General features: G+C 43.4%; 1 protein-coding gene across 2 annotated transcripts; it reads left to right on the forward strand.

Annotated features, from left to right (window-relative positions):
* The first annotated feature begins 293 nt into the window (after positions 1–293).
* LOC144114456 (stomatin-like protein 1) lies at positions 294–55,557 on the forward strand. 2 transcript variants are annotated; one of them, XR_013311042.1, is made up of 10 exons: positions 294–567; positions 698–807; positions 883–949; positions 10,435–10,517; positions 10,573–10,776; positions 13,100–13,155; positions 33,387–33,517; positions 39,095–39,280; positions 44,672–44,768; positions 52,473–52,606. XR_013311042.1 is itself a non-coding variant. In XM_077648199.1 (9 exons), the coding sequence occupies exons 1-9, from the start codon at positions 393–395 to the stop codon at positions 52,679–52,681; spliced, it is 1,221 nt and encodes a 406-aa protein (XP_077504325.1). In that variant the 5' UTR covers positions 301–392; the 3' UTR covers positions 52,682–55,557. The 2 variants fall into 2 exon arrangements, 1 of the variants encoding a protein (XP_077504325.1); XM_077648199.1 differs by lacking the exon at positions 44,672–44,768 and having other exon boundaries at positions 301–567; positions 52,473–55,557.
* The last annotated feature ends 16,532 nt before the right edge of the window (positions 55,558–72,089 follow it).

Genomic DNA, 72,089 nt, shown 5'->3' on the forward strand with positions numbered 1-72,089 from the left:
CGAGATTTAACTTATCTTAAAAGCGTCTCAAACTTTTTTATTGCATGCTTTTCTGCTTAGTAACGGTTCCCTCCATGGAAAATTTTTTCCAGTGACTCTATCCTCCACTAAATCCTCCACCAGACTGAAGCGCCACTTGTGCACATCTAAAGAAAAAGTGCACTGGCAAAGCTAATGACATACAGCGTTAAGATAAAAAAAAAATGAAAATTATTAAGTTTTACATGATGCTATTTTCACGTTAGGATCTTTTTATGTCGTACTGAAACTAATTTGCAGGACAAAAGTAGCCGTTATAAACAGCCATAAATTGAACTTCTAGTCGCAACCTTGCTAACCCAAAATGTTTTGTGTGTTCTAGTTTTCTGGGGAGGAAAGCGGTTCGCGCAGAGATGGATGGAAAATTTTCGCCATATAGAGATAATTATGACACGCCGGATTTCGTGTTTGATTACACATCAGCATTTGATTATTCCTCTATTCATCACATGACGGCCCTAAAAAAACCTGAGAAGTATAAAACTATATTTAATTACAACAAACGTCAGGTTGTTGTTGATCTCTCAGGTAAAGTCGTTGCCTGGTTCGGCTTTCTGTTGTCATTTAGGCCGGTGTTGCTTGAAAAAAAAAAAAAGAACAGTGCCATCGGAGGAACCAGGTAAGGATTGTGTAAAATGAATGCATTTTACTATTCCAGATTGCGAGCCCGAACCGTGGCAATCGACCATCATTAGGACGATCGTCACCTTTTTTTGTTACCTCTTCCTCGTGTTTACATTTCCCGTGACATGCTGGGTCTGCATAAAGGTATTTCATCTTTTACGCAGACTATTTTCACTTCTTTGCCCACTTGCGAGCTGATGCTGCATGTGTTTTGCGCAGAGAGTACCGTCCCTGGAGAGGATCGCTGTATTTCGTCTCGGAAAGCTGCAGCCTGTTCAGGGGCCAGGTAATTTACAAACAATCATTCCGGAGTGTCTAAAAAGTAGATTATACTGTGGCGCGTGTAGTACAAAGTTACAAACGACAAATGGTTTGGGCTAATTGGCTGTGGAACAGAAAGAGCGCAGTAGGATGACAAGAAAGAGCACCTGCCCAGTGCGCGCGTGCGCCGTTATTTGTCGTCCTCTTTGTTTGCGCTTTGTCGTCCTGAACATTAAATTTGGCTTCCTGTGTCCAAAACGATTCACACCTCGGCAGTGCATACTGTTGGGCGAGTTAGAGTAGCATGCTTCTGCAAACTGTGGGAACACAGACATTAAGGCAGAAAAACACAAATGATTGGTCTGGTGCTTTCCTCCATCGTCTTTGCCTTTTTTTTTTCCTTGGTGTTCACGCCCGTAATTTGCAGAAGCAATTCACACTTAACGCTCCTGTTCATGGTGTGCCTCATTGCATCGCACAGGATCCAAGACAGTCGGCGTTTAACGTGATGCCATGGTGTCTGCATTCATAGCATAAATACTGCACATTAATGAACACAACCTTGAGCTGTGCTATTCAAAACTGCACTTTGTTGCGCCATGTTAAATATTAAGACAATGTTAAGCATGAATAAAACTGTGACCTTTTTTCATGCTTAACATTGTATTCATGTTTAACATGTTTTCATATATTACTATCTGAAGGTCTTGCAGAGCTGCCTGGGCACAAATGTGCGAAGCACATGTAAACAGGTGCAGACAGGTATTTTCCTATACAGCCCATGTTTTTCCGAAGGGTATTCCTTAATTCGTAACAATTTTTTTTTTTTACACACGACAGGGAATTTTTGTTGTCTTTGTCATGAGTGTTGCTACTGCAACGTGACACATCAGTGAGGCAAGTAAAAAAAAATGGCTGGCAGTTTAACAATGCTGTGCATAAAATATTGTGTGAAAGCATTGTTTTTTGCTGGTAGACAGCACCATCATATACCTCAAAGGGAGATTGAGGTGTCCACTGACCCAGGGAGCCAGTTATGCATCTTTCCTTTCCTCAAAATCAAGGGAGTCTAAACCTTCCACTGGTTTTGAGAAAAGGAAAGGTGCAGAACTGCCTATTTCGTAGGTGGATGCCACCATCTACTCACAGTGCGATTGAGGTGTTCACTGACCCAAAGAGCCAGTTAAACTTGCTACTCAGAGGCTTCACACAGACGCACACCGCTGAAACCTGGGCAGTGTGGCTAGAAGTGCTTTCGCACTACAAAATTAAAAATGACTGCCGCTTCTCCTCTACCCTCAACACCACCCCTAGAAATTTAGGCACCCCCTTAATTACAATTCTTGGGGAAACTCCTCTGTGCAGATTTTCCAGCTTGCAACTCCTATAAAAAATGCCAGCTGCAATGACACAATGCCATATGTAAATCCTTGTGCAGGTGGGCAAGTTGGTTCCACTTTTGCAACTATCAAAGAATGAAAGACTTTAAACTTTAGTTTGGCATGGCATCATCCAAACAGAGTTGTGGTGTAATAGGATTTGCAGCACATGTTATAAAAGATGCCCATAGATAGCTTGCACCAACATCATAGTGGCTGCCGTGTCGGAGACCAGGAGCACAGTGAATGCCTGCTCCCATGACATCGCATACAAGCCATTTATTGGGGCTTGTTGCTGCAAGATTCTTGAGCGTTGGAATTTGAGCTTTATTGAAGTTTTATGGCACAAAAGCAACTAAGGCTATGATGCACCAAATACAGCGTAAGAGAGTAGGGCATTAAAAATACTTTTAAAAAAATTGGGAGGAGGGGGGAACATGCTTGATGTCTCTGTCTTCTCTTTGTGTATTCTTGATGCACAATGCTTTTGCATTGTAAATTCCATAAAATAGAGCACTACAAAAAAAAAAAAATGTGCACAGCTCTCAGTTCTTGAGCCCAGCCTTGCAGCTACTATTGTGGCGTCGCAAGTGACAGGCAGGTGCAGGACAGTTGACTATGACATCATGACAGTGGGCTGATGCATTGGCTGAAGAGCCTCATTTGAGAGACATGACTTCATTTTTGAGTTGCATCCAACTATAGTTAATGATGTAATTGTGAGACAAATGTGTTGGCACATAGTAGGACAATCTTTTTTGCCTTTCGGTTATAAGAAAGCCTATGGGAATTGAAGGACAGTTGAAATAATCTTAATAAAGTGAAATGATACTTAGTTTTTTGAATAGCTGTAGTACTTTTACACGGCAGTGTTAAGCTCCCGGTCAGCAGAGAAACAAACCACTGTACTTAGTGTCGGCATGTCGAGAAAACCCCGATTGGCGGAGAGGGTTGCGATGTCACACGTTGAGCCTTGGAATGAAAATAATTAAAACTTGGCATTAAATTGTGATTATGAGGTTGTAGCATGGCTCAGATGTCATTGACATATAAGGATGTAAAGTAAATTAATTACACTAAAGATTAAATTGTGGTAATTAGTTGGGAATGGAACCCATGACCCTTGGGTTACACGTCACACTGCCCTTAGTCCATGGAGGCACATTTGTTTGACTTGGTTAAAGGAAGACCTTGTGTGTCTTGTGGAATATCATGTGGTCTAGTATGCGTGCTGATTTTTTTGGTTTGGTTTTTTATAGGGTTTAATGTCCCAAATTGACCCAGGTTATGAGGGTTGCTGCAGTGGAGGGCTGGAGATAATTTTGACCACCTGGGGTTCTTTAACATGCGCTGACATCAGTACACAGACCTCCAGCATTTGACCATGTAAATGCAGCCACCGCGACCGTAATCGAACCCACGTCTGTCGGGTCAGCAGCTAAGCATTGTATTCACTGAGCCACCGCAGTTGTGCCTAGTTATGTATGCCAGTGAGTGTGTGTGTAATTAGAAAAGTACTAATTAAGAAAAAGCAGCAAATAACCATTAACACTGTCATGCCATGCCCTTCAAGCAGAGCTTAAGTGTGCCCCTAATTTTTTAATAATTTTCTAAATAGCGCTCAGTCTGTTTCACGATTTTTAATGATTTTTGCTATTCCACTTTGGTTTTATTGCTTGCATGTGTGCATGGCTAACATAAGAGAGTGGAAGCCTGTAGGTGATAGAAACTAGCTACAAGATATGAAAATTCTTGTGTCCCTCCAGCTGTACATATATTATGTAGGCATCCACAAGTAAGCTGCTATGCATCATTGAGTGTGCACCCTAGGTCACATGAGCAGTGCACTATACTAGGATGCATACAAGGGGATCTTGTCAGCTGTTTTGTGAAAGGCAGTCAGAGTATTTCTTTTTATGCATAATTAAATGATTAGCTATTCTACCAGCATCTGAAACCATGTTTTTTTAGGGCAGAAATGTCAGAAACTTGTAGAGTACCTGAAAAAACATCCAATGCAATAATTTGCAATTGTTGTGTTATAGAGTAGTTTTTCAGGACACAGAAATATTGAGTTGTATGAAAAACAAACCCACATGACTGTGTGTGCCATGAAAGTAGCACCTGTAGATGCTCACCTCGTTATGTTAACAAAGTATGCTTATAAGTTGTGCTGCCATTTTGAAAGTGACGGTGCTACTGTTGTTAGGGAAATTACACTAATATCTTGTTTCACAGTTGTATGGCCATTTTGAAAGTTACGGGGCTATTGTTGTTGGCGAATTGTTCTAGTAACTTTCCATTCTGACTGCATTAAGTAAGGTTCATGGCAGTTGGTGATTGCAGGAAGCAGTCTGCATAGGCTATGGAAAAGTTCATTCAGCATCCTTTAAAAAACTGATGAGGAGGAGGCAGAAGCGAGAATATTTTAAACATACATTAAAACTTTATACTGTAAAATGCTTGCTTTCACAACACCTACTTAAACAGGCCACCGTCCTAAGTGATGCAGTATTGACACCTTGTGAGGATGACTGAAGATTTATGCTTGAGCACCGCTCTTGATACTTTCGGGTTCACTTGTGTTCACCTTTGAAGCATCTGAAGCTGTTCCCAAATGTTATTTCTGTGGAGACTTACTCAAAATTCTTAGGTCCTTTGATGTTTTCAATGTCGCATCACACAAGGAAATAAAGGGAGGGGGGGTTACGGCCATTTCACCTTGTTAGCCAAAATGTACAAGCTTGTTTGTTGCATCCACCCCATTTTTTTTGGAAAAGGTACCATGCTTGACTGCTGGAAGCATAATAAAACATACAGGTCTCCTGAATTATACAGGAGGCTCCAGAATTTTGACGGCTTTGACGATTGTATGACTGAAACGGAAATCTCTCGGAAACGCTCCAGTGTTTGGCCCAAAGCTTTCTTCTATATAGTCTGGCCACAAGCTGATGTGCAGTGGAGCGCCATCACCTAGCTCAAAGGCGCAGATGGGCTTTTGAAATTTAGCCATATCTCGGAGCTAATGCTATAGGAATTCTCTGTATACTGCACAGCAACACTGAATGGGAGAGGCAGTTCAGTACTCCTGCATTGTCAAAAAAACTTGCACCCATTTTTGAACACCCATGTCTGACACGACTCTTAGGCACATTCTTTTGGCGAAGTGTCGCAGGAGTGGACATCATTACCCGCACATTTATTCTAAGGACTTACTGAACAGGGCAGCGTCTGTCACATTGAAAATTTCGTAACAGTGACATAGCATGTTGGTGATTTGGACATGCATAAGTGGTTGGGCAGACAGACAATTCCTGCTACATTGTAAATAAATAAAGAAATCAGTCCGTCAGTCAGTCAGGCTTTAATGCCTGAAAAAAATTCCATCCCTTGACTCCTGGCAGGTATCCCGGTCGCGGCAGTCGAATTTTGATGGAGGCGAAATTCTAGACACCTGTGTAGTGTGCGATGTCAGTGCAGGTTAAAGAACCCTAGGTGGTCAAAATTTCCAAAGGCCTTCACTGCGGCAACCCTCATAGTGTTGAGTTTCCTTGGGGTGTTAAGCCTCCATAAACTATAAACCATTTTTTACCCCCCCCCCCCCCCCCCCTCTTTTCGTTTAATGCCTTTTCTGTAACCCTGGCAGGTATTATAAAACAAACTACTATGGCTTGGAGTATTGTTCTGATATCTGAACAATAAAATACAATATACAGAGGGCACGAAAATGATGAAAAAGACACTCCTTGTAGGGTCATCACAGGTGGCCATCCCAGTCGTGGCATGCGCACTAATTGTCACAATTCAGCTCTTATGGTATGAAAAACAAATTTGTAATGACGTTATTATTTCTTTTATTGTGAGTGTAGCTTTCCACGTCTCATGAATAATTAGATGATTCCAAAAGGCCCACCATTCCAACTACAAGGAGGTGAAGTTTTCAGGGATTAAGATTATGGCCGTTTTATCCTTTGCACTCATAAATTTTTTTATACTTTCCAGTATATTGCGGTGTGGGACGGCTTTGCAAATTTTACAAATCGCAAACGAGGCTTCTGCTGTGTGCAAACATTTTGTGGAACATTTTCATATGCCCTGCTTCTTTATGTTTTGCTTAAATTTAGCAGCCAAATTTCTGCTTCCGTCTGAGGCCAGGAAGAAGAAAACTAGAAACAGATGTTGCAAGTGCCCTTAAAGGAACTCCAAGCTCAGCTTTATCTCTTTTTTTTTTTTGTCATTAAAAATCAATTCCATGGCTCTTTCTGGATATGCAGCAAAAGACACATGTATTGCTGAGAAAATTGGATTTAAAAATTTTTCCTCCACTCGATTCAAACTCGTGACGTCTACACCGAAAGGGACTCCACGATCAAGTTTTTGAGGTGAATGATGGCGTCGCCGCGTAGCCACGGGATCTACTCCCTAAAATCTCTCTCGACATACCACAGTTTGCTTGAGAGATCGGCTGGCGGTGGTGGCACCTGTATTTGATTTTTAAACCCTTTCTAGCTTATTAAAGCTCTGTTTTTAGTGAAAGTGGCACCTTTATCTTTAGAATATGGTACTCTATCAATACAGGCCAACATCAATTTGTCCTCAGTGTCTTTTGAAGAAATGAAGCCCACTCAGAAAACAACGAATCGAAAAAATTGGCAGTTCTGGACTAATCATTACAGAGGTTATTGGATGGGAACCAACTATTCTCTGCAAAGGGTCACTGCATCACAGTTATGGCTTACGAACATGTAGTCATGTTGTTGTTTTTTTCCCCCTTTTAAATTCACTGGTTTTCTTATAAACACCGAAGCCTTTTTTTTTTTTTTGAGAGAGATTGCAAGCTGCAAACTAATGACTTGAATGTCCTGATGTGCAATCTCCGACTTTAGTACTGCAATATTGTCCCCAATTAAAACATTTTAGAGGGTTTTAACTTGCCACATACCATGTAGTTGGGTGAATATGTTATGATTTACTGTTTTCCTCCCAACATTCTCTACATTTGCTAACATCCCTTTGGTTGCATCTTTCTACAGTGCATTGATGTATTTTTAAACCGTGGCACTAAAGTTGTATTGAACACCTTGTGTAGACATGAAGCACCATGTGACAAGCACCTATGCAGGGAATATGAGGGAAAAGAAGAGACTAAAGCTAGCAACTGTACAAGACCAAGGGTTTGTGTTGTGCAACACATTTAATGCTGTTGTGATGACCAGGCTTAGCCAGTCTTCTTACACATATTTTTCTGTAGTCTGTCATATTTTTTGTGGGCTATAGCTTCCTCAAGATTTAGTAGGGTACCTTAGAAGCTTTTTAACAGGTTCAAATATCTTTACTATGTTAGGTTGAGCACCACAGCTGTAAGCATCTTGCTATAGTTCGTATTGTAGGACTTAATGAATGCTTCTGCATTTTTTAGGGCCTTACAATCATGTGACATTATGTAATCAGGCTTCGTGCAGGTCCTTAAAAACCCTTGAATATAGAAAAGGCATCTTCGTGGGACTTAAGAGTCCTGGAATTTGTGTGGGTGCACAGGTCAGAATTAATTGGAGGTCAGTGGGAGAGGCCTTTGTCCTGCAGTGGACGTGTTTAGGCTGATGGGGGTGGTGATGATTTGTGGAGCCATGAAATAACGTTTGCATGTACATTTTTATTTTATGTAAAAATGTTTGTGTTATGAAGAATTCCACTGGTAGTTTGGGAGCAGGGCGTCAAATCTGCCCTGCAGCAACTATACTCGCTACTGAGCAATACTGAGAATGAATGCATGTGCATGTTTTTATCCATACCTCTATTGCACACTGCACTGTTGCGGTAACCGGTGACATTTCACTGTTTTTGAGACAGTTCAGGGAACATTATTTTTATAAGCATTTTTTTCTTTAGGGCACATGCACTTAGTCATTGTTGCTCCTGCTGTTGTCTCAGCTGCTTCAACTGCTAACTGAATTTATCAGAGTGAGTCATAGCTACTCGATCTGACAGTGCCTTATCAGTAGTAATGAAACAAATCGCCCAGAGATGTCTAAAATCAATGCTAAAGATAGCAAACCTGGATTGGCGATTACGGAAGTAACAGCACCACATCCTTGGAATTCCAGCATAATCTGCCTTCGCTGGGTGGATGGTAATGAACTGCTGAAGATTAGTGCATTGTACAAAGTACCCTGGAGACTTGTTAAACTGTTGCCACTTTCAGCCACCAGCAGCGAGCAGGGAGCAGGGATGTATCGTGAGTCACCTCGATAATTCTTAGATATCACAGTATAGTGTCCGTAATGCTGTGGATAGAGCAGGTAGCTTCCTTTTAAAGGGCCTTTAAGCAGGCTTGGACATTTCAAATAAAAAAGCCCAGTGCATAGATTGGGTTGTTATAATTGTCTCTGCAAAATATTAGCGATGTGTGACCTGGAAGGTGGGGAAATATCAAATCAGAGCCGATTTGCACTCTCCTTCGACAAGGCTAACCTCCTCACCCTCTGCGCTGGCACCCAAGACTTCGCTGCGATGCCGCAGCGAACTACATTTCATAAGTCCATCTTTCTGGTTCATGGGCAAATGACAGACAACACCTTGTCGTCTGTTAGCTGCTCACATTTTTTTTTCTCATTGCGCTGTTCATTTTAGCTATAAAAAAAAAACATTTTAGTTTCTTGCTCTGGCCTATTTATGTCTGCGTGGTATGGCTACCACTCTGCCCTTTCTTTGTTCGCCTTGTTCATTTCTTCCTTTTTTTTTACTGTGAACGTGGGCGCATCGTCCCGTCCCCACCACCCACTGGTGGTTGTTGTCAGCACCATGCCATGCCACTGCACCTCCACTCCTTGCTGTAGGTACTTCATTCTTTGCAGTCCTCAGTGCGTCCAGGCATTTTTTATTTCAACTAGACATGGCTCTTTCAAAACCTTCCCTTTCTCAACAGTCAATGCCATGGCCTCCTATCCATGCTCGTGGCTGCCCCCTTTTTTTTTGTGTGTGTGCTGTATGCCTTGCCTTTACAACCCAAGGTGGTCATGAAGTTGGCTTTACTCAGCAGCTTATGAGCCTTGTGGTTTAGACTTCTTCAAGAACTGTAGAAGAAAAAAAATCCTGCTATGTTCGTACCTTTATTTCAAATATTACTCAGTGTGCATTTGAAGCACATGAATCAAGAGAAAAATACTAGCATTATATGCATGCAAATATGGTTGAGTAAAGGTACTGCGCAAAATAATACAAACATGGATGAGAAGGGCACAAGGACGGGCGGCCGGCCTTGTGCCCTTCTCGTCCATGTTTGTATTATTTTGCGCAGTACCTTTACTCAACGAAGTATGACAGACTCGCCCAACAACATGCACTCCTGAAATGCAAATATGTTTTTTTATAGACAGGGCACATTCTGGCCTAATCCTTCACTGGTGGGCTTTATCAGTGCTTCATTTGTTAGTATTTGCTTGTCCTGTTCGCATGCACTTTCAACATTCGTCTCCTTTATAATGCTGCATGTTGCATTTCAAATAGATGTAATCTGCTTAGTAAGCCACAGAGGTCACTGCACTTTAGTTTCTTTAGGCTTAGCACAGTTTGCTTGCAAAACATCGCTTGAATTGTTAATCCACTGTGCATCATTAATCAGTTAGCTGCTTACACTTAGCACAATGCCATCCCCAGGCTATAGTCGGATACAACTTGAGTCTGCAGTGAAGCTTCGCCCACATATAGGACCGGCGCACAGAATTCCTCCGCGACAAAAACGTAGTCTGTTGTTAAAATTTCTCTTCTCACCTAAACAAGAAGCTAATCACGAAAAAAAAATTACAAGGCCTAGAATTTTGACACCTATCTTTTTTTAATAAAGTCGCACAGTAAAAAGCTGATTTTGTTTACTTTTGTGACTGGCTAGCGAAGTAATCCAGTATGCCGTGGATCGTGGCCCAGTGTTAACAACTGCTGTTTTTTCAAGTGATGGCAGTGTGGCAAAGGCATTTTAAATGCTATTCATACTACTGAAGGAAGGCACATGGGGCCTGATAAGAGAAGTAGGTTCAAGTTGAGCTTTAGAGGCAAGAGAATTTAGTTGCTTTGTTGCACTTTTAGAGATGCACAGGCTTCTGGTTGTACGAAGCACTTCCTTTTAATGATGCAGGCCTTGTGCTGGTGTTTCCTGTCATCGATTCCTACATGAAAGTGGACCTCAAGCCAAAGGTTTTTGAAGTGCCTACGCGTGAGGTACGGAGCAGTGATGCTAGTGGTGTACTTTTTAAATCACGTGCACTGCATTCAGGTGCTGACTGGTGATGGAGCCATTATTGAGGTGGGAGCCGAGCTACACTGGCAAGTCGTGCATAGTGTGCGTTACGTGACACGGGTGAAGGAGGTGGATGCCACGGTGGGTGCGCTATGCCAGCAGTGCTTGGCATCCCTGCTGGGCTGCAGTGACCAGGACGACATAGACCGGCGCAGGGAGGCTATTGAGGCCACTCTACTGGTGTGTGCTTGCCTGTAATTTCTTTTTCAAGAACAGTGCATGTAGTGCTTATCCAGCGTTGGCGGTAACGTGTTACAAGTAACAGCGTTACCTTTTTCGGTAACTTAGTAATGTACTCGTTACCATTTCTGAACTGTAACGGGTAGCATACTTACGTTAACATTTTTCGGTAACATGAGGTGTCACATTACTAGTTACCTTTTTTCCAATTGTCCCCCCCTCTGCCCCTTTCTTTAGGAAAAAAAAAACGCAGAGCACCTAATATGATGTTGCAAATAAACAAAATGTACAGGTGCTCTCGATGGCCCTTGTTGCTGCTCTCATGCATGCCAGAAAATACCTACCTTTGACGATGCACCCAACTCAAAGAAAAAGACAGAATACCCATAAAGCACGAAACACGTGCACAAACATGCATTCACACACTTACCTTCACCTACCTTCCCTTCCCAAACCACTCACACACACAACTCTCTAAAGAGTGGAAGCATGCCGAGCATTTTGGAGCATCACATTTTTCAGAATTACTGTAAATTTGTTGAGAGTCCAGCGCTGTTTTCTTTGTAAAGTTAGAATTGATGGGGAAGTGTCATTTTGTGTTTAATGTCACATTCAGAAAATGGCTTCACCATGTGCCACAGAGTTAGAAGCCATTACATGTAACTATACAGGCAACTTTAGGCCACTATAGCATTGCTAAGTTCCTGCATATTTGTGCAAAATATTCTAGATAAATCAGGATTTCAGCTAAAATCATGGTTTGGGCTAGAAGTTTTATGTGAAATATTACCGTTATAAAATTGTTATCTTGAGTTCTTGCAGCAAAGACGTGCGGTTAAAATTTATCGCCACAGAGTAACGGCAAAGTAACATGTGGTACTTTTTTTCCGGTAACGGTAGCGCGTTGCCTTTTTTTTTTGTAGGTAACGTAGGGCAGTAACGCGTTCTTTTTTTTTAGCGTAACGAGTAACGCATTCAGTTACTTTTTTTCGGTAGCGCCTACAACACTGTGCTTATCCCATTTGTGGCCCTTTGAAACACCTTTCTAGGTTTTTGATTCAATATGCTCAGCATCTGCAGTGCATGACCTTGCACCTCTCCCATATTTTTTTCTAATTGGTGGTGCAGTACTTAATGTTCACAAACTCACCAGAAGCTCTTTGCCTCCGTAATGTACCTGCCGAGTTACTACATTTTCTGAGATCAAACACTTGAGCAGGACATCTGTCCATCATTGTTAGGTCAAGATCATCACTTGTAGACGGTGCTGATTTGTCAGTACCATTTGTTGGGCGAGTTGGTGCTCACGATAATCCATAACAGCGTGACAGACGGGACAGAGAAGAGAGGACACAACACAGAGCCCACCTGATAGCTAGGACCTCAGACCAATGTATCAGTACTCCCTCTGTAGCACTCTCAGATAAGGAAAATCATTACCTTGATTGTGAATGCTAACTTGTGAATGCAAATTTTGTGCCTGCTGTAGCGGTGATATCTCCCACGTATGACTCTTACCTGTTGACACGTGCCTGATGTACTGGCGTTTTTGAATGTCACGCAAGTCAAGTGTGCTTGTTTCCTTCCCGGCCACCAGGGCAGTATTTATACTGGCTGGCGGCCAATAAACGTTTTAGTTGTGAGTCAGCGCTCTGTGTTGTGTCCTCTCTTCTATGTCCCGTCCGTCTCGCTGTTATGGATTATTTTGCTGATTTGTGTGCTTTTGTCCATGTGCTGTGCAATGTCGGTGCACCATAAAGAACCCCAGGTGGTCGAAATCATTCCAGAGCACTCCGCTTCAGCATTTCGCACGGCCCTAATGCATATCCAGGACATTGCACTCCACACACCATACCGTACTATACTAGTGCCATGATTTCTTGAATGTGCAGTAACGCTGCCAGTTCTAGAAAGCCATCATGCATGTTCATTGTAGCTGTTCTGCTCTCACCCATTCTGAATGTAGTTTTCATTTAAAAGATCTATATTTTAAATCTTCAGTGTTCCGACTAATTTTCAGCCTCTTTCAGTTTGAAAAGCCTCTTTCAGTTTGAAATTAATGTTGCTTGACTGCATGATTTTTAAATGAATAAAAGTTGTGTGAAAACCTTTGTTGGGAATGCATATTTAGCTTGTCTTCCTGTTCTTGTTGAGTTGTTCTTGTTGTTTTTATTTAGCGTTTATTAGAATTAGAGGTTTCATCCTTTAATGTTTAAACATTCTGAATATTTGTTGTTTACATGACTGCAAATAGTGAAATTATTAGTGCTGTGTCATCTATTGTACAATGATTTTACTTTGCCTTGTTTCTGACATATTGCAGACCAAATTGAATGAAACTATCCTTCCATGGGGTCTGGAAGTCACAAAAGTTACGCTGTAAGTATATGAGGTGATGGTTTCCTTGCCCTTGAAGTTGCAGTTTGATTGATTGAATTGCTTTCTTTCTTTCTTTTTTTTTTCAAATTATGTACTCGTGCTTCTGAGCAAGAGGCATTGAAAAAACCTTGACAACTTTTATAAAAATTGTTGCATCTGTAGCATTGTGAAGTTTGAAATTAAATGTAGAGCTGTATCATAAGGTTAACACAATGATTGTTTTTGAAGGAAAGTAAATACTAACCATAAATGACCTTTTTTTTTATTTTCAAAAAATAAAAATATCTAATGGCATTAGGAAAACCAAGAGTGGGTCAATATCATAGAAGATACACTAGATCAGTTCACTCAAATTCAGAATATAATCTAAAGGAAGGGCAGCAAAGGAGGATGACAGGATACATGGGTAGAGGTTTATTTATTTACTCAATAAGGGACTGCGAGGTTGCAATGGGTATACAATTGCAAAAACACAAAGTACAACCAGATGAAAAAATGTATTTGGACAAGTCGGTACAACTGCATAATGTAACTGCGCAAAATTTTGCAGACGCAAAAGTTGTGTATCAGCACTGGTTATGGTTTCTCGGTAGTATGTGGAGACATATTTTATTCCAAAGAAAAAAGCCACACTTATAAGCCAATAAATGATTTTTCTTTGACGACAAGTTCTGTTATTTAGATATTAAGTACGTACACCTGCTTGCTTCTTTTTGTTGAACCCTTATTCACCTGTGCCTATGTCAGCACTTGCTTGTGCATGCACCATTTTTTTCTACATATTTCTTTCTTTCTGTGAATAAAGCTTAGTTGTGAGTGAGTGCCTGATATGTGTTTTTTGTGTGTGTCCACATCTTTTTTTTGTGCTGCTATATTGTACCAAAAGATGCAGTCGGCTGACTCATACTCGAATAAAATTCATAGCACATGCATCCAGGCGATGAACGCATTGCCAGCTGCAGTGTAAAGCAGAACAAGTTTGCAGAAGACTGGAACCAGTCTTCTTTTTGTAACTAATGATGCGATTTGAAAACTTATTCTGCTAGGCAGATATGTTCAGAAACAATGATCCCATCAAAAACGTAGTACAGTCGTTGACTTATGCAGTGATAACATCGCACGCTCCACCCAACACATCATGGCGTGCTGATGGATGAGTGTTGTGCCACCACCTGCACGCAGTGGAAGTGACTGGAATTTTTTGTTGGCATAATGGGCTGGGTAGTCATGGGTCATAATGGGTAGTTCCATTGCTCCAGGCAGGCGAGGTGGGCTGTCACGTGCCTTGATGGATTGTTTTATTTCTCTACGCTCTGCAGCGACAGACACGAAACTGTGGACAGGATAGATGAACATGAATGCCCACGGATGTAGCAGTATAAAGTCCATTTGTGCACTAAAAAACCAATGGAAGCTGCAGCAATGCCATGAGTTCTTTGTTTGAGACTACTATACACAACTCTAACGATGGTCATCTTTGCCATAAAGCAGTGGCACGACTTTGAACTTTGGAAGGCTCTGATAATCTTGGAGACCCTCTGCTTAGTTGCCAAAGGAGAACGCCTGCATGACAGGTAAACATGAGATCTTCAAGTGCACACCAAGGCCTTTATAATTTTATGCTTTTTCATTACATTGTTAAAGGAACAGGCAAATGGCCAAAATGTATTGTGGAATTATGGTTGAAGTGAAGAGGTCATGACTTATATATTTCACTCCCGTTAAGACGAATTCTGAGACAAGATGGACAAATGAGACCATTTGGTTGGTTTCCCATAGGGCTCAACGAAATAAAATGAATTTATTTGTTCAATACTGCCAGCCTTGGTAGGCCCGGACAGGAGGGGCAATACAATGAGATACAAGGCATGGTAACATTTAGCACACAAATTAAAAGATTAACAAACCAAAGACAACACATGCATGATTCGAACAAAAAATAGGTAAATTCAACACAATTTTTTTTTCTTCGCCGAACTGTACAAGCAACATTTAAAAGTCTTTATAAAAAATTGGCAATGCCCTCAGTGCTTATTAACCCACTCAATGGAAGCTGGTTCCACTCAGTTATTGTTCGGGGAAAATAAGAATATTTGTACAAGTTTGTTCTGGCACGATAAGGTGTTAAGGACTGGGCGTGACGATGTCTCGTTAATCACATCACTAGTGGTTTTAAGTAAGGATCCGGGTTCATTGATAACTTGTTGTTTTTCAACAAAAGGAGAAATTTTAGTCACAAAAGCTTTCTTCGAGTTTCCAGTGTCTGTATGCGATTAACATTCATTAAAGTTGTAGGGGAATCTGTAGTGCAAAATTTAGAAAAAATGAACTGCTTTCCGCTGAATCATTTCTAATGCATGGATATTAGTTTTAGTGAAAAGATCCCACACTGTACAGGCATATTCTAATTTTGGTCTAATGATTGATGTAAGGGGCTCATTTTAATTTATATCTAAGAAAACAGAATTTACGGAAGGATGATGCACAACAAATGTTAAAAGTATGAACATTCCAATTTAAGGTATTAGTGATTGTTACATCAAGGTACTTGTACTGCGTTACTTCTGATAGGCACCGCGATGATAGGTGGTGCTGGTAAGATAGACTGTTTTTTGTTAGTTATTCTCATGAATGTTTTTTTCTGCATTTTTTCTGTTTCTGCATTTTCTGTTTTTTCGGCATTTAGTTTCATCTCGTGTCTAACACCAATTGTTAATGCTGTTGAGGTTAGAGTTAAGCACTACTTGGTTTTCCAGAGTTCTAATTTCTGTGAATAAAACGCAGTCGTCTGCGAACAGCCTAATTTGAACTGGTTCTGTGATAACGTAGTAATATCACTTATGTAGATCAGAAATAATAACGGGCCAAGGACGCTTCCCTGAGGGACTCCAGATGTTACCGGGAGGGAGCGCGAAGAGTGACCTCCAACACAAACAAATTGGGTTCTGTCAATGAGGTATGCAGTAATCCATTTGATTAAGAAAGAAGGTAGACCAGCGAATTTGAGTTTGCAAATTAGTTTGTTATGTGAAACAAGATCAAACGCTTTCGTAAAATCTGAAAAAATTACATCTACTTGGCCTGATCTATCGAGGATTTCTGCGAAGCTGTGCACAACTGAAGTTAATTGAGTTACAGTTGAGTAACCTTTCCTAAAACCATGCTGAAGTGGAGTTAGAAAGCCTTTGTTATTTAGAAATTCAGTTACGTAATTGGCAATGATGTGTTCTAACATTTTACAACATGATGATAGCAATGAAACGGGGCGATAATTCTGGAGGAGGGTGGAGTTGCCTTTTTTGAGCACAGGGACTATACGAGCCGCTCACCAGTCAGAAGGAAGGTTTGCCGATGAAATGGACGCTCGGAAAATAACGACTAAGAACTTTGATAACATTTCAGCGTAACGGTGCAGGAATACATTGGGGATGTTATCTGGTCTTGGAGACGAACGTAGTTTTAAGTTCAGAAGCATTGCACAGACACCAGGCAAAGACACCAAGTCGCACTCATCGTCGATTTGTTGTTGGAAGACATCGCTTTGAGCATATCTGATTGGAATGGAAAAAACACTCTGGAAATATTCATTAAAATGATTCGCGATTACTTGCTTGTCATGAATAATAGCACTGCCATGCAGTATTTAATCTACGGGCTTTCTCTTTTTGGATAAATGGATCCAAAATATATCGGGCTTATTCTTTATAAAGTTAGGCAAAGTAACCTGAAAATAGTGCCGCTTGGCTCTGCTCACAGCTTGAGCAAGTGTGGCTCTTGCACGATCAATGATGCGCTGGCAGGCGCCGCTCCGTTTCAAACGTTTGTTTCCTTTTGGTTTGTAAGGTACATCGTGTAATCTAAGGTGTTGGTTTTGTACGCTTCCTGATTTTGTTTGGGATAAAATTGTCGAGACAATGACTGCATATCTCCTTAAATTGCTGCCATAGTATAGTGACGTCAGACCAATTAAAATCACTTAGTCGCAGATAAAGATAGTCCAGCACACTTTCGTCGCTTGCGCGTGAAAAATCTTTCACAGTTTCAGGTTGTACGGACAGGAAGTCATGTGAAGCATTGAAAACGCATGAAAAGCACACCATTTTGTGATCAGATATGCCAGGCTCAACAGTCACTTCAAAATTTTCAGTTGGACGGCTAACAAAGACTAGATCAGGTACAGAACTAGAGGAGTCAGTAGTACGAGTAGGCTCGTTGACTACTTGTATTGTGTTTTTAGCAAGCATCATGTCAAATATATACTTAGAATGACTGTTGTGCATACTGTCAAGGAGTGGTTTGTTCCAAATAGTGCCAGGCAAATTGAAATCCCCTGTCAATATTATTTTGTCGTGAGTAAATGTAGCCATATGTTCACACAACTCATTCATAAATTGGTGTGAATCGGGTGCTCTGTATACAGCACATAACAAAATACTCTGCCCAAAAAAATTGACTTTTAAGGTGACACTCTCATGATTGTCAGTCTGTTGTAAAAGAAATGCAGACAATGGTTTTTTTACTAGAACGCCAACTCCGCCCCCTCTTGACTCGTGATCATGGTGAAATAAGCAAAAAGTGCTAGGACAAATGTCACCATCAATATTCTCATGCAACCAAGTTTCCGTTATTACCATTATATGTGGGTTATATTCTAAGCAAATAGCTTCCAGTTTTTCGCTTTTGTTCACGATGCTTCGCGCATTTAAATTCAGCAGGCGTAGGTCTTTGACTTGCGGGGTGACACATCATTGGTTAGGTGAGTTGTTTTCAGTTCTGGCCAGCTTAACTCTTCCTTTTTTATTGTCATCCCATATAAAGATACTTTTTCCGATATTCAGTTTATCATTGACTAAAGACACGTTTTGTTTCAGCAGTCTTTCTTCTTCCTTAGCACTTTCCCAGAGAAGTTTTCACTTCCTGAGTGTATCTCTAGAATAGTTGTTCTGCACCGATATTTTTCCACCTTTTAGCTTGTGACAGTTATTCAGCACTTCTTGCTTTTCTTTGTAATTCTGGAAAAATACGATTACTGGTCGGTTACCACTGCCTCTCCCTAGCCTGTGAATCCTGCCAACCGAAGTGCAATTTACATTAAGTGTCGGTAGAAAAAAGGTCCGTGAGAGCTTTTGTTTTTAATGCAGTGGCGTCCTCATCTTCAGCTCCCTTAATGCCGAAAATAACTAAGTTTGAGCGCCTACTGTGATCCTCCATTTCTGTAACCTTCACCTGAAGAAAGTTGACTGCCTTTTCCAGGGTGTCTACAACGGCTGCTCGCTTTTCCAGCTCTGTATACCTGAGATTCATATCAGAAATAAGTTTTCTCATCTCCGTTTGTTCCGTCCTGAGTGCAGCTATCTCATTTGTCAGTTTTTTTTGTCCTAGCAGCAGTTTTTGTGGGAGTTCAGTAGTACTGGAATCTTCTAGATCAGGACCGGGGTTTGTTTCGACGTCTCCGCACAAAAGCAAGGTGCATACGCACTAAACATCGTGCACAGAACAAAGAAGCTGTTTGGGGTTCGGCACCACCAGAAGACAGCGAGAGTCGCTTTGCATGGCAGAATAATAACTACCGACCTGCACAAGGCAGCAGAAAGGATTCTGTAGCCACATGCTGACGTTGGGTCCGCTGAGCCCACTGAAGCAGGAACTTGCTGGCCGGTCTTTTAAAGGCAGCTCCGAAGTCTCATGTCCGAAAGGTGGCGCTGCAGATGTGCGTCACAGGGTATGTAGGAGGGATGTCCATGTGCCGATGACGTGGTTGAAGCAATGCTGCATGCGTGCCCTGATGATGGATGAGGTTGCGCATATGCTCCTGTCAGACCAAGGAAGATAACCTGCACAAGGCGGCAGAAAGGATTCTGTAGCCGCATGCTGATGCTGGGTCCGCCGAGCCCACTTAAGATTAACTGTCTCGAATGTCCTTCGGTTAAGATGACCTTTTGCAGCGACCGTGACCTGCGGTGACCCACGTTGTGGTACTCTCAGGACATACGCATGACACTAAGCAAAGAAAAAATATGACAGTAGTTGAACTCCGTTCCGCCGATGCTCAAGCGATAGCTTTTTTTTTTCTTGCTTTACTGTGATTTGTTTCTTATCTCTTGGCTTGACTTGTTTGCGGCTGCTATATGTACTCGGACTAGGTACTCAGTTGCAAGTTTCCATTTAGCCCTGGTCAAATTTGGAGGTCACCATTGTGTTGGCCTTAGTCAAATTAGCCTGTATATGAATTTGTTCCAAATCCGAGATGGTCAAATTTCAGGGGTGGGCGAAATTTGGAGGTCACCATTGTATTGCCCATAGTCAGATGAACCGGATATCGATTTTGGTCCAAATCTGAGGTCAATTTCGGGGTGGGGATGGGCCAAATCTAGAAATGGCCAAGGCCAAATTTGGAGGTCACCATCGTATTGGCCGTAGTGAAATTAGCATGGATATTGGTTTTGGTGCAAATGGATAAAGGCCAAATTTCAGGGGTTGGGGTGGGCCAAATTTTGGGACTGGTCATGGGCCAATGTTGGTAATGACCAGGGCTAAATTTGGGGACATCATGACATTTGCCATAGTTAAAAGTATGCTTTGGCATCTGACTTAAAGGAGTATAGATGCTTAATTTTTGTGGCATGTTTTCTTCTCTGCAATGATGCGGAAGACACTACTGTGCATGAATCACCATGTGATTCACATTCGTAGTCACATTTTTCTGTCATGCTGGTTTTAGTTTCAAGAGCAGAACGATGGCTATGATGTCAAAGAGTGATTTTATGTCGTGTGAGACATCTAAACACGTTGATATAATTGCTGTTTCATCATTTTAATTCACTACAGTGCTGAAGCCAACCTTCATCAAGAGCCGGATTGACAAAGAATATAGAAACAGCAATTATATTGCAGTTTTTTTCACGCCTCACATGACCTATAACCTCACTTTGACATCACATTCATCGTTCACCTGTTGAAATCGAAACAGCATGAGAAAGAAATTCGATTATAAATTATTTAGCAGTCGTAGGAAAATACCATGTAGTAATCCATGTATGAAAATGCCATACGCATCATTACAAACAAGAAAATACGCACCCAAAAGTTAGGTGTTTATGCTCCTTTAAGACTGCTGCTATGAAATCACCAAGTCTGAAGATCATTTCAATGTCAGATGAACTACCAATCCGAAACTCAAGATTCGCAGTTAGTAGAGCTATCGCTCTAAAATTATATAATATGCTTCTACACAAGAGCACCCCCACATGACGGCTTCCCTGTATCACCACAAGATGCCTTCACACAAAGTTATGGGGAAGACCTCTTGTGAGAGCACGCCTTCTTGAGGGAAAGCTCTCGTGCCAGTGTGGAAAAGGCAGGGCATCATCGCGCCTATGCTGGCGCAGAGATCTGACATGGTCGGATCTCGGCATCACGCATGCATTGCGTGCTGCTCATTGCCTCTCACAGACTGAAAGGCATGTATGCTCAAAGTACACCCATTTGTTGACTTGGGGCTTAAAAACTAGAGGACAGTATTTACAGCAGACCTTGTGTTGCAACAGTCATTATTACAGCGCATAGATGGCCAGATATCGGTGCCACTCGCATTGCCTGCAGCGCACGAAAAGGCCCATGGTGTGCCTGCTTGTGGAGTTTGTAAACCTATGCTACAAAAAGAGCTAGATAAGAGAGAGGTACACACTTGGATGGAAAGCGAAGATCAGAAGAAAAAACGCACATAGCAGCCACTGTGGGATGCAGTGTGAAAAAGAAACTATCAAAAAGAAAAGAAGACTAGACTAATGGCATTTTCAAGTAGGATAACATAAGCTTGTTTCATGCTCTTGTCTTCACCTCATTTCATGCATAGTGAAATAATGCTGTATTTGCAATTATCTTTTCTCTGAAAGGCAATTTTATACATTGTTTTAGTGTAACATATACCGCATTTACTCGTGTAATTTGTGGACCTCCTAATTTATCACTCAGGTTTTCTTTAAAAACGTTTACTCGAAACGTTTACTCGCACATTTTACTCTCCCTGCTACGCCAGACCACCAACGTACATGCGGGTGCACACAAGGTGAGCCAGGGAAGATTGGCGAGCCGTGTCACCGTCTGTGGCTTCAAAAGGTGTGAGTGGCGGGGGGAAGAACTGCGCGCTGTTTACCCGGCTCGCTTCCACTGGAGGTCGCTTTCCCAGACAGACAGTTAGCTGCAAGAGCAAACTTCCGGAACCCGAAACTTCTGAACCGTCATGCTATCCCACGAGGTACTATATATTGTTATGGGAATAAACGCCCAGGGCACAGCGTACGCCGACCAAGTGCCCTGCACGGAAGAAGATGAGACGCGCACAGAGAAGGATAAAGATTGGCGGCCACCGGTGGTGTTCCTTCGGCTGTCCGACTTGGTGCGCTTTTCTTTGGGCGGGACAGTTGTCCCGTTGCATATTTTGGTGGCAGCGGTGAGATGGCGCCCACCCGTGCTCGGAAAAAGGCTGCGGAAAGGGCCGAGAACTGCGAGCAATCTCCGGCTGACGCGGCACACGGTGCGGCAGACGGCACCGCTGATCTCGGTCGTTCCAACGGCCTGCCCCTTTCCCTGGCGCTGGAGGCCGCCTTTGAGCGCCTCAGTCAGCGACTGGACCAACTAGAGGCGAGGTTGGAGGCGGTCGAGCGTGGGCCCCAGCATGCTGTACCGATCTACCCAAACCATGGCGGGCCGGAGCCTTCCGTCACCACCATGGAATCATCCGCAACGGCGCCCGTCGGGCTGTCCTCGCAGTACGATTGTGTGATGCACAGCGCGGGTGCATCCCTTCCGGTCCGCCAGCTGGGGATGGCGGTGGAGTTGCCGAGTTTCGACGGTACTGCTCCGTGGGAGGCTTACCAGGTACAGCTGGACACCGTCGGGGTGGCAGTGGATGGGATGCCAGCACAAGGGCTGTGATGCTCGTCTCCAAGCTGCGCGGCCGAGCGGCGGAGCTGCTCCCGAAGCTGCCTTGCGTGGAGCTGGGCCGGTACGATGCCATCGTGGGCCTCCTCGCCGACCATTACGGATCGGGCCAGCCCCGGCTCCAATACCAGTACCTGCGTGCTCGCTGGCAGGAGCCTGGTGAAAGCTACCAGGACCTTTCCGCGGCTGTTCAGCGGTTGGTGTCACAGTCGCTGCCAGGTGTGCCACCGACCACCGTGGGCTTGGTCAGCACGGAAGCTTTTGTCGACGCCATTCGGGACCCGGAAGTCCAGTGCCAGGTCCGCCTCGGGCATCCCGAGTTCGTCCGCGCAGCTGTGAACCTCGCTGTCGAGGCTGATATGATCCTGAAGACCACGCGCGCGAAGCAAGCGGCTGTTTGTACCCCCACCACAGAGTGGACTTCACGGTCCGTGGCCACCGCTGCGGCTCGTGCTTGCAGAGGGCGCACCAGCTTGACCCAGATCTGCTTTCGTTGCGGCCAGCGGGGCCACTATTTGAGGGACTGCGTTGACCCTTCGTCATTGAGAAATGCTCCGGCGGAACTCTGGGGACACATTTCCGCCTCAGTTCCCACGCTTCTATGTCTCGATTCCTCCCGCTCGTCGCTGCTACACTCTCGTGCAGTGCCCTACGTATTTGCGGACGTGGCTATACTCGGCCAGCACGTCAATGCCCTAGTCGACATGGGAGCTGCTTTGAACGTCCTGGACAAGTAACTTGTGACCGGCATGCCCCACATGCTTCTGCCGGCCCCTGAGACCCAGCTTTTGACATTCAACGGCACCCTGGTGCAACAACTCGGACGTGTCGTCGTGGACGTGCGTGCTTTCGGCATGACCTTCGCGACAGAGTTTGTGGTCGCCGGCAGCCCGATTTGGCCGGAGTTTCTCGGGTGCGGCTGGTGCCAGCAAGTTGCGGTCGTTGTTGACTTCGCAGCCCCGTAACAGCAGGCGTACCAGCCTCCCTATCAACAAGGCTGGGCTCGTCGGCTTTTTCACTGCGGCGCGGAGCTATGCGTCTTCCTGGTGTCAGCGGCCATGCGTGCCTCCGCCTCTCTGCGTGGCATCGTATCGAAACTTCGATGTCACGTTCCGCCATCCGTTGTGTGCGCAATGTTGGTGGCTTCTGACGTGACGACCCTACCACCGGGAGCGGCAATCTGGGTACTGGGTCAGCTTAGCGACCAGATAATTGCCGATGTGCTCTTCGAGCCCGTTCTCTGTGCCGCCCCAGCCTGCGAGACGACCTCACCTCCGGTGCCTTCTGTCAGTGGTGAAAAGAAAGGCTCACGGGCTGGTCCTTAACATCGGTGGCACCTACTCGGACTGCGTCACGGGTCGTCCCTGGGCACGGCGCACGTTTTAGGCCCAGGCTCGCTGGTTGCCTCTCTGTAGCCTGCGGCCCTGGCATCGACGCCACCAACACCTGAGGCCCTATCATGGGAGTCTTTCAATTTTGGCCCCAACCTGACCTCCGCGGAGCTCGCTGCACTCAAGGTCCTACTGCAGCAACACCACAGTTGTCTCACTCTGCGTGCCGAAGAACTCGGATGTACTACCTGGACACACCACCGCATCGACACTGCCGGTCACGGGCCCATCCACCATCAATCCCGTCGTGTCGCACCAGCCAAACGGCGGGTTATTCAGCAGCACGTGGCCGACATGCTAGACCAGGGCATCATTCCCCTTTCGTGCAGCCCCTGGTCCTCTCTCGTCGTCCTTGTGCGGAAGAAGGATGTGGCGATCCGCTTCTGCATGAACTACCGCAAGCTCTATGCCGTCACCCATCTAGATGTCTATCCGCTGCCTCGCCTTGACGACAGCCTCGACCGCCTGAAGGGGTCCCAATACTTCACCACCTTGCACCTTCTTTCGGGCTACTGGCAGGTGCCTCTTCACCCCGACGACGCTGAAAAGACGGCGTTTGTGACGCCTGATAGTCTTTATCAGTTCAACCGCATGCCCTTTGGTCTCTCGAATGCGCCGGCCACCTTCCAACACGTCATGGACCGCGTCTTGGCCCATATGAAGTGGAATATGGCGGTGGTTTACCTGGACGACGTCATTGTCTACGCGGCTACGTTCGACAAACACCAGTGATGCTTCAAACTTGTCCTCGAAGCCCTTACCTCTGCTGGGCTTCGCTTGAAATAAAAAAAATGCTTCTTCGGTTTCGCGGAAGTGACGTACTTGGGTCACGTCGTGAACCGGCATGGTATTCGTCCTGACCTTGAAAAACTACAAGCGCTCACGGCTTATGCAGCTCCCACCACTCCCAAGGAGCTGAAAAGGTTTCTTGGATTTGCTTCCTATTTCCACTGCTTCATTGCGAACCTTGCCAAGCAAAGTGCTCCCTTGACCGCCCTGTTGAAGAAGGATGCCGTGTGGAGTTGGACACCGACCCAACAGCTCGCGTTCCTCGATGTCAAAAACGCCCTCCTCGAGCCTCCTACGTTGGCTCATTATGACGAATCGGCCCCCATCATCCTCCACACAGATGCTAGCCAGGATGGGCTCGGCGCAGTCCTCCTGCAGGAAGACGAATCTGGCGACCACAGGGTCCTAGCCTATGCCAGCCGCAAGCTCTCTTGACGTGGATCGCCGCTGGCACTCTTCGGAACTTGAATGCCTCGCCGTTGTCTGGGCCGTCGAGAAGTTCCGTCCCTACCTGTACGGTTGTCATTTTACCATCGTGACGGACAATAATGCCCTCACTTGGCTGCAGTCCGCCAAACATTTCAATGCAAAATTTGCGCGCTGGTCCCTCCAACTTCAGGAGTACGATTTTACTATAGTGGATCGGCGCGGCTCTGCCCATCAAGATGCCGACTTCCTTTCGCATCACCCCTGTTCTGTGATGGCTTTGACGGACCTGAAAACCACGCGAACACAAGATCCCAACATTGCTGCCATCATCTGCTCTCTCAACACCGGTGCCGACACACGCCATTGCAGACTGCGCCGGGTCTATCGGGTGGAGAATACCCTCTTGTGCCATGTGAAGCAGCTCCGTGGTCAACCTCCCGTGTGGTTGCCAGTGGTGCCGACAATGCTGCACTCGGAGGTCTTGTGCGGCTTGCACGACGCCCCCACGGCTGGTCACCTGGGCCGCGGCAAGACCTATGCACGAGTGTCGGAGTGCTTTTGGTGGCCCAATATGTTCAGGGACGTCAAGGAACATGTGGCATCTTGCCAGACGTGTCAGTACCGGAAACCGTCTACTCGAGCACCCAAGCCACCCCTTCAAGCTTTCTTGCCACCGAGTGCGCCTTTCGAGCTGGTTGGCCTGAACTGTTTGGGCCCGTTTCCGAAGACGCGCGCCGGCAATCAGTATGTTCTGGTTGCAATCGATCACTGGGTCGAAGCACTGCCCGTTCCTGACACGTTGTCCGCCCATGCTGTCTCGTTTGTGGAACAGCATCTCGTCCTTCGGCACGGTGTGCCCCGACGCCTCATTACGGACCGTGGGAGCTGCTTTACGTCGCCTGAATTTGAGCGAGCCCTCCGCTCTTTTGGGATTGCGCACTCAACGACGTCCGTCAACCATTCCCAGTGCAGTGGTCTCATGGAGCGTGTTAACCGGACACTGACCGATATACTTGCGTCCTACGTTGCTCCATCCCACACAAACTGGGGTCATTTTGTTCCTGCCGCAGTTTTTGCCATCAACACTGCGACGCAGGAAACAACGCATGCGATGCGTTCTTGGTCGTGTATGGCAGAACGCCTTCCATTCCCCTCGATACGCAGTTGGGCCTGCCCCATCCTATGGGGCCTGCCCCATCCAACGACTTCGGCGCGCTCGCCTCGATGTCCAGCGCAACCTTCTCCGGGCCCATGAACGTGTACAAGCGGCCAATGAGGCAGCTACGCCACCTCCCTTCTTCCGACCCGACGATTTGGTCCTCGTTCGCCGCACCATCCGAGCTGCTGGCCGTGCCGCAAAGTTCTTGCCCCGGTACCGCGGGCCTTACCGTGTTGTTGCTCGGCTTGGCCCCATGACTTACCGACTCGAAGATCTGCCTGAGCATCGCCAACGCGGTGTGCACCACATTTTTCCAGAACATGTTTCGAACATGGAGATATGTCTCCGGCACCCGCGCTGATCCCGACTTGGCTCCCACGTCCTCACCAGTGCCGCTGCTGCCTGCTGGCTCCAGGCCTCCCTCGCAGAATGCCGCCCCAGAAGTGGAGCGTTGTGCCATGGGCGCAATCACAAGTTCCGAGGTGTGTCCGTCCAGACTGCGTCCATCGAAGTGACCCCGTCACCCACAGGCAAACTAGACAAGGGCAAGCGTGGCGATGCACTTCCAAAAGCTTACACGAAGCCGCAAAAGCAAATACAAGCGCCGTCGCCCGACTATGCCACTGGAACCGAAAGTCTGGCTGAGCTTGACATGAACGGCTTGCTGGAACCACTTTCCGAGGGCGAGCAAGAGCCCTCGCTGTTGTCATATGGTGAGGAACCGCCTACCAGCAGCCCCGAGATCTCCCGAGACAGTTTGGTGTCAGACGACACTTAAATGTCATCACAGCGTGATGATGCCTACTGCAAATCAAGAAGAACCTTAACCCGGGCGCTCATCGGAACGAGTTCGATGCCTTTCTCAAGGAGTGCGACCCCATCAAGGAAGCGCTGCAAAATGTGCAGGAAATGTGACCCCCATCAATTTCGCAGAGGACACGACCACACTCAAGGAGCACCTAGCCGGCTGACGGCAGCCTGCAAAGCGAAGCACGAGCTAGACGACACCAGCGGTGTTGAAACTGCGTTCTATCCAGATGGCGCCAACATGGCCGGTGCCAACAATGTCTTCGAAAAGCACGCCGGGTCCTCTCCGACTAGGTCGACTGCTTCAGTGCTTCAGCCTTGCGACATTTTTACCCCGTCCCGCTGCACTGGAGCTTGTGGCCACTGCTATGGAACGGCACATGAGGCTACCGTACTCCCCGGCTGGCCTCCTAGGACTGGAACGCCTGGACCTTTGCACCGCATCGCACTAGACTTTCTTTCCTCCTCCCCCCTTCCCTCCCCGGGGGGGAAAATTGTTACGGGAATAAACGCCCAGGGCGTATGCTGACCAAGTGCCCTGCGCGGATGAAGATGAGGCGTGAGAAGCACGTGGAGGAGCGGGCGAGCGCAGACGAGGATAAAGATTGGGGGCCGCCGGTGGTGTTCCTTCGGCTGTCCAACTTGGTGTGCTTTCCTTAGGGCGGGTCCGTCGTCCCGTTGCAATATAGAGCGTGGCGGGGTGGGAGGGGATATGCGCCTTATATTTTGAGTCAACTTTTTTCTGGCCGGTGAGGGGTGAGAGTTGGGGGGTTGATGTACAGGCATCAACACATTACATGTATTTCGCGTTACAACCCTGTAGAGCTTTTTGAGGTGTGTTCGCAAAATCTCTGCGTAATTTGCGCACTCCCTCTTTGACGCTCTAACTTAAGGAAAAAGGTGCACAAATTACGCAAGTAAACACTGTATTTGGACACACCTTTTTTAGGGGCACTTCTGTTAGCATGAACTTATGATAAGACAAGCAAGTTTTCTTGTTGGATTTAATTTTAATTCAGCACAGCTTATTGCTTTAAATGAGATGAAAAATAACATAGGTGTGGAACTTTGGTACTTTTGGTGATCCCACTGTGTGACCTGACGTTGGCACTCATTAACGTAGCTATTGTTAATGTGTCTTGTTTTTTAATTGCAGAGCATACAATAAAACCTCGATGATAGCGGGGAATAAAAATGTCTCTTAGATTTACATTATTTTTCTTCCAATTAATACGTTCTTGGATAACATGATTTTCTGGCTACTGCAGTCAAACTTTTGACAAATCCTGGTCATATAATACATTTAGTGACCAGGCGCACGTGTGCAAATATATAAATTGGGCTGAATCTAGGTGCACGCGACATGAGCTGGAATGCAGCTGTAATCTCCTGCCTTGATGGCTTTTCTGCAGTAGAGAGGTACAGAGTGGCAGAGCATCCTAAAACTAACTGCACCATCGTGCAAGCAGGCTGTTCCAGCAGGGATGCGACATGAAGAGAAAAGTAACTGCTGCTTCACGCTGCTTAATGGCAAGGGGGTGAAGCATTTGAGAACTGCAATGGTGCGCTTACATGCAAGCAGGCTGGGTCTGGGGAAAGCAGCACGGTTAGCCAACGTTGTGGTTTCTCCGCTGTGTATTAGTGCGAGGAGGCAAAGCATCCAAACACAACATGGTAGAGATCCTGGTCGACCTCCGTAGCCAGGATTGAACCCGTGTCTTTCGGGTCAGCAGCCGAGCGCCATAACCACTGATCCACCATGGTGGCTACACCAAAAAATGCCGATCGACGTTTTATAAAGTGAAAGTATCGGTTCAAATGTCTATCTCAGTCAAAAGTTCTATTTTTCAGAATTAGGCCTTTTGGATCGTACATTTTCTCAAATAATACATTCTTCCCCGGCATTGTTTAACAGATAGATCAATGAGGTTTTACTGTATTTGTTATAGTCATTAATGTTTGCAAACTCTTCAGTGTGTTTTGTGATCCTAGAAATTTATATCAAAGAGCAGTGCTCTTCTCACATCACGAAGTAGACCAATGGAACAGTGACAGTCCACATAGCATGGTGACATGCATCAGTGGTTTTGTACTTATAGATATGAAAAAAATCATACAGGTATGAAGAGTCACAGACAGAATAATACTGACCATGCTTCGGCGGTCAGAGTCTTGAGACTCGTTACCTAGCAAAAGGTAATGGACGTCATATTCATATGCAAGTAAGGTTTACTTTTTCCCTTGCTTATAGGGGCACTAAACACTTCTGTTTTCATTACGCAATGCAACAGAAGAGTCTGAATGTGGAAGTGTGGTCTATATTAGCACAAAAGCAATGGAAAAGGCCTGAAATAATGTGCCAAAGCTACTGACATATTGTTAATTGCAAGATAGCTTGTGGCTGGTGGGACATAAGTTTATGGTGCCTTTTTTTTCCAGCATCAGAATATATACGAAGGAGTGTGGCCACTGATAAAAAAAAAATTCTCCTAAAAAATGCTTTGCGATGTTTCTAATGCAGACATTGCACACTACATCATTCTCGACGCCAGGTTTTCGTTATCCCTTTAAAAGAGTAGTGACACCAAATTTTAGTTGTTTTCTTTGGTGATCATAAATAATTAATTTATAATTGTTTTTTTATCTTGTGCTCTTTTGGCTTCAGTATCGACATTAAGCAATGGCAGGGACTTAAAAGACGAGTTGAAGCCAAGGGAGGCATACAAATACTACAATATGGTCTTCGTTTTCTTTGTTTTAATTCACACCAACATGCGAGCCTGCTGGACGGTTGGAATGACAAAAATGAACAAGCAGTGATTATTTTGCAGTTTTAGCATGCCTCATATGACCTCAAATTGTCTGTTACATTGCAGCCATTGTTCGGCTGTTGGGACTGAAACTAAAACAACACGAGAGAATAAAATTCAATTATAAATTATTCTGCTGGCTTAGGTGAATTCCAGGTCATGACTCATGTAGACTATTGTCTTGTGTAAAACGCACCCAAAAACTTGGTGTTTCTACTCCTTTACGGCACTTTGTACACAATTGTGTATATTGCGAGTTCAGTGCTTTTTCTGTGATTTTGGAACAACTAGCAGTGATTTCTTTGTTCCAGGTGAATTTGGCAACCTTTAAATCCTAAATAGGCTACTTTTTCTTGTCAACTAGCAAGCACAGTTAATATTGCTCAGAACAATGAGCCAGGTAGCATGTCCTCCGCCATTTTTATGCAGACAGGTTTTGTTACCTGCAGTGATATAATTTTTTTCTGCTTTCCTATTGTCTTGTGCATCTTTGAAATTGCACTATGGAGCCCCCTCCCCCGCGATCCCTCAAATACTCATTAGACATATCCTTGTTTCCCTGTTTTACAATTTCCAACCACTATGACTTTGTATGAAATTTTGTACATGTTCGTAATACAATTTCTGTTGGTGGTTTCTATTGCAACCCAGACTGATTGTCTTTCTTGAGGCCTGCATAAATCATTTAATGAAAAAATTTAATTTCTGAAGACAAATGGTGAGCGGTGCTGAAAGTTTAAGAGGACCATTTAAGTGCAAGAAGCAATTAAAAGCTTCTTTCCCAAAGAAATATATGCCTGGCAGTAATGCTCAGAAGCATTGCTGGACAGTTTAAAACATAATCTTTCAATAAAGAAATGTCACTGTCCATTTGGTAGACATTGTCGGCAAACCCCGACATTAGAAACACAATGACTGCCCACCGCCCGGGCTGTAATGTGCAAGACATTGTCATGTGCGATGTTAGCCCACCTTAAAAAACTCCAGATGGTCTAAATTAATTCGGAGCCCTCCACTACGACATCCCTTGTACCCCCAATAGGAAAGGGAATAAAGTCTCAGCATTCAATTATTGATTAATCCACAACTGTGTGTGACAAGCACACTTTACCTGGTTTCTGACTAGTTTTTCTCTGCCTAGAATACCAAGATGTGATTTTCAACTTTAGTAGAGGAATAACCAAGAAATTTGTCTTTTTGTGCAAACCGGTTGTTCCCTTTCATATTGGAGGGACTTGTATATTACCATACAGATCTTCTGCAGTGTCATTAACATAAATAAAAAAACTGCACCAGTCCCAGTATAGTCCTCTAAAGAAGATGGGAGTCACATTTGTGCTATTTGAGTGACATGGTGATGGCAGGCATACATAGACTGGATAATTTATATTTAGGAGCAGCAGGTGAGATAGAGTAATGAATGTTGTATTAAATTTGAAAAGAACGGTGATGTTATATAAATTTAAAATTTTTAGATGTCTTGCTTTCCTGTATCTAGAACAGCTAATGATTATTTATCAGAGTCATGAAGACATTCACACTAGGCTTTGTTCTTGTAAACAAATATTCTGCAATGTGATGCACTGTGATGTGACTAGCCACTTTGTGGGCTGTATGTTCACATTGACTGCAAAATGAAACTGCAATGAAGCTCCTAGTTCAGGAAGTCCAAGTTTTGAGAGAGAATCCAAAAACGCCAAGAATTAGATGCCAGGACAAGTGCAAAGTGCCATGGTGATGGTGTATACAGCTGCGTAATAAACAAACACCATGTAAAGCACATGTGAATTCTGCTGATACAACTAAATGACAACAACTTGTGTTTGTTCTTTACTAAGGACTAGAGAGAAAAATTGTGATACTCCGACCAGCATCTGGCGGAAGAACCAACGTTCCATTGCCAACTTGGCGCCTTCTTCAGGGTTGACTGGGTGGAAGCAAAAAGTGTGCTTTTCTAACAACAGCCACTGTGAGTAGCCACCTTATGGGGCTTCCACCGTGTGAGTCACTTGAATGAGGGGTTGGCGGGGGGTGGCCTTTGCGACATCATGAAGGCCGTGTACATACGCTTTTCAAAGGAAGGGAACCTTAAGAGCGGTTAACATGCTAGGGTTGTTAACATTGAGCTTAATCCATTCAAGCGACAGTGCATAGAATCCTGGCACATACAAAACACACCTGGAAGTGTAAAGTGCTCTCAAGGCTCCCTTCCGTTAGTCTACATACACAGCCTTTGTAGCGTTGCAAAGCTCACCCCCCCACCCCACCGCCAACCCCCAACTGATGTTACTCATATGGTGGAACCCCTGCACTCCCATTATGACACAAAGCGGCGACCGCCAGTGGCAGCAGTTAAAAAAGCTCATCTCTTGCTTCCTCCCAGTCAGCCCTGGAAAGGGTGCCGAGTTGTTACCGAAACATCGGTTCTCATATGAGACTTTGGTCGAAGTGTCACAGTTTTTTCTATCTAATTCACTTCCCGACCAAGCAGGTTTCTGCTGAGATGTTCCATGTTCCAATTTCCTAAGGACATTCCTTGGTTCTTCTTGCATGTGTAATTCTTAGAAGTGTTCAGTTGCTGGGGATTTATGCATTCTTACATTCTTGCCACAAGTTTTTTAATGCGAAAACACTAATCTGGAGGTTCAGAGCTTGGCAAAATCTTCTCTTGCCGGTTGTATGTCTTAGAAGCGCGAGCACTCCGTCCCGTGGCACTGCCGACTCATCATCGTCTTATACCTGGCACTAATCCGTTGGTTCTGACAGGAGCAAAATCGTCTCTTGCTGATTGTATGTACGAGAAGTGCGAGCGCTCCGCCCCGCGGCACTGCCGGCTCATCATTGTCTTCTATGTGGTTCTAATCCAGAGGTTCAGAGCCTAGAAAAATAGTCTTGCCACTTGTATGTCCAAGAAGCGCGAGCACTCCATTCCGTGGCACTGCCTGCCCATCGTCATCTTCTACGTGGCACTAATCTGGTGGTTTTGACCCGAGCAAAATCGTCTCTTGCCAGTTGTATGTCCGAGAAGTGTGAGTGCTCCGTTCCATGGCAAAACTCACTCATTGTCGTCTTCGGTCTTTTACGTAGCACAAATCCATGTTTTCGCACTGATTCGAATGCAGTAAAAATTTTCTGTCGTTTTTTGTCATGTGGGTGGCGTCACCTTCACTTGGCAAAAACCTCTTAGTGCAATTCCACATTACTATTTCAATTAAAATGTAGCTTGTTAGGCCAGTGCACAGTGTCTCAACTTAAAAAATAGACAATATGCAATTAGAGTCATTTCTGTAATGTGAAAGGGTCATATTTAATTATCTCTTAATTATTATTTATTCTAATTATTAATTATAGTTATAATTTATTATATTATAATTATACAATTATCTTTTATCATTTTCATTAGTTTTCTATGGGTTGTATTTGTGCTTTTTTATGTGTTAAGAAAGAAGTTTTAAATTTTATCTAGCTGTCTACTTGTGCATTTAATTGAAACATCGTAGACTCACTGCACAAGTATAAACCCTTATTTCTTGCTTGGCTTGGCTTCCCCATGAAGTTGAGATTGAAATTAATCTTTGTGATCATGACCATTGTTCTTCCTAACAGGTGTTTTCATGCGGCACTAGAAGTGAAAAGCACATGTGATGGTTTGCAATAAGTTGGATCCCATAGGCTGGCTAGCTCTGTCACCGAGCATGAAACCTAATGTTCTAAAGTGTCATTTTCACTCTGGGGGTCATCCACGAAGCTAACAGATGCATAAAATGTCCTTATCACCTGCCTGTACATGCCAGGAAGCTCAGCAGCCAGCGTTTGTTAGCACTTGAACTTGTGTTTGAATATTTGATGTAAATTTAGTATGATGGACATCTGCTATAAACTTTTACTGGTTATTCGGCCTAGGAAAGTGGCCCGTGTGGTGAAGACTGCTGAACCAAGCAACCCGTTGACTCCTGTTATGTCAGCCCTGAAGAGTGCCCTTGGGTTTCCTTCAGAGCACACCAAAATCCAGACATCAGTGCCTAGTGGTCCAGGTGAGTCCTTGAGACATAAAGTACCGAAAAACGTAGCAGTACTGAATTATGTAGAAATGATTGCCAAGGGTTGTGCCACTGATCCAGGTGAAATGAAAATGCATTGCAGACACATGACAAGGCTTGAGTAAAAGCCATGGAAAGTTGCAGTGCTAAAGAACTGGGACGAAGATGAAGAAACATGGATGACAGAACAAGTGCTGAACTGCCAACTGAATGTTTCTTCATATTTCTTCATCTTTGTCTGTTTATTTTGCACTGCCACTTTCCATTCTGAGCTCCTAAGGTCATAGAGTCTCTTACTATTAACTAGAGGGAATGCTGACGGCGCTGCACCTAAGCCACCATGGGCGCTCAAAGCATCATGGGGCGATGAGCTACTTGGTGCGGGGGACAGTCAGTTTTTTTCAGAAACACAGAGTGGCGTTACTGAGGTGTTCAATTCCGTCCACGGCGCACCCCGCGCTTAGAGAACTTTGATGCAAACGTAGTACGCAAAAGCCATAGTAGCGAGAACATAACAGCATACGGCAACAATAAAAGGTTCTTGTTTTCCGAAATGCCATGAAAAAAACCTCTTACAGTGTTGAAGCGACATTTTTTTTAAAAACTTATTTCTTTTTAAAATTGCGTGTGTTAAGCACGAAATATTGTCTTTTGTGGTCTGCAATTCTTGGCCAATAGGAGAGCAAGCCATCGCTTATTTTGGGCAAACTTTACATTTTCATGCTTTTCTGCTCGTTTGTTCCTATTTACAGACAGGATATTGAATGTTAGGGCTTTCTTGATTATCTAACATTGTTTGTTTTTTCATTATTTTTTGGTCAAAAGTTATGGTTTTGCAGTCGGTAGCTCTCCGCCCCATGATGCTTAGGCCCCCATGGTGGCTGAAGTGGTCTCAAGAAAGCTCCATGCAAACTCCCAAAACTCCCATAGGCGAGGCACCAGCTTTCCCTCTAGTCAATAGTAAGAAACTCTATGGTTACAGTGGCTCAGTGGTTATGGTGCTTGGCTGCTGGCCGAAAAGATGCAGGTTCAATCCCGGCCGTGGCAGTCGAATTTCGATGGAGGTGAAATTCTAGAGGCCCATGCACTGTGCGATGTCAGTGCGCATTAAAGAACTCCAGGTGGTTGAAATTTCTGGAGCCCTTCACTATGGTGTCCCTCATAGCCTGAGACACTTTGGGATGTTAAACCCCCATAAACCATAAACTTCCCATGATGAATGACCAAATTTTTTGTTGCAAAGTGAATTTGGATATTAAAAATTTACACTGAACCAAATGTTTCTGAAAATATTTGAATATACAGGGTCCATTATGAAAGTAATGCGCATTTTCTGGAAAAAATAATTTTTGATCGGCCTGTACAAATGGATAAAATTCTTCAAAATACTTTCCCCTGCATCAATACACTTGCGGAGACATGTCTGCCACGCCTGGAGTGCACCCTGAAAGTCCTCAACGGCTCTCAGGAACACTGTAACATGCTTTTGGATGTTTTCCACGGTCTCCCAATACTTTCCTTTCAGCGCTCTCCTCAATTCGGGAAACAAAAAAAAAAAGTTGCACGGAGCCAAGTCAAGACTGTAAGGGGGATGGGGGACCACTGGGGTGTTGCTCCAGGCAGGAAGTTGGTAACGATGAAGGACATGTGGCAGGGGGCATTGTTATGCTGGAGCCTGACCGTGTCTTTGATGTCAGCCCTCACGCACACGACCTAGCATTTTAATTTCTTGAGCACCTCCAGGTAAAAGGCTGTGTTGACAGTTTCTCCCTGCGGTACAAACTCAGAATGGACAATTCCTCGGGCGTCAATAAAGACAATGAACATCGTTTTGATGCGAGACTTGCTCATTCGCACTTTCTTGGGGTGGGGGGATGATTTTGTGTGCCACTCGCTGCTCTGCCCTTTCGATTTTGGGTTATACTCGAACATCCAGGATTCGTCTCGGGTTACAGCAGAGTTAAGAAAGTTCGGCTCATTTTGAATCAAATCCAACAATTCTTGACATCACAAAACATGAAGTTCTTTCTGATCTTCCGTCAACACTTTCGGCGCAAGCTTCATGCAGACCTTGCGCATTTGCGTATCGTCGGTCACTATCCCATGTACCCCAAGTGGACATGTGTAGGGTGTCAGCAATTAGCTGGATGCTCAATCGACATTCAGAACGCAAAACTTTGCTCATACGATCCACGTTTTCGTTGGTTCTGGTCGTTGTTTGGCGTCCAGAACGGGGTTCGTCGGTGACCTCCTCCTGGGTCTCGTTGCACACCTTGTGCCACCTCCCGGACTGTGACCTTAAAATGTAGTCATCCTTGAAGGCTTCTTGAAGCATCTGGAATGTTTTGGTTGCATTCTTTCAAAGCTTCACACAAAACTTGATAGCATATCTCTGTTCAAGGGAATGCTGCATCGCGCCGTGTTATCCACTCGCACTGCTCGGAGTAAACTGGTGACCGGCTGTGTTGGCAGGGCAGAACCCTCGCCAGATTTCCTGACCAGTTTTACCGTGCTGCCATGGTAGTCACATCATAATAAAATCACATGCATTACTTCCATTATGGACCCTGTATATGTACACTGTTAGCTTAAACTGTAATAGAAGCGCTTTTCTACAAAATGTGGCAATGAAAAAAAAAGAAATCTAGTGTACTTTGACATAGTTGTTCTCGGTGAACCGCATTTACTTGCGTAATGAACCCACTTTTCTTAAAGAAAAGTTGACATCAATTTGGGGGGGAGGGTTCATTGTCATACGTCCATCCAGTCACCAGCCCACTCACCTGTCCTACCGCCCGCCCTACCACCCGCCTTTCTGCCTGTCTGCTCACCGGCTCGTCTATCCGTGATCAACAAAAGTGCGCAGTCCACAAGTTGTGCCCCCGTGTGACTCGTGTTCATGCAGGGCTTGTGTTCTGCATCATATGCTTCAAAAGTGTTTGCTGTATTATGGCATGATGTGACAATTTGTGATAGTCAGCGACGACGGCCGATCGTGGTGAGATAAGGTGAACATGCTTAGCATCGGCCCCAATGATCAGGTGCGTGTTTTTTATGCGAGGTTAAAAAAAAGTAAACTCTCATTGACAAAAGTTGAGGGTGGGTTCATTATGCGAGTAACTACGGTAATACAGTATGGTAGAAACGGCAGAAGACAAACTTGAAAGGACCATGAAAACTTGTTTTTCATATCAGAAGTTTTCCAAGATGGGCAAGCATGCCGGGTATTTTGAAATGTTTGTTATGCGAAAACAATGAATGAAGTGCCTTTGCAGAAAAAATATAATTGCAAGAAAATAAAAGTGTTCATTGCACTACGCACGACCAAAAACAGTGTAGTAACGACATGATCGGCGTAGTTGTAGGCTGGTGTGGTTGGTAGGAGCTACATGATAACATATGCTCAGGCAAGTTTGCTAAAAGCAATACTAGTAAAGTTGTGTTTTCTTGCTGTCTCATTTTCTTTTCCTCTCTGTTTCACTCCAACTGGTGCATTAAGGTCTTTTTCCAATTTTTGCTCTTTCACTGTCTCCAGGCGCATGCTAGGGTACCCAGAAAGCTTTTTTATTGAAATGTAAAAGGTTTTAAAAATTTATTTAAATTAAGAGGTAGCGTCTAAATCAAAAATATTTGTTAGTTGGGGTTTGCAAATGCTTGAGCTTTTGAATAGATTGCGAATGTGACTTGGTTCTTTCGGAATTTTTACTATTTGAAGTATTTGAACTTTCTGAACATCCATAATAAGAGCAGTGCTCACCAGACGCATTGTTTAGTACTGTTGCACCTATTGACTTGCTCTTGCCTGTCAGGGTCAAGTGCCAGCTCAAAGCAAAAGTGCATGCACTGTAATGCTGGGTCTTGCATAAAACCACTGTGTTGACAGTAGAGGTGTGTGAATATTAAAAATTTTGAATACGAATATGAAGAAGACATGCCTTAAAATATCAAATATCTGTTCAGTATGAGAAAAAATTTCAGATAAAGATAATGGCAAATGCTGTTTCCCTTATTTTATCAAAATACTAAATGGGGTTTGCATCTGAACTGAACAGACTTAGACTGACACAGCATCATAGAAAAAAAGCATCATGTGCACAGAAATGTATAGTGTTTGATTAGACAGTATAACATCATGCAACCTGTATTGTGGTCATGCAGAATGAGTAACAAAATGAAATCCATGAATGGCATATGACTGGCAACTAAATATAACATGATGGATAGTAGTAAAGCCTTATTAATTCAGACTTAAAGGGGTCTGTAGAGGCACCCCAGTTATCCAAGGGTGCAGATTATTATTAAATGCCTGCCCCTTTTAAAAACAACTGCCGAAAATTCAAAAATGTAGTGAAGCCTTGTGAAGAGACTCCTTTGCACGAACAGTGAAAAGCCAATGACGAGGGAATAATTTAGGCCTGCTAGAAGAACAATGCGGTTGTAAGCGAGGGGAGTGTGCAGTGAAGTTGGAATGATGGTACTGCTTCTAAAAAAAAATTACCAGCGGCGCACCTTTTATTGTCTGAAAGCGGCGTGCAGGCGGGTTCGGACAGCTAGCGGATACACGGCCGACAACTGCCATTGCCGCAGGCTGGCATCAAAGCTCAGAAACCGAAATTACACAGTCAGGCTATTTTTTGCTTATCGACAAGGCCCCTCCTATTGCCGTCACACCTGCCGACATGTCCTAGATGAGTGGGTTGCAATGCACCTTGCAATAGGCGGGATTTTTACTCGATCGCTTGCCCTGCCCCAGCTCCAGTTTCGGGATTTAATTCCATTCAGAAATTTTGTAATGATTCACAGGCACTCAATTTCACAAGATAGCTGGAAAGCAGCCATGGCAAACTTTTATTTACTGATATAATGCATGAAGAAACTATGAAGCCATTGTCAAGGCAGATCTACCGAGCTGGCACAGTGAAGATAATATACGCAGCATGGCTTATTAAAGTGCATGTGGGTCTCAAGACAATAAAGACACAATTAGAACAAGCCACTCTGTGGTAGACATATTAGCGGTGTGTGAGTAACCGCCTTCAGGTGATGCATCAGTTCCTGCTTTTTTGTTATTCAGACATGTTAATGACAGAGACTGCACTGCCATATTGGAGTGCCTTCTAACTTATTTGTAAGGCCAACACTAAGGAGGGAAGCACTTATGGTGTATTCCAGTCGGCAATCCTGAGCAGCTCTCCGTATCGGCAAAGAAGCAAGATATCTGTCATGGTCCAGTCAGAACTCGGGATCTGAGTCCAAATCAGCCTTTGAAATATGCTCTTAGATTTCGCGGAGAAAGAAGACTTTCTCTGGATCGCCATTTGAAGTACATCATTAGATATCCAGACTTTTTATTTTTGACAGAAAATGAATTTTTTGCAGTGGTAATTTTTCAAGCATTGTAAGCCATCTGTGAAAATCAGATTCTTGTGAAATTGGATTTTTGCTTACTGTATGCTGCTCATTCTTTGGAGTAGTTGCATGTTCGCTTCATTTGGTACTGTCAGAGTTTGGTTGATTATAAGCAAACAGCTCTGGCATTTATTGTACCTTGTCACCCATCCCATGGTGCAGGTGGCCTGCATGCTGTGCCAGCGAGCCCAAGTGAGCCTCAGTTTGAGCAATTAGTGCAAGTACTGCACCAGCTGGCCCTATTTGCTGCTCAACAGGAGGAGTTTCAGGGCGTCTATGCTACTTACGGACTACAGATTCATGGAGGCACAAAGGATGGAATCACAGTTCACATCTGCTTTGACCAAGGTTTGTGCGGAAGTGACCAACACTGACCTCATTAGTAGATAAGCTTCACAGGTAGCTCTGTGGCTGGCAACCTTGGAAACTTATATCCTTGTCAGGTGGCAAGGTGAATTGTTTTGCTGCAAATTTTGCTTCTTTTGTGTATGTTTAGTGGCAGTCACTTTGCTTAATACTCAATACTTCACTCTGTCTACTTGTGTAGCTTCGACCTCTGTGCTTCAGGACTTTAAGTCAATGAATCTGAAAGTGAAGGTGATGATGTTTTATTTTATTGAAGGTGCATCTAAAGACTGGTGTTTAAGTTAATGATAAGTGCATTAATGGTTACCACAAGCAGCATATTTTGCCATATTGCTTGCATACACGGTTCTTATACTTGGTGCTCATATTCACTTTTAAAAGGACACTGAGGACAAATAGAGGTTGGCCTGTGTTGATAGGCTACTGCGTTCCAATCACAAAGAGGCCACTCTCACAGAAAACGGTGCTTTCATAGGCTCTAAAAGACAAAAAAATACCAATGAAATACAGGTGTTGCCATCACCGGCCGATGTCACAAGTAAAATGCTTGGCTTGAGGCCTAGAGGCTGCGCTAAATTGCCATTCACGTCAAAACGGTGGCTACCTGTCCTTTTCGGTAAGGACATCACGAAGATTTTTAAATCCAGTTTTCTGGCCAATAAATGCGTTTATTTTGCCAGCGGACAAACATTCACGCAGCCGGAAAGAGCCAGATAATCAATTTTTACTGAGAACAATAATTCGGTAGAGTTTTCCTCAGTGTGCCTTTAATGCCTGGTTATATTAGTGATGTGATAAAATTGTTGTACAGTAGTCTAAGACGAACTTGAAGGGGCCAGAAAATTTCTTCGTCTTATCACAAGTCTGTCTTAACAGATGTTCCTTCAAAAAAGATACGTGAGCACGCTATGTGCGTCCAAATATATGTTACATGAAAGCAATGACCTTGCAGTGAGAGGATAATTGCAAATGGATCGTATATGGCACTATGCATGAAGTGAGCTGAACAGTGAGGGCATGAAACGAAGTAACGTTATCCTACTTGAAAACAGCATTGGTCTAACTAGTTTTCATTGCACTTTCTTTTTCCCTCTCTCTTCCGCAACCACTGCTTTTTTTTTTTTTTTTGTTCCCGACTACATTACATGACAGCGAATACAGCTTGTTCGGTCGAAAAGCCATTGGTGTAATAGTAGTTGGCACTGCGTGCCGGAAATAATCGAGGCTGCGTAAAAAATTGTATCATGGTAAAATTTATGTTTCTAGTGATTGATGATTGATTGCTGTGATAGTCAATGACGAGTTAATGAAATCAATGTAATTAATTAATTAAAGAAATGAGAAAATTGGAAAAAAGGAGAGTTCAAAGTTGTCAAAATGCTCAGGATGAAAAGCCAATGCTTGATGATGGTAATAAAGGAAATAATTTAGTGTGTAATTGATCAATTTATTAATTGAAACAATAAAAAATAAAAAAATGCGTTCAAAGGTGTTTCCAACTGGCAAGGCGCCTCGCCGAACGGGCGATGGCATTCTGTGGACTCCCTGACAGCGCTGCAACTCGCTGTCGCGTCCCACTCTTAAAGGCGAAGCTTAAGCGTCCTCCAATTTTTTTTTAGGCTTTGAGTGCTCTGAAGGTGCCCAGTTTCTCGAAGTTCTTTATAATGCTACGAAAAACAAGGACACAGGAAGAAGTACACAGGACTATAAAGAACTTCGAGAAACTATGCTTCACCAACTAGCCCCACAACGTGTTTTGTTAAGTGAAGGTGCCCAGTTGGGTAGCTCTGCATCTCTCTGTTATTTCGCTCCTTCCTCACTGTAGTTGTTATCCACTCTACGGGCAGGTGCACCATGTTCCTTTCCATGTTCCATGTTTGTTGCAGGCAGTGCCCTTGTCATACCCATACGGCATCAGTATCTGGCCATCTCTGCGCTGTGATAACGCATATTGCGGCCTCGTGTCAATTACAAATTTGGCTGCCGACTGTTTAAGCCCTGACGAGCAGGTCCTTTTAGTCTGCTGGTAACAACGCGTGGCACATGACAAATGCACGATGCCGAGATCTGGCATCTCTGCGCCGCACACAGGCAGGAACAAAGGTGCGCTGCTTTTCTGCATCGGCAAGAAACCTTCCCTACAACGAAGCACACCTCCACAAGACAGCTTCTCTGCACAACGGCGCAAAGATGCGAGGGGCTATCTTGTCAGGGTGCGCTTTCTTGAGTGGAAGCGTTTTAGATATTTTTTCTTTGTTCGATTGTGCCTCGCAGATGCCCCGTAAATGCCGTTGCGTGGGGTCGCCAGGGTATTCAGTCGCTGTGAAAGTTCATCTTAACCGAATCACACCCAAAACAGTTCGTCTTCACTCCTTCGTTACCACGCCACTGTGCAACGATCACCAGTAATCAATAGATTTGAAGCGCGACTACAGTGCTACCGTTGCCGCCAAGGAATTGCTGCACTATCGAGTGGGTTGTTTAGATACTTTACGCTAGTTTCTTGCATAGTTTATATTTTTCCCGCAAGATGCCAATTATTTAAACACCCTTGAATTTGAGGTTCCGACGTAGAGCGCTCGCAGAACGGCACCATCCACAGGAACGGCATGCTCTCGGAAAAATGTCACTTCTCACGGTTGTGCTGCATCTGCGGCTGCTTTTCCGATGCGTCAAGTGGCAATGACTCTGATGACTGTATTGCATTGTCCGATTTTGATCCCGACAAAGAAACTGCAGCCTCAGCACAATACGTGGTGGCTCCTGTCCACCTGCTGAGTTCGTTTTCCACTTTTTGACTGTTTGTTCATTCCTGGAACCAGTTTAATCATCGCGGTGATGGCATCAATGATATTTCTCATTTCTGTAGTGTCTCATCATCATATGGGCAAGATTTACTTCTGTCTGGCCAAAATAGAATAGACTTCAGACCCAGTGAAAATCATGGTACCGACCTCGGATTGATGCTTCATAATAGCACAAAGTTGGTCACGAAAGCTGTGGATGTGTTCCGATGAGTCCTAAATAGGGGTATGCAAATATTCGAAATTTCGAATACGAATCGAATATCTTTGATATTCGATTCTTGATATTCTGGATATATCTTGATTCTTGATATATCTTGATTTTGATATTCGATTCTTTGATATTCGAATATCTTTTGATATTCAAATATCCTTTGATATTTGATGAATCGAATGATATTCGATTCATATTCGAGAAAGAATTTCCGAATATTAGAAAATTCCCGAATGCTTGCCAGCGATCGTATACTACGCAGACTTTCATAAATTCGACTGTGGCAAAACCACAATATCTGTGCAGATTAGCCGATGATCAAGTTAAAAATTCCAGGAAAACGATACAGAGGTCCTATTCCCTTGCTTTTCCATCGTTTATCACACGGTCAGATCGCATTCCGACGCCGCTAGGCTTGACCTCATGCGAAATTCCGCAAGTGGGCTTTTCCACATATCACCCTTGCTGCGAAGAAGATGGCCGATGGCCCGTTTCGAACAATCGCAACACGAAATCGCGCTTTTTTTTTTATTCTTCCATTATATGTTACAAATTTAATGCCCAGATCTGAAGAATGCGTCCTGTCGCCTTCGTAATTCTCCGAGCATGACCTCCGCCATCCAATTTTGTAAACTACGCTATGCGGGAAAGCCTATTTGCAGAATTTCGCGGGAGCCTCCTTAAGGGGCGCGTCGAGTTGTCACAATAGGGCAAGCGATCCTGTAAAAATTCCGCCTATTGCATGGTGCATTGTAACCAGCCCACCTATTTAGTGGGCGTAACGGAAGGCGTGACAACAATTGGAAGGGCCCTGTCGCTAGGTCAAAAAATAGCCTGGCCACGTAGTTTCGGTTTCTGAGCTTCGCCGCTACCCCGCGGCAACTGCAACTGTCGGCCCACGCATTCGGCGGCAGTTCAATCCCAGCTCCGCACGGCTTTTGGACGCCGACTGGTGCGTCGCAGGTGATTTTATTGCAAAAGCAATACTACGCCAGGTCTAACTGCCCGTCGCGTATTGCATGCTTCCCCCAGAGCCGGCGCTACGCTTGGCAGGTGGCGTGACGTCAGCTCTCTCTATTGCTATGAGGACACGTGATGTCAGCTTGCTCCTTGCCTCAGCTGGAAGGGAGCCGCTCGTCCCATGTACCGTGGCCCCCTGAGCCGGTGGGGTGCCTAACACGTGGTCTCTCCATTGATATGATGACCTCCTCGCCTTGCGCTCGCTCCGTGGCAGCTTCACTGGGATATATAGCGGTGCGCTACGCGTTGGTTGATCAGTCTCGCCATGGAAGTTAACGACGAAGAGTGTATATCTGAATCTAATTGCCCTACTGCTTCGGAACAGTTAAATGCAGCTAGAAGGGAGCAGCTCGTCGCGTGTGCCGGCGCCGCGCCTAACAGGTGGTCTCCCCTTTGATATGATGACCTCCTCGCCTTGCGCTCAATCCGTGGTGGCTTCACTGGGATATATAGCGGTGCGCTACGCGTTGGTTGATCAGTCTCGCCATGGAAGTTAACGACGAAGAGTGTATATCTGAATCTAATTGCCCTACTGCTTCGGAACAGTTAAATGCAGCTAGAAGGGAGCAGCTCGTCGCGTGTGCCGGCGCCGCGCCTAACAGGTGGTCTCCCCTTTGATATGATGACCTCCTCGCCTTGCGCTCAATCCGTGGTGGCTTCACTGGGATATATAGCGGTGCGCTACGCGTTGGTTGATCAGTATCGCCATGGAAGTTACCGACGAAGAGTCTGTATCTGAATCTAGTTGCTCTACTGCTTTGGAACAGTTAAATTCTAAGCTTGCTCCCCGCCTCAGCTAGAAGGGAGCTGCTCGTCCCATGTACCGTGGCCCCCTGAGCCGGTGGGGTGCCTAACACGTGGTCTCTCCATTGATATGATGATCTCCTCGCCTTGCGCTTGCTCCGTGGCAGCTTCACTGGGATATATAGCGGTGCGCTACGCGTTGGTTGATCAGTCTCGCCATGGAAGTTACCGACAAGAGTCTATATCTGAATCTAGTTGCCCTACTGCTTCGGAACAGTTAAATGCAGCTAGAAGGGACTCGCTCGTCGCGTGTGCCGGCGCCACGCCTAACAGGTGGTCTCTCCTTTGATATGATGATCTCCTCGCCTTGCGCTCAATCCGTGGCAGCTTCACTGGGATATATAGCGGTGCGCTACGCGTTGGTTGATCAGTCTCGCCATGGAAGTTATTGACAAAGAGTCTATATCTGAGTCTAGTTACTCTACTGCTTCGGAACCATTAAATTCTAAGGCGAAAGCTAAGCAAGCTTTTGCAATTCAACCAAGTTTAACCAGATCTAAACCATGGGCAATTTTTATTTTTCCTTTTTAGAAGCTGTCTCGCCGTTCTGACGCCAGTGTGTGTTCCCCGGCCCCTTGCTTCCATTTGTGTTGTTCTCCAATACAGGCGGCTCGTCACGGGCTTACAGGTATTATCACGATGCAACTGCCTCATAAGGCCTTGCTGCATCTTCGCATTTTCGGCAGGTTTTTATTTTGCTTTTCTCGGGGGGCGCGGGGAAGTTTATAAACCTAATCCTTTGGATAAAGTGGTCATTTCATCCGGTTCCTTGAACTCCGAATTAATGAGGTTTTACTAGTCATCATGCTATTTTTTGCTGCCAGTCTTGTCATTTTATGAATTTTGTCTTGCATTACCTCATTACAGTTTGGATACTGTTATTCGGCGATCCATAATGAAGTCACCCAGCAACTGGTTTTGATTTTGGATACTGTTGTGTAACCCGCTGCGGTGGCTCAGTGGTTAGGGCGCTCGGCTACTGATCCGGAGTTCCCTGGTTCGAACTCGACCGCGGCAACTGCGTTTTTATGGAGGCAAAACACTGAGGCGCCCGTTTGCTGTGCGATGTCAGTGCACGTTAAAGATTATCCCGGAGCCCTCCACTACTGTACCCCTTTCTTCCTTTCTTCTTTCACTCCCTCCTTTATCCCTTCTCTTACGGCGTGGTTCAGGTGTCCAACGATATATTAGACAAATACCGCGCCATTTCCTTTCACCAAAAACCAATTATTATTATTATTATACTGTTTTGCTGTCTCATCAATAGTATACATTTCTGTGCACGTTTTTTTTTTTTATACGGTACCGAGGCAGTCTAATTTTGTTTGTTATAGTTGTGAAGGCCATACACTATTTTGAAAAAAATAAAGGCAACAACATTTGCTTGTTTATCATTTTCTGAAATTTTTTCTGTACTGAACAGATATTCCATATTCGATTCGATATTCGAAGTCATTTTTTCTTCATATTCGTATTCGATTTGTATTCGAAAATTTCAATATTCGCACCCCCCTAGTCCTAAATCATCTCAAACGTCTTCCGATATAGTTTCTTGTGAAACCACGGCATTGTAGAGCACATTCAAGCAATTTGCAGCCAAACCTCATTGTTAAGAACTCAGATATTACAAATTATTAGCTCCATCGAACTCCCTCTGAATATTTTCAACAAACTCATGCATTTCTTATTTTATATGTCAAACGTGGGTTGTCGTAAAATGGATATATCAAACAGCCGAGCACCAAGCTGTGTCCGCTCGGATGGCTGGCGGCAGGCTTTGCCTCACTACATGGCTGACTAGTAGTGATGCGGCAAGCATTCGCACCACGGTTCACACTTTATCTCACATTTTCCAGCAGCCCCACTGAAGAGATAGCGGTGAAAACAGCTGGTTGCCAGGTGGTTGGCACCTGTTAGTGCCTTTTGCACTCATCGATAGTTCCACTATACCACTGTGATGTGAGAAAGCCACCCTAGCTGGCGTTTGTCCTTCCACCGCTGTATGCTGCGGTACTTAGTGTGGAAACCAACCTAAATGACGGTTGCTGTTCGTTTTTTTTGTGGCCTTCACAATCGCCACGTGCCACTTCAAAACGTGCTAAAGCTAAGGAAAAGGTCTTTTTCATTTGCCATTCTTTCACTGACTAAACTTTACTTCTCCAGCATTAGTTTTTGGCAAAATTTTATATGATGAATTTTAGCTATATTCAACTGTTTTATGTCTTTTTACCTATTCGCTATAATGAGGTTTCACTACATTACCCTTCTTATTTTCATGTGAGTAGAGTACATCAGCGTTTATGGTATGGCAGATATACTTTTTGTGTTTCTCTATTTCTTTTCGGCCTCTTCAAAAATGTTCTAATCTCAAAGTGATGATTTCGAAAAGTACATTTAGCAAGCTATATTATTACACATTAGATTTTACTTTGAAAATTTTTTGCTCGGAGTAAAAATTTATATCAAGGACAGTCTGAAATTGGCCTTTTTTTATGTAGTGTCAGAAAAAAAATTTCCAGCTGAAAAAGTTTACGATTTAAAAATTTTAGTGGCTAGTTTATAAATAAATTTGAAACATTTTGTACATTCCAGAATCTTTTTAACATTTTTTTTTCTGCAAAAGATAGTGTCTTGTCACTACAGTTTTTTTCTAAATTTTCAGCTTTTTTGTGTGTTTGCCAATTTTTTTCGCAATATTCACACAGAGTATTTGTGTTGAAATAAATGTCTCCAGAAAGCACATTCTATTGCTATCACTTTCATGAATATTGCATTTTTTTACACCTCACATACTTTGTAGAAAAAAAGTATATCAAAAATAGTAATTTTGCCCATGGTATCAAAAGAGTTAAGCGGATCTTTTTTTTACATTGACTTCTGTGGAGAATTGCAACCAAATAGTCTCACATTGGTCATCTTACCCGAGTTTGTCTTAACAGGAGTTTACTGCATCTACAAAAGGGGCTTTCGAAGCCATTCAGTTAGGGAAAAAAAATGTCTAGATGATCAATTTCTGAGCACTGTTGAAAATTTTGAGCATGTAATTTTTTTACCAAGTTCAATGGGCATTGGATCCAAATGTCACTTTCTTTTGCTATGTGCCACCATGGCACCAAAACGGTCCTTGAAGTGAATTGCACTTACTGAAAGTGGCACTTATTTTGCCCATGTGACTGAAGTGGTGGTTCTTTGTCCGTTTTCTTATTCACAAAAAAATGCAAGAATTTTATGAATCAATAAGTTTTATGTCATTGCCTGGACATTTAATAGTTTTTCCTTTTGCTATTTCTTAACATCGTCCACGCTCTTATTTCAAAGTGCCTTTTCTTGTGCACTTCAAAGCATACACTCCTGTGCGTAAGGGGAGACACTAGTGAAAAATGCAAAAATTTTAATTTTTCAAAAATGGCATATTTGGGTTCAATAGAGTCTAAAGTACCTATCTAGCAAGTTTCAAAGTCTGATTCGACCTCCAGCTACCAAAAAATTATATACTTGATGCCTCCAAACCACTGAAGGGGAAGTTTCGGAGTGAGATGAGGCAACCACATCCCCGATGGCCGCCAATTTGCTCTTGCTCGAAAGCTGGCGCTCTTCTCTACATCCTGGTATTACTCATTGTCTTGAAGCTCTCTCCGAATTTCTGTATTCTGCCGTAATTTGAGGCCTCTACAACTACCTCCAAATGGCTGGCACACACACTTCAAATGCTATTTTCTCCACTTCGTGTTTTCTGCCAACATGACTGTCCTTGTGGAAGTTTTCGATATGTTTTTGTTCTACAATTTCAATTAAACTTGTACTGTTGAATTCAGAAAGAACTCAACTATAGAGGTATGCTATTTTTTTTTTATGGCTCAATCGAACATATAAAATTTTGTGAACAGTAATGTCACCTGATTGTATTTGATAATTATGGTGCTTCAGCAGAATTGAACATTTTTTATGATGTTGCACCTCAATAACAATATTAATAGCATAGTTCTGCAAGGCAGGTATTTGGCTACAGCTGCATTTCAGTCGGAACCAAAAACTTTTCAAGGGAAGTGTCTTAACGACCTGTAAAAGATGAGCTAATTAGGCTTAATTTATTTTCCCATAATAGGAGAACTGTTTGAGGTATACTGAATCTAATTAGGTTTTTGAAAACAGGAGGTAGAAACACATATACACACCTAATTTTATTATATTATCTCTTTGTAATAAACATTTTCATTTTCAAGACCCGCATCTCTCCTGAATGGCAGCCGCACTGCTTTTTGATAATTCTGGGCTATTCAAGGATTCAAATCTATATATAGCCTGTAAGTAAAGCATGCCGAGCTTTTTTGCACTACCATTTAGAATAATGACGTAATCGACGGTTAAATTTTAGGCTTCTCCGCACAGCACCAGAGGAGTGCGGAGAAGCTTGGTGTGACGTCCTGGAAGGTGAGATTTCAAATATCCGCTGCTGTCAAGCACATCCTGCCGTGCCTTGTTGAATGCTGCCCAGCAACAACACCCGGCAGCCTTTGCCTTTGGTGGCATTGGTTTTTGTCTCCTTGAAAGCATGCGTTTATGCATTGGGAATGTGCCGGTACCGTCGATGACGTCGTGATGAGCCCCCACTTTGCTCTGTGCGCTGCGGAGAAGCTTGGAGGCCGTTGTGATTTTAATCTGCGATTACGTCACCATTTCAGCTGCTAGCCCGAAAGGACTTTGCATGCGTTACCTGCAAGTTTCACACATTCGACATCTTTAAGCTTGACATTTTATAAAACCTATGCAGTTGTCCTTTAAGCAGCTCTTCTTGTTTGTTTGTTTTTAAAGATGCATTGGCAAGAGGTTGTGTGATGTTAAAATATTGTGAACTCTTTTGAAAGAAAACAAACACTCTGCATTTAACAACATAGAAATCATACTTTGACATGTTATGGTCGTGTGGTGGGCTACACCAGTAATGCTAGATTTTCACTCAGAACTTTGCTAATGCTTGTTTCATGCAATTTTTAGTGCCAAATTAAGATTATAAATTTTCATTTCAGCAGTATTAGAATACCCAAGTCTCTCAAGATCTTTTAATTTCCTCCGTAATCTCATGACTCATTTTTGTCAGTAACCAGTCCTTTAGAACTGTGGGCTTTCGACATTTCAGAGAAAGGTGACCATTAACTTTGCTTACGTTTTAAGGCTATTATTATTTCCGGATCATTACCATGCATGAGAAGGCAAAAAAAAGAAATGGCAACTTTTATTTTATGCTATATAGCTATTTTAAAAAATTCATATTTAAGAAAAAAATTCCAGCCATGAAAGCTTTAGAATGTTTTAGGTAGGCACACTGAAGGGGATCCTCTTGAGAATGTCTCACCCATGGTGTCAAGCCAGACCAGAACTAGACCCTTATTTTGCCAATAACCAAACTGTACACATTTTTTCTGTCATGTTGGAAATGAATGTTAGCCAGAGTGCATAAGACGAGAGGCTAAGAAAATTCTTTACACTCACTTTCTGTGTAACACTCCATACATCTTGGTTGGACAGAATAGAAGTAATAAGGGAGTAATTACTCATTGGCATCCACCCAAGTGCAGTCATACGGCTACAAAGGAAAGTAAATATCATTGTGCTGCCTGCAATGCTCCTAAATGAATCAGTGGGGTCGAAATGCGCACTAGGGACCATCATTGCTACTTCGTATTCTTGCTTTTTTTTCTTGCATCTAGGCAACGAATATTCTTGGGTTTTGCTTGCCTAGGCAGCCAGATGTGTCAGTATATGTGCTGAAATTGGGCAAAAAACGGGGCCACTGATTGCCAATTTGGAACGTATTCGCTGTACATTCGGTGCGAATTTGGTATATGTGCATGACGACACACTTTACAGAGTATCATGAATAGGATAAAAGCTGAAAATTTTCTCGACATCTGTGTTTTGTCTCATCTTACGTGTCCCCGCCGCCTTTCTTCGCCTGAGTAGAGCTGCCGTGCTACATATCACGCCTGACACAGCAGCCGAACGTTTTACATACCAGACCAGCCATATCTACGTCGGATGGTTTCTGTTGCACCTGCGCTGCCTGTGAACAGATGATATCGTACATATCTTTGTGCCACAGCACGAAACAAGGCCTGCTTTGAGAGCTTTTTCTCCTCAGAAGCACATTCGCACAAACATTTTAATGCAGCCTCAGGCAGCGTTGCGCAGCACAGCACAAGGCTAGCACCGCTGCCGGATCATCTCTTGGGCAACTATGTTGGATTATCACTGATGCCCCTTATAGGCCGTAGCATATTGCACCCTTCAGAGAGAAAAAAAAAGCTCATATTTGCATGTCGCCTGGTGTTCTTTTCAAAGGATAGGAAAAGTTGAAAATCTAAGGGAATGTGCTTACTCATTTCTGTTTTTCGCGCAACATATTCTGCATCGGTTCCTGGTGGATTTACCGTATAAACTCTTGTAAGGGCCGCAGTTTTTTTTTTAATTTGGGTGTGAATTTTGAATGGCTCATACATGACATAAAAAATATTACCTTATTCTTTTCTCATTTATCTTGTCCAGAACAGGGTGTGGCCCAAACACGAAGATTATACAGTAATCTTCTTATTGTCTGTGTCAGTTCTTTTGCTATTTTAAGATGGGAATGCCTACTGGTTAGCCATTTCTTTACAAAGAACTGCTTCATATTTCTCTTGAGGTGTAGTTATTTTGCTTTGACGTACAAAGCATTAGTGATGCCAGTGGGTTATAACAAGCTTTTCCTTGTTCAACTACACCACACTTCCATTAAGACAAGCAATACAGGGCTTTGAAAATCTGTCCAGCTTATCAGAAGTTCAGCTTGAAGAGAATAGTGTTAGGTACATTAAGTAAAACAGAACTGAGACAAGGGTGATGGATGAGTGTTTTTAAGGAAACATTTCTTTACCACTTCCCATTCCCAGTAACTATGTTTGTAAAGAAAATCGATGTGTAAATGAGGAAAAAACAATATAGCAGAGGGTTTAGTATGGCTAAGTGCAGAATATCATGCAGTAGCACTAGTTACGGTGGGCACCTAAGGTCCTTACGTGCTAAAATCGTTTGACCTAAAGGCCTTCACCCAGGTGAAGGCCTGCCATGTGTGATAACCCAGCGGCCAAGTGGGCTGCCTGCCACAAAGCAGGCTTTAGGGACGTACAGGTGCGGACATAAGTAAACAGAGCACGCGATTTCGTTCTATGTACAAGCACGTTTTTCCTATAGAGATCAAAGAAATATTGTTCGTCCATGAGAAACCGCACTGGCGTCCCCCACTGTGCACACACCATTACTGGCAATTTCAATTAGGCAGTGTGTGAAAAATCTTGCAAGCCAATAGCATGCTCCGTTTACTTTTGGCCGCGCCTGTACATACATGCATATGTATGCCTGAAATTGGAAAATGTGTCTAATAGTGCTACTGCACTAAAATCAAGTTATTAGATAGTTATATCCGCTACTGTGATCCGCTTCTACGGGGCGCCATTTCGCATGCATAGACTGCCCTGAGGGCACCAGGTAGCACCAGATGCCGGCAAGCTGCGGGCACGCCTGCCACATCAGGACCAATCAGCATGTGCACACTGGTGACACGTGAAGCGAATCGCTGATTATGTTGTGTTATAACTCTCTATTGAGAGCTTTAGCACAGCGTGATTGGATACTGTGATCCACTTCCGCAGAGGGCAGAGCTCTGCATGCGCAGATGAAGTGGTTCACAGTAGCGGATCGTGCTATGCTGCAACTGTCTAGATTTTAAATTTTATCCCACAAGTAGAATCATATAATCGTGCAAAAACGTGATGCCGCCTGTGAGACTAAGGAACTAGATGCAGATTTCAAGTTACCTGTTGCCTGCCATTCAATATGTGCTAGAAAACGGGAACTGGGCAGCAGGGAGACAGTTCGACGTGAGTGGAAAAATTATTCTGGAATGGCGCAAATCCACAAGAGTGCTTCAGTCGATGGAAGCCAACAAAAAAGGCAGGCCACGGGAAGAAGGCACTCTTTTCAGAGCTTGAGGATCATCTGTACTCAGCAGCTGCCGCAAGCATGTATTTTCGTTGCACTCTCCAATGAGTGCACTGCGCTCATTTTCGTTGCACACTCCGATGAAGAGGTCCTCAACACATCTTTATAGTGCTTACCGAATGAACAAGTGCGGCTTATGTGATTTTTTTTTTTTTCGTATAACTGTCTGTGTAGAGGGATGCGAGTTATAGACCTAACAGAGTTCATCCTGAAAAAAAGTTTGTAGTTTGAAAGTCTATTTTATTGCAAAACTGTAGATTGAACTGGCACTGTTTGACATTGGTATTTGATATTGCAGGTAATGTGGAGCTCATTCGTGGCAGTGACCTTGGCAGTCGACGTAAGGCAGATGTGACTCTGCGCCTCTCAGCTGATGATCTGACACTGATCCTCTGTGGCAAGGAGTCTCCCATGCAGGTGTATATGGGTGGCCGCATACAAGTCGAAGGAGACTGGTCTTGCCTGCGTCGCTTCATGGGCGTCATCGACAAGTGCTCAAATGGCTAGGAGCTGCACCTTTTTTTTTTTTCATGATGAGTCATTTGATTTACACACTACAATTATTATGCTGTGACATTTGGCACTGCTGTGAATGACAAATTGAAATGTGTACATTTAGCTATGTCACATATGCTCAGTCACCTGTACGACATGCTGATTCTATGTAAACAAGCAGTGCAGAGGGAAGTACTATGAGGACGTCTGCACTTCCTGTGCTCAGCCATCTTTGCACCAGGGAATTTGACCTACGGCAGTTAGCTGAAAAGGTTACAACACACGAATCTTCCTATGAAGTCATATTGTCATATGAATTGATAACGTTGACAGGCTGCAGCCATCATTTCGTGATTTTCAATGAAAACCTTAGCTGGCTGGTTTCGTTTTGTTTAGAACGAAAAAGCTAAGATGTCCCATATTGTTGTTAAGGAAGTGGACTAGTGCCATTATGGTCACAAATGCATAGTAGTGTGCTAGTCATTTTGATGATTTTGCTGCATACAATTTGTAAAGATTTGGTGAAGTTGCATAAAAGTATACACACACTCTCCTTTGGCATTTACAGTGAAACCTTATTAAGGCGTTCTTTGCGGGACCATGGAAAAACTAAGCTCGAAGCAGCAGTACATCATAACTGAAAACAGCTTAAGTATGTCCACTGACTTGGGAAAGGATACTACCTGAGGTATTTCTTGAAGGAAGGAAGCTACTAGTGTAGCCTCAAAGCCACTTGAACCGGGTTCAAACTGCTCTATTAGGCCCCGTATTTGGGCAAACAGGCAAAGCATGTCTAGCGCTCATACAGTTTTTCCAACAGTTTCTCCTTTAGCTTCCTCATCAGCATTTCTTGCATTTTGGATGACAGTTTCACCAGTGATAAGGATAGCAGGGCCACTATCGTACCATGGTGGAGAAGTCTCAATTGCACTACTCTGCGACGCTAAACATGCAAAAGGTGACAGTTACCACAGCGCCATTCCATAGCATAACTTCTGCAAAGAGCCCCTCGCAGACATTGTCACCGGTGGTGGTTAACACTCGGAGCATTGCCTCCATGTCCTTTTTTCCACGGTCACATGGCGGAAAACAAAAGTTTGCTGCGGCTGGCCTAAACTGCAGAAAAGCCGAGTCAAGTGACAACAGTAATCAATAGCTTGGTGATGGACTATCCATGTGGCTCAGACCATGATTGCTTGGACACTGGCTCCTGCTAGCTGGGTGGGTGGTGCAACAGTGGGTGTGGTGGGGGTAAGCTGAGGCCCCCGGCGGTGAGAGGGTGGAGTGATCTCTCTCTGGGCATGTTAGTAACTGCAAGTGTGCTTGTCATGTGCGATGGCACGTCTCCGGTCACCCTCTCTTGAAGTGTCACTGTGACCTTGGTTTTTTTGGGTTTAACGTCCCATGCAGAACTACCGCTTAAGCAAGTACGCCTTAACAAGGTTTTCCTGTATCATCACATGATTTGGAGGAGATAACAAAACCATTCACACTACTCATGCTCTCTTACATGAAACCACTACAATGAAAAATCACAGCTTACGTATTTGTTTCATTTCAGGGATGTTTTGCAGTTTGCTGATGAAGTTTTTTGTTAGTAGTGACTGTTCTTGGAACATGAAGGAGACAACCACTTTGATGTTTAATAGCATTGTTTTTTATCAGCCTGAATCATCTTTCACCAGTAATATTCAGTCTGATTGGTAGTTTCACATTTATCATCTTTGTGCGTGTCAGTGTGAAATCAAGGATGGGAAAAGAAGAGACTGGACACAGTCACTTCTGTACTGTGCGAGCTAATGTTGCAGCATATACTAGTCCTTTATGGCATATGAGATCCCACAAAATCTGGTGAAATATTTGTGTTATCAATGATGCATCTGCATACTAAAATGGGCCGTTAAATGATGTACTGTTTATATAAATGTAATGTATTACTGTTATAGTTTTACAACATTTTTGAACATTGTATCTATGTTTTATGGTATTCACGCTTTATAGTGCACAATTATTGTGCAGTTTGATATTACTACAGTATTTATACCTCATATGACAAATGAATAATTTTGTTTTTATGAATTGATTGTTCAGCGCCAAAGCATTGTACATGACCTTGTAGTTAAGGTTTTATGCAATTGTAAATGTGTGACAGTTATGATCATGAAGCTAGTGCGTGCAAAAAGGATGTGCCCTTTTGTATAGTTTAAAAATAATTTATAATGCATGACTTATTATGCTCCTCATGTTAGTTGTAACAGTGTACTCATATTCAGAAAATTATTAGCATTTAATTTCTCTGTGTCATTTGGTTAGTGATGCAGATCTGTACGATCTACGTGTGAGCCACTTGCTTCTAATATCATTGGAACGTTTTGGCATTAAATGAATGAGACAGCAGTGAGCATGAAAGGTTTGTACTTAGACATGAGTAAGGCCCCCAACTCACTGCAGCGAAACATTTTAAATTCCGTCAATTAAGAACAAAGAATCTGCAAAATTCCACAAGAGATGCTGCTAGTACTTCACAATGCATCTCAGGTTACATTAGGAGCCAAGGCATGAGTATAGTGCAAATTGTTTTTATTTTTTTCCGGGAATTTCATGGTAACTAAAGCGACCTTCACCCATGTTTAAGAGCTTGCTAGGAAAAGCCAGCTTTTTAATGACCTTGGGGCAAAGTGTGCATTGTGCAAGTGCGAAGGAGAAGGTGGCTGTGGATATGGAAAGAAGGTGGGGCAGGTCATTGAGAAAGAGAACGCACTGTAAGTGTTAAGTGGAGTAGGAAAAGGAAATGGATGCAGGACTGGACAGCTTAAAACACCGAGTAGCAAGGGCATGGCGATGACAGTGGCTGCTGCTGCTGCTGCTGCTGCTGCTGCTGCTGCTGCTGCTGCTGCTGCTGCTGCTGCTGCTGCTGCTGCTGCTGCTGCTGATTCGGAGGCTGCGTGCACTAAAGTATCAGAGGCTTGGCTTCGCTCGATTATGGCGTGCACATCTTAAGAGTTGCCTCTAAAATAACGTTGCTTCCGAATTTTAGAATGCCGCCTGGATTTTTAATTTTTAACCCTCAGCTATGGTTGGCCTAAACATTTTGAGATTGCATTATAACCATAATAATACTACTTTTAAAATTTTCTTGTGCTCTCAAACTCCCCCGTGGCATTAAATTTATGCAAATAAAATTGTCATTTTTCTATCATATTGTCATTCCTAGTGATGTCCGTAACAGCAGTAACGCAGAAAAAATGGAATATGACTGGTAACACTAGTTCCACAAAAAATACTTAAATCTGAGAGTTTTCATGGCATCATGGGAAATTAGGGGCCATAGACATGAATACTGACACAACACCTCAGGTGCTCGGCAGAGGTAAAGCTTTCTCCACAGGAATCGTGTTGGTGATTTTCCCAGTTGTAGCGTAGTCGCTCCGGTATTAAACTTACTCTCTCTAGTGCAGAACTTGTTTACGGTAGTCGAATTTTATGTGGCATAAAAAGACCTCCTTTCCATTGCTGTAGTCATTAGTATTGCTTATTATTTGACACTGCAGTAATTGAAAATACTGCATGATGACATTGATAGACTGGCATGAATAATAAATCTTGATTCAACAGTCATTCTGCTTACCAACAGTTATTATACAGTTTTAAAGATGCAAAAATGGAGAAAAATTCTGAGATGAACCAAGCTTTAAGGAAAGCGAAGTTTTGAACTTTTCATGGTACTGGTTTTGCATTGTGAAATTGTAAAAGCCTTACATTTAGCTTTATTTTGCTGTGCTAACTCCACCAGCCCAGCACCTAATTACAACAAAAAGAGTCCTGTGTAGCAGCATGGCATTGCAAGGAACATGGCCGGCAAAGAGTACTGTGCAATCGCACTGGTAATGCGACAGTGGCAGGTGCTGCTACCATTGCTGCCGTGGTTCAGATGGCACTTCTCAAGTTACCAGCGACTGTTCCTTAAAGGGAAGCTGAAATGCTTTTTGGGAATTCGAGGTTATTTGAGAATTCGATCCTACGGAACTTGTGGGGAAAGCCTGCAAAGTATTTTGCACTAGCATTTGAAATGGTGACGTAATCGTCGATTAAAACCGTGACATTGTTCAGGCTTCTCCTCACTGTGTCAGGGAAGTGCATTTCCTCGTAGCGACGTCATTATCGCCTATTCTTCAGATGTCCGCTGCCTTTGCCTGCATGCTGCTGTGCATTGTCCCATGCCGCCAAAAAATGCTTTGTGAGCTTCACCTTCGATGATGTTGGTTTTCTTCCATGAAAAAAATTTTCCATGAAATAGCTGTTTCTTCGCTGGAAACATAGCGCCGTCGTATGTGACAATACGGTTCGAAAATTCAGCCAGAAACAGCTGGCATGAACAAACCTTATGTTGGTACATTTTTGTGATAATATGCAGTATTAAGTCACAGTGCATTTTACGTGCAACATAGTGGTATTGCAAGGCACCATACTACTTTGCTATTTGTTAGCACCTGTTGTGTTTCACTGCAAATTTCATGTTACAATTTTGAAAACATTGCTGGAATGATGTACTTTTTGTGTTAGAACTAAGAATGTTATAATTGTGAAATCTCGCGATGAACAATATAGTGCTGTATAATGGTAAAAAAAAAAACCTCTAAATGTCAAATTGAATTTCAGTTCTGAAAATTGCTCAAAAACAAGCTAGAAAGAGGAAGCATGTTACTCTTCCTAATGGCTTGCAAGTGTTTCCTTTGTAATAGGTATTGTTGAGATTGGTCACTGTGATCAGTAATATTGAGTTATGGATATGAAGGGCATAGAACACAGCTGGACCTGAGACAGAATTTGAGAGGAACGTGCATGACATTTTACATGCTCATAGTTCCTGTGGACTTCACAGAGGTACAGTAGAACCCCGCTGCTACGGTCCTGGCTGCTGCGTTTTATGAACCAGTCCCACTTTAGATCTCATAGAAACTCATGCAAAACAAACTTGGCTGTTGCATCGCAATTGTGGCAGCATTCCTGCACATTACGTCTAGAATGGCATCTCATGATAATGGTTTATCCGTGCCAGCATTTCAACAGCCTAGATTTTGAACTTGTAGAGCAGCGACTGCACACTTTCGGCTTTCGGTGCACTGCACCCATGCCGACTCCCCGCACGATTACATGTGGAATGAATTTTCTTGCAGCTGTCAGTGTAGTTTCATTGCCACTGCAACGCGAGCGCGAACGACCAAAGGCGCAAAGAGTAAGTCTGCTGTGGCATGCGCCGCATGGGCAGCGCTGTATAAGATGCGGTTCTGTCGTGGGTTGTCTCCGAGGCTTTTGTTTCTATCGTCATCTGCTCTTTTCTTGTTGCTTGCAGCTCAAAAGACGCTGTTTCAGGGTTCCAATAGGCGAGGATTGTGCTGATGGGCAGTGGCACTGCGAAAACAATGAATAAGCACATGCATGCCGCAACTTCGCCCGCTCCCTCCCAACTGCTGTGTTGCCCACCCATAGCTGCTCAAGCAGACGAAGAGCCATAATAGGACGTTTCAGACATTATGCGCAAGCAAAATTATCACGAGAGCCACGAGCCTTTGGAAATTCTAGAGAAGAATGTTGTTCTTAAAGAAATCTAAAAAACAAGAACTGCAGATAATGTAGTAGAATTTTTTCACACATAGTATTTGGCTATTCTGTTTCTCGGCTGTTACATTTTTTTTTTTTCACAGTCCCAAGAAAAACATAACAGCTGGGCTCTATTTTACATTGCAGTTATTGTCTCACACCATATCAGTTGTAACAGAAGCAGAGTGATTTGTTTTACAATTAACATAAAAGCTAGCTAATTTGCATTCTACTACAGCAAACCGTTTTCCACTCATACAGGTTGCTTCGTTGTCTTCTTGGTGTAATGCATGGCTTACTGGGCACTGACACAGCCATTACAAGAAAGGTATCAGAAAGCAATGTCACACTTGAGGGATTGAGTGCTTAATGATACTGTTGTGATAGGGGGTCCTCAGTCCTGGGAGCCAGCTCATTCATGTACACGGTCGTCCACTTCTGCCATGAACACCGCTCTGCGTAGCCAGCGCTGTGCGGAGCGCCTCTCGCGGGCGCCTGGGGAACTAGCACACAAGCGCAGTGACAGCTATAGGTGGGGCCTCCGATGCGTCGTCTGCTTAAGCGCGACGGCTCTGCCAAAGTGCGCTAGCTTTGCGGTAAAGCTAACTTTGCTCTTGCTATGTGCACGAAAATCGAGAGTCCGGCACGGTTCCTGAGAGGCGCAGTGACTGTGCTTGGTTCTGTGCAGCACATGGTATATAGGGGGCAGTTGCTTGTGTTTTATTTTTTTTATGCGTTCAGAAAATCATAGGCTGTCACGGGCAAAACTTGCTCGATGCCTAAGCCAAGTCTCCAAGCTGTGATGACACTTCCACAACTTAGTTGCTCAGCTGCTTTGTGCCGAGCAGCTAGAATATTCTTGCGACTCATACAATTGTTTTCATCAGCTCAGTTGGGTGCCGCAAAGTCAGCGATGAATTCATGGTGCGGCCTAACTTTAGATCTTTCAATTTGCGAAGCGTTCGATTCATTACTTACCTGAAAACAAGAATGTGAAGAAGTAGGGAATTTCAGAGAAAAAGCCTCGCAGCATACGGGCGTTACCCACACTACGGCCTTCATGCGCTAGGGAATTTAACTCGCCTATGGACCGCCCTAAACTGCTGCTCATTTGCAACAATTTTCGTCGGGCCATTCATGCAGACAGATAAAAAAACGTTCTAACTGAATGTTTAGTTAAGTTCATACTTGGTAATCAGTCACTCAAGAATCAGCATGGAGTAATTTTAACACGCTGTAGGATAGCGATGGGTATATATTAGAGTTGTGCTCCCGCAGCCTACACGGCTTGTCGTCAGACAACCTTTGGTCTGCTGTGCAAGAGCGCTGGGAGGAACTCAGGGCGAATGCTGAGCTCTGCAATGCACTTTACGGATCTCTTCCAGATAGATAGGATGAGGGCGGTGATTGAAGGTAACGGAGATGCCACCCGCTTCTAGGCGATTGGTAGCAGCGCCAAAGTCATTGCAAGAGTGTATGTGCTTCCGTTTCATTCCGGCTGTTAAAGCTGTCACGGCCATTCTTCTTTAGCTGCTTATTTAATTTCAAAAAGCCCATTTCTAACTGACCCTTCCTTTTTCTGTCTTTTGAGTTTCTAATTTTTTGTCACCATGAACAATCAAACATGTCTTTTGTTCTCTATAAATTTTTCCCAATTTTTTGCTGTTGTAGCCAGCGCACTGCTAGAACGTTCATAGTTGCTTTTCATCAACCTATATGACGCCATGCATTGATCAGTGACTTGGCGGAGCCCAACATTGAGCTGATGAAAACAATTGTATGAGTCGTGAGAATATTCTAGGTGCTCGGCACGAAGCAGCTGAGCAACTAAGTTGTGGAAGTGTCATCACAGCTTGGAGACTTTGCTCAGGCATCGAGCAAGTTTTGCCCGTGACAGCCTTTACTTTTATGAGTGCATAAAAAAAAAAATGGAACACGAGAAGCAACTGCCCCCGATATACCATGTGCTGCACAGAACCAAGTGCAGTCGCTGTGCCTCTCAGGGACCGTGCTGGACTCTCGATTTTCGTATGCATAGCAAGAGCAAAGTTAGCTTTACTGCAAAGCAAGCGCGCCTTGCCGGTGCCGCCGCGCTTAAGCGGACGATGCAGCGCAGGAAGGCTGCAAAGACTGACAACCTCCATATTTAGTTTTCCTTGAGAATCGCTCATGGGCATTAGCAGGGCAAGTTTTTGTGCACCCTTTCCATGCTACTGTTTGTTTTCTGCTCTGGAGAAGAACAAATTTTGAAAATTCACACGTGTGCATCGAGATCAATGTCGAGAATCCCTCAAATGAGCATGACAAGAATGCCTCCAGCACTTCATTTTGTCAAGGCGCTTCCTCTGCACAGTAGTAACAAGCAGTAGCTGCAGAGTAAGCGCATTTTTAGGTCCACCATCCAAGACGCATAAAATGCATGGCATGTCAGGCAGCAAGACTGAATAGACTTTGCAGTTGTGATGCCGCTCTTCATGGGGGAAAAAGAAAATACAAACAGCACCTCTTGATTCAGGTTATAATGGTCTAGTGCTATGTCCTGCAAGGTTCGCAATGCAGTGAACTTTATTGTGGGAGGACATGGTGGCATGACTGACTGTCCAGAGTTCAAATGAAGTTAGATTATCCATTATTTCTAAGTTTGGACTTGAAACTTGAAAAATTTCACGCCCCTAGTTTTAACCAATGAATTGTTGGCCCAGAGTCACTCAAGCATTATTTTTATTTTATTGCTGAACTTTTGTTACCAAGTTTGGCATTATTTCTGCTTGTGCTATGTCTGATTATTGCTGTATTACCCTTTCTCTTTACATTTATTTCATAATCTAAGGGCACTTAAACTGGGGTTTATATTAAAGAGAGGAAGACTGTACAGTCACCAGTCATTTAACTGTTAAAACCTAAATCAGTGATATTAATTTATTTGGTCTTTGCAGCAACTTGTTACATGTTACACTCAGATGCAATACGCAATGAGTAGATGGTCTTTATACAAGCAGAGCACTGTCTTTGTAGCTGCGCTGCATATTTTAAATGAACTACTTTTTATTGTTGCTGCCACCATGTAGAACCACTGTTGGAATATAGTTAATCGGCTACTATTATCAAGACAGTTTATTTGCAAAAATTGGCAATGTGTGATTGTTTAGTTTTAATGTCGTTAAATGGCTCACATTTGTTGTAAATAAGAAGTGAGCAAAAGGTTGACTTTTATATCAAGAGTTGAAATTAAGGCTTTCGTTGAAGTGCATAACTGAAGTGTAATTCTTGATCAAGCAACAAAACTTATGGAGAGTTACACGCTTCAATCAGTCCTGCCAATTGCAAATATCAAGTTAAGGGCAGTATTAAAGCAGTGTTCCAAGTTTTTGCACCTGCAAACTGTCAATTTACATCTGTCATGCTCCTCTGTAGTACTTGCAGTACAGTGATAGTTTGTCAGAATTTTACGGACCAATATACACACGGCTTTTGTGTGGCTTCCAGGCAGTATGGTGGGACCCATGGGTAAAGCTGCGGTTTGAGAGCCTAGTGAGCAATATCTCCATTGCTGTTGTATGCCTCCAAAGGCCTCAGAGTGCTACTAGAGCCTTGTCATGTGACCGAGACTGCTCTAGTCACTGAGACAGCTACCTGTAAAATTTTGACATATTCTTGTCAGAACACTTAGCTTGTGGTTATCTCATTATTGCACCTGTTCTTCAAAGCACACTTCAAGCATGCTTATCAAAGGTAAGAATATGTATGCCAGTCTTGTGGGATAACTTCTCTGTCTTCATATGTTACCTCCTACGCAAAGAAAGACTCTTACTGGCAAAGGAAATCTGATATCTGCGCATTTTCTTGTGTGCATCGGAGGCTCCTCTCTCTAGCAGCATAGTATCAGCTAACGCTATTGTAGTATGTTAATTTTCCAGAGTATTTTATGGCAGATAGTGGTTTCATCTGACACATGTGCATAGATGTATATTTGCTTTGTTATGCTTTTTTTCTTTTGGTGAGCAGAATTTTGCAATCCCTCCAACACTGGGACTCTGTAGCCAAGCCCTGCCAACCAGGCAAAATTTTGGTTTATCTCAAAAATTTTCTGCTTAATTTCTGCACTGTATTGATATGTAATCCTGGTAATATGTTTGAAACAGCAAATTTTTATTGTGATTGTTTTGTGCATCATGTCATTAGACCTTGTGAAGTCCTGTTTTGAATTGCTCGATTGTTTAGCTGAGGAAAACATGGAATGGTTGTTTTATCTTTGTAGAATTATGTGTGAGTACATGTTGTGCATTTACTCTGTGTGAACTGTCTAGTCACAAAAAGGAGCTCCTGTGCAGAACTAAGACCGGGTTGGTTGCTGTTCTATTTCTTTCTGTCAAAAGCATACGCTTGTTAATTTGTTCTGAAAGCTGGATATTTTGCTCCAAAGCACATCTTTTGGACTATGATAGCTGCTCCAAAATGACCTGCAGCAGTTATCGCCTGAAAAGCAGTAATTTGCTAAAAATAAACAAGAAGCTTCTCTGATATTTTTTTTTGGGGGTGGGGGGGGGGGGGGATAGCAGTCTTTGGAATGGTTTAGTCATGGTCAGAAGATGGTAGTCTTGAGCATGCTAAGGAATGAAAAATTCGCTCTATTCTTTTGTTGTACTTCTCATTGTCTTGATGTTAACCTTCCATGTTGCTTATGTACGTTCCAGGAAAATAACCATCTTTCTTTATATATATGTTAACTTATTGGGAATATTTTTATTTGTGTATGTGTGTTTAAAATGCCAGCATTATGTGATACTGAGAAGCAAGCCAACTTTACATGATTTTAGTCTTTTTGGTACAAAATCATTAAGGATTACTGCATTGTTTTGTTTTGCAAGACACGATGGTTTTAATTTTTCACTTTCCATGAAAGCTTCATGCTGTTCTTTCATTCCATTCTAGCAGTGCTAGTCAATAGTAAATTGTGTCAGGTGCATGTGTGAAGGACTACCTGAGAATTTAGGGCTTGATTTAGTAGAGGTCAGGCAGTAGTACTTCAGATGCAAGTTTTATAACTTGTAATATATAACACTGGACTACATACATGAGGTATAGCAGTAGTCATGTAGATGTGCACATTTAGGAATAGATGTATTGGAAAACGAGAGACCAATGTTAAAAATCTAGCAGTGGTACTTGGATCGGTGAGTGGATTCTTTTGGCAGTAGCTTAGGTTTTGGGTAGGTTGTAGACTGCCCAGTCATGGACAAAATAGAACTGTATGCAGTTTCACAGAAAAAAATTAATGCTGCATTGCCTCATTGCCCAGTCAACTGCTATTAATTCGAGCAGATGAAGTATGCATGCCCACTCATTTTTCCAGACTTTTCAGAAAACTTGATTATCTGACCACGCAGAAGTAAATTTTTTCACCCAGAACTGCATCCAATAAAATTTTGTCCATGGCTGTACATAATGTTTTGGTTATCATGTAATCACTGTGTTATATAGAGCTGTATACAGTCGTTGCTGGTTCCTAAAAAGCTTCCAAAATTATGCTCTGTATCACATTGCAGCATTGCATGTTTGCTTGACCATTGTGCAAGTTTTTTCACATATAATTTAAGGCACTGGATCTAAGCCTAACTGTATAGTTCACTAATGTCTCTATGAGAATACTATTTAGTTCATAGGAGAACGTTCTGTAGCAATGTTTTTTTTTCTAAATGATCCAGTACCACAGAGGCTGGTTGCAGTAAAACTATTGATATCTGACCACAGGTGCATACAGCTGCCAAATCCTTTTTCCTTCTAGTTTCCTGCATTACTAATTTTGTTCAGTTAACACTTCATACACACTGTAGGCCTAAACAGACGATCGTCTTTGAAAGTTGGTAGTGAATCCCACAGTAGCTTTAGAGGACATGCCATACAACTCCTATGTCTCATTTGGCACATGAAACATAAGATGTATTGTGGGAACATGCCGCATTCACTGTGTAAGAGAAGCACCCTGATACATTCTCATAGGCTTCCCACCACTCTTTTAGAGAAGCCCTCACAGTTTTTTCATGCCATATTTAACACCCTTGTTGCAACATGTTTGTTGTCCCAACATGGCAGAAAAATGTCCTGCACATAGCCAGTCTCATCACAATGCTGTGGGAGAACTAACAAGTTTCCTGTGTAAATCAACACTTGTCCCTTTTTAGTTGTAAGTCGCAAAATGTTATGTTATATCAGCAAATGTACTGAGATCGGAACTCTTTTCAGTTTAAAAGAAATGAAAGTTGTGCAAATAAAAGCTCCCTGTAGTTATTTTTTCCCCTTCTCTATGCCTTTCTGCATCAGTGTGTTGTTGGCTGTTCCCAGGCTACATCTAATAAATGCACCACAATAGTATGCACAAATTGCTGCAAGCTACTTGGGGTTCTAACTGTAATAGTAAGGCATAAATTACTAATATTTAATGTTTGGTTAATATTTGTATTAAAACTTTGCTAAGCAGATTAATAAAGACATATTGTGATTTGTTGCATTTTTGGTCCAAAATGTGCAAATAAATATTCTTTCCTCTGTACTGCAGGTTGTTCTTTTTTATTTCTGACGTCATTCACCCTGCAGGGCATGCATTAATTAAAAGTGGTATGAGTGGATGCAATCAGTTTTGGTCTTCTACAAAAACTGCTCACAGAGCTGAATTGCTCAAATATTCTTGTTAAGCATTAATGTGTGTACATACTGAAAATTTGTTAAATGGCAAGTGCAGTACTATTTGAGAATTCTGCACTATTCAATGATTCAAATCTATATAGGTTGCAGGTAAAGCATGGAGTGTGTTTTTGCGCTAACATTTAAATAGTGACGTAACTGACGCTTAAATTTTAGGCTTCTTCAGAGGAGAGGGGAGAAGCTTGGTGCAATGTCAAAGGAGGTAAGATTTCAAATTTCTGATGCCGCAAACCACACCCTTCTGTGCCTAGTTGGATGCTGCCAAACAACACTCGCAGGTTTTTGCCTTTGGTGGCGTTGGTTTTTCTCCTTGAAAGCAAGCATTTGTGTTTGAAATGTACTGATACCTTCCATCACATCAAGATGTGCCCCCCATTTGGAGCTGTGCACTGCAGAGAAGCTTGATGGCTGTCGATTTCAATCGGCAATTATGTCCCCATTTTGAATGCTAGCCCAAAAGGACTTCGCATGCTTTACCTGCAAGTTTCACACATTCGACCCATTTAAGCTCATCGATTTCTAAAACCTATGCAGTTGCCCTGTAATGGCGGAAGGTGGTGTTAGAAAAAAAAAATTTTATGTATTTTTGCATGTATTTTTATGTATGCATGTATTTTTGTGTGCTGATGCTAAATATATCATTTAATTTCATGTGAAACAAGCCCTTGTGCACTTTTTAATATATATTAAGCAAGTTTTTTGTCGAAAGCTTTTAAGAAATTTTGCTGCAGGCAACTTGTTGAATTGCACACCATTGGTTGGTCTTGACATCAAGAAATACAATAAAGGTAAAATTATCATCCTGCCTATAATAAAAGCTGAGTTATGGGCCGGGTTTTGAAGTTGCCATTTCAGAAACTATACATATGCTATCTGTCTCAGTCTGCAGCGTAGCGCCTGCAAGCAATCGTGCTTATGTTTGCAGTTTACATTGCAGTCTCTCACGCCATTATTCTTGGCTTTGCAACATGTAGCAGGATAGGCTGCATGCTAAGTCCCATGCTTTTTATTAGACTTCATTTTAGACAATAACACATTTTGCTTTCATTATTCTGTAATCAGAGTGAAGAATGAGCATATAAACAAGCCACACACCTATTCAGGCTGCAATATATGGTCCCGCATGATGTGTTTTTACTGGGCTGCACTCAAATGCAGCACAATTGTACATAGAAGCTAAAGGGAAGATGCTGCTGCAGCGTCCCTTCTGTTTCACAAAAGCTATAGTATACGCATCTGTAGGAAGGCGATTTTTGCACAAAAATTTCCCCACAAGACAGTCCCGAGCGGGATTCGTACTTGCACTGGCGCAAACATAGCACAGCTTTCGTTTCTGAGTGCCTTATGGCATATTCCAATTGGCAACCTCGAGTAAGTTTTCTTGCTCCACGAATGGGAAAGCTCGCTTCAGTGGGCAATTTGGATTCAAAACCTAAGTTCTTCCGAGGTGGATTTCATACTCATCGCGAATTCAGGGCTGTGCTTCAGATCGTTAACAGGAATACAGAAATATGACCATTTGGCCATCGCTGCAGTCTCTCATGCTGCACATTTTAGATCATCGTTTTCATTATCTTTTATCCCTTAGTTTGCACTTCCAAATGCTGAGAGGGAATAGCGTTGCCACACAGTGGAGATCAATGAGCCAAGCGATAAAAAGGCCTGCTTGCCTATGTCCCAAATCGAAGCTTCATATGTAGCTGCACACTAAGGTGAAAAGGCACCTTAACACATTGCTAAGGCCAAAAAATGGCAGATGAATGCTATGGCGCCTTTAGTAGTGAGGGCAGGGTGCCTCGATGCAGGAACGCTGTATTGATGCACCCTAAGCAAATGACGCTGTGCGCACTGCCTAGCACAGAAAAGGTAAGCAGCTGAATGCGGCGGCATGTAAACCGTCAAAAGCGGCGAGGGACACGAGTGCATATTTTATGTGGAAGATAAGCAGCTGAAGAAGAGAAATCAGCTAGGAAAGGCATGCGCACTACCCAGAAGCGTAAGAGGCCGGCAGCAGCTATACGTACCTTTCCTGCAATGCATTTCATGCTTGCACATGCTGAGATAGACATTTTTGAGTATGAAACGTTTTTAGCTCCTATTCACAGCAAATCCAGGCAAACATGAAGCCAAACATTTCTCAAGAATTACAGTGCTTTCCGTCCAGATGGTACCCAGCAGAAAAAAAAATTCACCAACAATTATGATACTTCCTAATGCGAAATTTGAGCATAGCTCTTGAGGTGCTTTGATTTTGCATGTGATTCTTTGAAGCAAGAACTACAACACTGACAGACCAATGGTGCTAAATGCCCTTGCGTCTGTTCGTCACTTCGTGCCAAAGCAGGCACGTCCACACACATCGCTCCCACACAATGCTCCCACCAAGGCTCACTGGCGGCGCTGAGAATCTACTCTGGCAGCTCGTTTAGCAGCAGTGGCAGATGAAGCACTTCCACCAGTTGCGTCGCTCATTGTTCTGAAAGAACTGCGTGAGACTATTTATGCACTCAGCTACCAAAGCTGAAACATTAACATTCGAGCGCAACGCTTGCTCTTCACGTTTTCTCTAAAGCCGGGGCCTGTCTACTTCCTTCGACGAAGCCTGACCAAGAACGCCACACGCTCTTATATAACCAAGCACAAAATTTCTGGAGGCGGGCAGCGGCGCTGAGAAAGAGAGTAGCTGCCACAGCTCATGTCGAGCTGCGTCTCCCTCCCAGACTTCTCAAGAGGACTCGAACCGCAAGTCCGCGAGCGCCGCTGCGCCAAGGTTGCGGGGAGAGGAGGGCCTGGGCCATAAACTGAGACATCCTCCAGAACAATATTTTCCTTCTTTTAGAACAAAAGCTCTACTCGATGCAGAACTTCGAGATTCCCTGTCTCCGAATGACCGTGAAATAACCTTGTGATGCCTACTATAGCAGCAGCGTTACTATAAGCTACAGAAGGCGTAACATGTCTGCAAGGTTCACTATGGCCACAATCTGGTCAAACATGGTGGCATGGTCTTTGACCTCGACTTCGAGCCACACCCAATATTTGGGCTACCCACTCCTGAAATTTCACCTTGGCAGATTTAGACCAAAATTGATGTTTATCCATAATTGACCGCACCCAACACGATGGTGACCTCCAAATTTGGCCCGGACCAACTCAAAATTTGACCTAGGCCGATTTGGACCAAAATCGATGTCCAGCTATAGCTGAGTGTGCTCGACATGATGGCGACCTCCAAATTTGGTCCAGGCCATTGCCAAAATTAGAGAATGCTTACGCACTAATAGGTTGAGCAGCGCAGAACTCTGTGCTTTCGTTGCCTTTTATGCCGACATGACTTGGTACGCAGCAGAGTTATGTTTTGCCCTTAATTGAGCTATGGCTGTTATGTTGTGTATGATGTCACCTAGCAGCGGAGTGATTTCATGTCTAGAGTGAAGGGCTGAAGGTTCTCGTTTACTATTTTTTGTATGGCTACAGAGATGGCATAACATTCGGCAGTGAAAATGGAGACACACTGTGGAAGCCTTACTATTTCGTTCCAGTTCCCTGATACCACTGCGCTTCCAAGACAAGCATCTGTTTTGGAACCATCTGTATAAAAAGCTGTGAAAGTACTCTTCTTCGAGTGCAAGAAATTCTTGTATTATATGTTGTTGTGGAGTTTGTTTTTTAGGGAACTGTGTAACAGTGACATCGCAGATAGCAGGACTATTGTACCATGGAGGCAGTGGATCTCATCTTTGTGCAATACCAGGTAATGTGTTTAGACCACTGAGATTCTGGCACATGTCTTCAAAATGCAAGAGCAGTGGCTTGTATAGTTTGTGGTTTGTTGTTAAAGAGCGTTCCAGATGGGCACATTGTAGCTATAGGGTAAGGCATTTCTGCGGTAAACGGATTTTGCATGGATGTGAGCATGGTTCTTTTGTCTGTAAGTGATGGTTCATTGCTTTCTACATATAGGCTGTTTATGGGTGATGTCCTGTATGCACCAATGGAAAGGCTCAAACCTAAATTATGTACCAGGTCCAATCGTTTAAAATACGATGGTCTCACTGACCTATGAACTATATATCAATAATCTAAGGTAGAGTGCATTACAGAGCAATAAATTTGTAGAACTCCAGTGTTTTCGGGAGAGTACTTTGAGCATGTTCAAGGATCGGGAGGCTTTCTTTTTGAGAGCATTGATGTCAGGCAGGAATGTCATTTTTTTGTCGAAAGTAATGCCTAGAAATTTAATTTCATCTCTTATAGGTATTTCGGTTTTCTTTAGATGTAAGGTGGGCCTCGTTTAGTGAGAACAGAACACACAATGTTTTCTGTGTGGAGAGCTGGAATCCATTTTTGTCTGCCCATGTCTCTCATGTAGTTTGCTTATTGTCAACTGTATCTGTCTCTCACATGTTGCTACATTGGAGGACGAGCAGACCATTTGAAGATCGTCGACAAAGACTGAGTACATAATGGATTTCGGGATTATTTTGTTAATGGAATTCATCTTTACAACAAAGAGTTGTGCTTCAAAATACGCCCCTGAGGAACCCCGTTCTTTTGAACGAAGTTCCTGGAAAAGGTTGATCCCAGGCGCACTTGAAATGAGTGGTTCGACAGGAAATCGTTTAAGACAGTTTAACATCCTGCCGCAGATGCCAAGTTCTGCAAGGTGGCGAAGAATCCCAAACCTCCATGTTGTGTCATATGCCTTTTCCAGGTTGAAAAAGACAGCTAGACAGTCTTGTTTCTGTATAAAAGCTTCACGGACAGTATTTTCAAGGCGAACTAGATGTTCAGTTGTCGAGCATGCTTTTTTAAAACCACATTGATGGATGTCAAGGAGTTCATGTGATTCAAGGAGGAAAGTCAATCTTACATTCAGGAGACTTTTAAAGGATTTGGCTAGGCAACTGGTAAGGGTGGTGGCTTTACAGGTTTAAGAAATGGTACAATAAAGGCTTTCTTCCAATCCTCAGGTATTCTCCCTAGTATCAATATTTTGCTAAAAAATTTTAAAAGTGCCTCTACAGCAGGCTGGGAAAGATGGGCCAGCATTGAATAGCGCACTTCATCAGGCCCTGGAGCAGTTAGTTTTCTGGCAGACAGTACTCTATCAATTTCTGGTAGTGTGATGACACTGTTGTATTGTTCATACATGTGCTGCCGCTGATTGGGAGCCTTTGTTTCTCAGCTATGTTTTTGTATTTTAAAAGTCTGCATGTATTGTGAGGAACTCGAAACTGCAGTGAAGTGCTCCCCTAGTATATCTGCCTGTTTGCTTATACTTGTTTGTGTACCAGGTGTTGTCAAAAGAGGAATTGTGAACGGTGAGAAGCTGCCATTTAATTTTTGAACCTGCTCCCAAATTTTTTTTCAAACAGATCTGGCTCTTTATAGATGAAATGTAGCTTTTCCATGATGCGCTCTCAGCGCTACGACAGATGTACCGAGCTTTAGCTCTCGCTTTTTAAAAATTTACGAGGTTTTCCTGTTTTGGGTACCTTCGAGATACCCCACGCTTTGTTTTGTCTTTTTTTTCTTGCACTCTTCTGTCCACTATATTTTGTGGTTCTGTTGCACCACTCCAGAAGACTGAGGAATAGCTAAGTGTGCGGCAGCTATAATAAAATTTCTGAATTTTTCGTTGATCTCATCAATGTTAAGATTATCTAAAATTATTTTTTCTAAAGTGGCTTCAGCTGTAAAAAGTAGCCAGTCTGGTAAATCAAGCTAGCAAAGTCGCGGTTTTGTTGGGATGACTTGTGGCAGATTTTAAACTGATTAGTACAGGGAGGTGATCGCTGCTATAAAGGTTGTCAATGACATCCAATTTAAAATCGCTAAAAAAGCCCAGTGAACTAAAAGATAAATCTAAAGAGCTCATTCCTTCCCCCCCCCCCCCCCCCCCCCCCCCGAGGTTGAAAAACAATATATGGGTTAACCAGAGTTCAACAAACAAATACTACTGTTTAGAATAAAATACTCTATAATTTGACCTCTGTTATCTGTTTTCTCACTTCCCAAGACAGAGGAATGTGCGTTAAAATCGCAAACTACCACGTAAGGCTCAGGTAGTTGCTCTAAAAGGTTCCTAATTCATAGTTACTTTTTGGTGTGGCTCGAGGTATACGGAGCACACTGCAAGAGTTTTATATGTGAGTAGAGTGGATGCTACAGCCTCTAATAGAATTGCCAGTTTCACTTTACGGGCTGCAATACCACTTTGCACTGCGGTGGCCGTTATGGCCGTTCTTCAACCCGCAAAAGCATCCATGGTGATCAAGGCTGTGCATGCTGTCCAAGTCGAAGAACAGAAGCAGGCAAAAAAAAAAAGGTGGTCTGCCTAGCAGCGAAAGGTCCTTGTCAATAACCAAGTGCAGCTATCAACATCTGCAAGACACATTAGAATGTGTTACGCCTTTCCAGCACTGCATTTATGACAGCAGGACGCATGTTGTCCCATTTGCTTCGAAGAAAACAAACGGTGCATCTACATACATTATTCTTGTGTGCTAAATACTGCTGAGCTATCAAACAAAGCACTCGGCGTGTTTTTACTTGTGCCAATAGGCCTCCTTTGCGTTCTGCGAGTTATTACAAGCGCGGGTGTATAGTGCATTGCAGCCCTCTTTGGCGGGAAAAAAAAAACTGAAAATATTTGAGCCTTTTCCATCAGTAAACTGCTTCACAATTCTTCTCGATGTAATGCACGCTTTCTCATACATTGAAAATACCAAGGTACGGCCACACCACATTTCAGGTCATTTATGAAGCCATCCATCCAAATGTGTACCTTTATTTTTTTTTATAAAACCAGTGGTTGAATAGGCTTGAAGGTGACGTCATTCAATTTTTAGAATCATTTGCGGCATGTGCATACAGCTTGGGCCTTGTAAAGGGTTAATGCTTACATTTACTCTCGACGACAAGAGTATTTTTTAAAATTAGTTTAGATTCTTGACACCATAGGCTTTGGTTTGAAAAACGACTTTGTGAATTATTCCTGAATTCAGGCACACTCACTTCCATTACGAATGCAATCTCTTTTCAGTAAACTTTCTTGACATACTACTCTAATGTAGTCTTTTTTTTTTTTTACGAGGCAAAACTTTCATGCTGG

This window comes from Amblyomma americanum, chromosome 1, assembly GCF_052857255.1.
Source record: "Amblyomma americanum isolate KBUSLIRL-KWMA chromosome 1, ASM5285725v1, whole genome shotgun sequence".
Lineage (NCBI taxonomy): Eukaryota > Metazoa > Arthropoda > Arachnida > Ixodida > Ixodidae > Amblyomma > Amblyomma americanum.

Bases quoted from the DNA above. Each gene is read 5' to 3' on its own strand.
- LOC144114456 (XM_077648199.1), top strand. From the start codon at position 393: ATGGATGGAAAATTTTCGCCATATAGAGATAATTATGACACGCCGGAT. The intron at 950-10,434 runs GTAATTTACAAA...TTAATGATGCAG, and splicing joins GCAGCCTGTTCAGGGGCCAG to GCCTTGTGCTGGTGTTTCCT. The intron at 10,518-10,572 runs GTACGGAGCAGT...CACTGCATTCAG, and splicing joins TTGAAGTGCCTACGCGTGAG to GTGCTGACTGGTGATGGAGC.